General features: G+C 47.3%; 4 protein-coding genes and 1 non-coding gene across 5 annotated transcripts in view; 4 read left to right on the forward strand and 1 right to left on the reverse strand.

Moving 5' to 3' along the window:
* Positions 1-3,656: 3,656 nt before the first annotated feature.
* Positions 3,657-15,225, forward strand: LOC135384035 (leukocyte elastase inhibitor-like). Its single transcript, XM_064613286.1, has 4 exons — positions 3,657-3,904; positions 6,540-6,794; positions 12,057-12,531; positions 14,830-15,225. The coding sequence occupies exons 1-4, from the start codon at positions 3,728-3,730 to the stop codon at positions 15,102-15,104; spliced, it is 1,182 nt and encodes a 393-aa protein (XP_064469356.1). The 5' UTR covers positions 3,657-3,727; the 3' UTR covers positions 15,105-15,225.
* A 3,831-nt stretch (positions 15,226-19,056) lies between these two features.
* On the forward strand, positions 19,057-19,128 carry Trnat-cgu (transfer RNA threonine (anticodon CGU)). Its single transcript has one exon. It is a non-coding gene; the product is annotated as a tRNA-Thr (tRNA).
* Positions 19,129-26,106: 6,978 nt separating this feature from the next.
* Positions 26,107-31,679, reverse strand: LOC135384036 (intracellular coagulation inhibitor 1-like). The gene is made up of 4 exons (XM_064613287.1): positions 31,413-31,679; positions 29,705-29,959; positions 28,304-28,778; positions 26,107-26,520 (listed from the first exon to the last, which is right to left on the reverse strand). The coding sequence occupies exons 1-4, from the start codon at positions 31,599-31,601 to the stop codon at positions 26,243-26,245; spliced, it is 1,197 nt and encodes a 398-aa protein (XP_064469357.1). The 5' UTR covers positions 31,602-31,679; the 3' UTR covers positions 26,107-26,242.
* Positions 31,680-35,525: 3,846 nt separating this feature from the next.
* LOC135386110 (85/88 kDa calcium-independent phospholipase A2-like) lies at positions 35,526-58,240 on the forward strand. The gene is made up of 16 exons (XM_064615849.1): positions 35,526-35,714; positions 35,911-35,998; positions 37,579-37,745; positions 38,099-38,314; positions 39,891-40,068; positions 41,627-41,817; positions 41,873-41,969; positions 43,122-43,304; positions 44,067-44,111; positions 45,809-45,853; positions 46,091-46,352; positions 49,161-49,409; positions 51,307-51,457; positions 53,168-53,301; positions 55,500-55,654; positions 57,635-58,240. Exons 2-16 carry the CDS (start codon positions 35,933-35,935, stop codon positions 58,028-58,030), a joined length of 2,535 nt encoding a protein of 844 aa, XP_064471919.1. The 5' UTR covers positions 35,526-35,714; positions 35,911-35,932; the 3' UTR covers positions 58,031-58,240.
* A 9,180-nt stretch (positions 58,241-67,420) lies between these two features.
* Positions 67,421-70,922, forward strand: part of LOC135384037 (beta-1,4-N-acetylgalactosaminyltransferase bre-4-like) — a 12,435-nt gene continuing 8,933 nt past the window's right edge. Inside the window, exons 1-2 of the mRNA XM_064613288.1 lie at positions 67,421-67,684; positions 70,301-70,533. Coding sequence (XP_064469358.1) covers positions 70,336-70,533 — 198 coding nt within the window. The 5' untranslated portion in view covers positions 67,421-67,684; positions 70,301-70,335. The remainder of the gene's footprint in view (positions 67,685-70,300; positions 70,534-70,922) is intronic.

A 70,922-nucleotide genomic window follows, 5' to 3' on the forward strand; every position in this document is an offset into this window, starting at 1 on the left:
AACTCTTCCGGTCGGAAGAGTTTCCAGTGCACAGGGCCGGTGAGAGAAATTACGGGCCCCGGGGATGAGTGCTGCCTGGCCCGTACTCACGTAGCGGCTTCGCCTGGCGCTGGGGGCCGTCGTGACCGTGGGGCCCTGGGTCGGGCGGACCCCTGAAGATTCCCGAGCTCCGCGGCTCCATCCCCGGCTGACCACCCCTCTTTCCGGCAACTGTATATGCGAGTTGGGGGATGCGAGATAGGAAAGCAGCAATACACGTCTTAAAACATGTTTAGCAACAATTAACGAGTTCGAGCTGGAGTGCAGTTTGTACGATCGCTTGTGGTTTGAGAGAGATTTGACAAAGGTGGACATAGCAACCATGTCGAGGTTTCGAGCTCACACCTCTCCAACGACCTGAACACGTTGAAAGAGTTGCAGCTGTCCGTTACGCGCAACCAGCCGTTGAATCGCAGGAAGCGATCGACTCTGTCGAAAACCAAAGGCTTCGTTTACCCGCCAAGTCATGTGCGTTACCACATTTCGATCCGCTGAGTGAGCGGCTGATATCACCGCGGCTGACGTACATGCACACCTGGCGGTTACGTCACGAGGACAGCTACGATGAATACCTGCCGACCATATGTACAACTGCTTCAAGAAAGTGTCACCAATTGAAAAATGAGGGATGACTACTCCCCTCTATGCAGGGGCGGATCCAGGGGGGGGGGGCCCTGGGGGCCCGGCCCTCCCCCACGAGACATACCTCTGCCCCCTATTCCGGCAGATTTTCCTGCCGCACGCGCCGTTTTCCCGCCAATCCCGCGTGCACCTTGTAGATCAGAAATAAAGTTCTGGTGTGAAATGAAAGCGCAGCAGCTCGCCGTCTTACATGGCGACCCCCCCCCCCCCCGTCTCCTCTCTTTTTTTTAGTGCCCCCCCCCCCCCCCCCGAGGATCTTCCCTGGATCCGCCCCTGCCTCTATGGAACATTATACACGATAAAAAGGCAGCATCTTGATCACACTATTCGTCGTCAGAGAAGGAAGGAAGTCGAAACATACCAAGAAGCTCTTGCCTGCACAAAAAGTAACAAAACGAAACATGAACAATGTCTACTGTGTTCAGCAAAATAATTTGAGAAGTCTCGAATGCTGCCGCCTCTGTGGTGACCATGGCAAGAGTTCCGTGTATCGGACGGCAGATAACAAAATGTTTGCGCTGCTTGTGTTTTACAGACCTGCAAATACCTCTAGTGAATGTCAGGGAAATTTCATGTGCAAGTTGGTTCTTTACGCGCCTCATCCAAAATATGTTTCCGTCAGTATCCAACGTTAAAGCACGACTACAAGTTTGCTTAGCACGATAGGTTTCGACAGGTGGCTTTCCGTCGCTACTCAGTATCATTGAAGCCGGATTCCCATCATAACAGAGAAAGAGGGCTGAACAAAACGTTAAGACGACAAAGCTGCCAACAAAAAGAGGGAGTCATTAATTTCCATATAGTAGTTGAACTGCATGTTTATTTACCAAATTTCCCATTTGTGCGCGTAATCGTAGAGTATTCAAGCGTAGAACATAGCATCGACACAACGGGAACTTCGAAGAGATAAGGCTCGAAAGGAACGCAAGCGCCGCGTCGCAGACGCAGAAAATTCGCGGATTTATTGTCGCCACTAGCGAGCCGAGTTCGGTCTCTTTACTTCTTCTCCGTGGGCCGTTCCCATGGAAGCATCCCGCCATGATCCGCGTGGAAGCCTGTGATAGCCCGCAGGTTTTCTGTGTTTCAAATCGTCAGCGCCGAATTGCCGAAGCGCTCCAACTGCTGACCGACGCATATCCACGGTTAAGACTAGCCCTTTGACGCCAGGACTGGGAGGTGACCAGCTGGATGCTCAACTTTTCGTTATTCCATACCGCGCGCTATAAATGCATCGCTTCCCTGTGTAAGGACAAAAAATAGCCGGAGCTCTTTGGCTGCACGTAGAGTGTATGTTGTGTGATTTTTTGTGTATGATGTGTGTATGTTGTGTATGCGATTCGTCACGAGCTCCCGCGCGACGTCCAATCGCGAGGTTCATTTTGTAAAGATGACGTAGAGGAGAGTCCTGCTGATAGGCGATGATGGAATGTCCCGGAGGACCGGAGAGCTTCTCAAGCTGTGGCTTTACTCCAGGACGTTGCTGATAGAACGGGCTGACTTTTGCCAGGGCGCGCGGTAGTATAGTGGCGGCGTCGTCGTCGTCCACGGGTCGCCACATCACTCCTCCCTAAGACGCGGAGCGGTGTTTGCTGTTCAGGTACGCGTCGGTACCATCAGGAGGACAATAAGGACGACACGTGGATGAGGTACAGCTGGGCACACAACTTGTTATCTAAGTAGATGCAGCAGCAGAATGGTGGGGTGGACAAGTACACTGTGAGCCGGTCGTGTTCCAATGAAGAGCGGAGTAAATGCATGAAGTCGAGGGCGAGTGAGCGACAGTACCGCGACTGGTACGTGAGCGTAAACTCTGAATGAGTGGTGTCGCCAGAGAAGTGACGGGGAGGACCATCGCGAAGTAGATGGAAGCTGGGAACGGGAGCTCACAGTGGCTTCCCTGTGGGTCCCCACTGGAGCAGCGGTCCAGGTGCCCCTTGTCCACCAGTGGGTGGTTGGCTGCTGGCTTTGCCACGATGAGGACGAATGGGCAAGACCTGGTGGGAAGGTAGCGACTGGGTTCGTGGACCGCTAGCATAGGAGATGCGTGTGGTGTGATCGACAGTGGCGTACCGCGACTGGTACAGGAGCGTGTGGTTCGGAACGGCGCCGCTAGTTGATGCCCGAGGAAGACGATCGCGAAGCGTGAGGTGGCGTGAAGAGGCGCAGTGAAGGTGGTCGAGGCGGCATCGAAGCAGCACCGTGAAATGCCAGGTCGTTGAATGAGCTTGTAGGGTCACCGCTTAGCGAGTCCTCGGGGGAACTATAGGCACCGTACCTTCAGTGATGAACTCTGGGGTAGTTGTCTGAGATCGATGCAACATTTGGGATGGTGAGGGGTCAAATTTTCTACCGGACCATGATAATCAATGTCGGGATCACCAAGTCTCACTTTTTTTGCACGAACTACCCTAATTAAAGAGTTATAATTAATTAATTTTAGGTAATTATTGACCAGTTTAATACTCACTTCGAGAGGATGTCCGCCTGGCTGAACTGCAAAAACGGTATCCTATGCTGCTTTCATACTTTTTTTTCTTCTACACAATCTGTAAAAGATTTTTTAAAAAACATCGTGTATTATGGGCACTGACTCTTTAAACGAGTTTGACACAGATTACGAGAAATTGACTTCCTCAAGTCCGCGTTAGTTTCGGAATTCTTTGATAGATGCAAGTATGATGATGATGATGATGACGCCATTTGATGTTGATGTCGATGGTGGCGTTGTGGATGACTGAGATTGCACTCCTTCCACACGTCGTAAATTTTTGGTAAATTATTTCAGACCATTTTCCATCTCTGTCTTGATACACTATACCGTCATTTGGACACTCACATTGTGCGGTAATATGGCATTCATTTCATCAACACATCGGTTTCAATGTCTACTCTCACCTAATAGTCTTTCGCGCAGTGGTCGCCGATTTTCTCTGTTCCGCATAGTTTACAGCAAGAAGAAGAAGCAGAGCAAAGACACGAGAACCATGCACAGCAGAGGCTAGGGAGAACGAAACTTGGATCCGTCGTGCAGACGAGTACGCTGATTATGAGTCACCCGGAGCCCACGCAGGATGCTTCCGAACCATCTTCGACGATGCAGTCCAGCGATGCTGTTCATCAGATGAATCAAATGGGCTACCGCTGCGTGCAATTTCTCCCAAACGACAGGAACATCGTCGTGTCACCATACACTATCGCAAATATGCTAGTTTTACTACATAAGGTAAGTTCATTGTCACGCTCACCGTTTCCAAATGTACGTCATTCGTAATGTAAACCATGCGTAGTGCAATTGAACCTCTGTATGCAATAAGGGGATAAGTCGAATTATCCCCTTTTTAGTATTTTTGTTGCAATGACGTCTGCATACCAGTATGTACCTCGTCAAAGAAAATTTAGGACTGTATTGCAATTTATTGAGTCGCTATAGGAGGATAAGAAACGGGAAATGCATGCGTGTCAATGGGATGGACAGCAAGATCAGGCCCCTTTTCTACACACGCATACAAATGGTGTAGCTTAAATTTTGCTACGATGCGGAAATGATCTTCGACTTCCACTCGAAAACCGTGTTCTTCCTACTTCACGTGACCGTGTCAGCAGTGCTACTGAGCGTTGTTTTCGGGAAAACGTGTGCACAATGCTAATAAGTCATATTTTGCTGGCCATAAAGAACATGATTTTCAAGATTGGGCTTGTTTAGCAGTATGATAATCACGATCTAAGGCTGCTCCACTGCACAAAGGTAACTTCGCCCGTCTTGGCGTCACCATGAAAGTCAGACTCTGTTTTTTCCTGCAGGTAAACCCTGTGCGTGCGGTGTTATATAGAAAAAGGGGATATGTCATGCTCCTGGGTTTTGTTCAATTTCTGCTAAGTCACACACCCAGAAACGAGGCTAACGAGACATGCATGTAGAGTAGACACATGCATATATGTTGCACATTTTGTATTTGCGTTATTCTAGGAAACTCATCTGTAATTATTTTACTAAACATTCACTTGCAGTTTTTTCGGTTTCGGATTTTTCGACTTATCCCCTTATTGCATACAGAGGCTCAATTTTGCGTTTGGGTTTGGGGTTAATGGGCATTGTAGCTACTAGGTTTCTCGCACTGGACAACTGGATCGAGAATCGTAATTACGTGCATAGTTGTACAATAGGATAGGTTATTGTTTGAGGTGAGGAGGAAGTAGGTTGGCAGTTCGGAAAATTTACGATAGGAAGAAGTAAGAAACGAGGACCGAGCGTTGCATGTGTCGCAACGTGCAAAGTGCCGCCTAACAACCACCTTTTCCTCCGTATGCGCCTCGAGCAAGTTGCATATCATCAATACGAACTAAGGCTACAACAGTCCCCGGCCTATTTGTCCACTTCTAAGCCAGACTGCACCGTCTCCACTTTTAAGCCAGACTGCACCGTAGCAGCACCGGTGTCTCCTAACACGTGGACCTTTTATACACCTATACCCACCCCTGCACGAGGGTCAGTTTTCTACGACCTAGGCAGTATCAGGATCGTGAAGCAATCTTGTTGAAATCCACCTTTACTCCGATTATGCCCCGTATGCGTTCACCTTCATGCTGTTGCTACAGCCGCCTCAGTGCGTAAAATACATGCGGTTCTAGCTTGATTTTCATCGTGTTGCCTTGTATGTGCTTGGTGCTCCATCGCAATGCAACCATACTTTTTCTTACGTTCCTTTCAGCTCTTGTGTATATATGAAGGCCTACAGGGCAAGGTGGGGCAAGATGAGACAAAACGCGACATTTTTTGCTCGACGACGCCTGTCTCAGAGACGCGTTGCTTCATGGACTTCAAACTTTACTCATAAGTGGCTCTGCATGTCCGTTTTATTGCGTGTGAGAATTGTCCGGACTGATGGTCGCGTTGAAGAGAGAGAGAGAGAAAAAAAATCGGTTACTTCTGCCTGGAATGTAAAGACCCGCGAAAAAGGCGCGGTTTTCTGTAGTCCTTAATCTTGTCATATGTGCAGCAGCGTTTCGGAGGCTTATTCTTTCAATGTAAGCCCACATCCTATTTCTTTATTCATTTATCTAGATATATGCAAAATATGGGCAATATTGGTTATCCGGTGTTGAACAGAAAAATGCATCAAATGATATGCTCGGGGCATGACGCGACAATTTAATGTAATTTAAATTTAATGCAATTTAAATGTAACGTAATTTAGAAACGAATAAGTAAACTATTAGGTGGCTTTATGCTTGTTCCTCAGAGATTGATTTTTTACATATTGCCTAGGATTTTCCAGGAAATTTTCTGTTTCCTAGGTTATTTCCAAAGCAGAAGCGCGCGCAAAAGCGAGCCACCAGCGACACATCAGACTGGTGGTTCCCTTGTCTGTAAAGGACCGTGGAGCAAAGTAGGACCTCTGTGTGGTTTTATTGCACATCATATGGGCGGTGGGCTCAAGGGGGTTGTGTAGGGTCCCACTTTACTTTGTCTGCTTGGATTGCAAAAACTATTTTTTACAGTTCACTAGCACGGCGTGTCTCATCTTGCCCCACACGATGTCCCGTCTTGTCCTGAGGGTTGGGCAAGATGAGACAATTTGCATTCCTGTTCTGTGTTATTAGAACAGCTACGCCCGTTCTGCATTTACAAGTCGGAAGCTCTAGACCCCTGAGAATGTGCCTATGGCTAGTTTTTTTTTTCCTCTCTCTTTTTGACACGAAAAATATAAAAAAATCATATTCAATTGCAAATTTCTGTCTCATCTTGCCCCAACCCTACAACAAAGAGCAACACTGGCGTCATATGACTGACTACCTTACAAAAAGTGAACTAACTAATCCATACAAACTACACAAAATTGTAATCTCCTCATGTGTAGGGATCGGCCGGTGACACAAGGGCGATGCTGGAGAAGGCAACCAATTGCGGCAATCTGGACAGGGATCTCAGCCCCATCTTCCGTCGTCTGTCTGGAGAGCTGTTTAACGATCCAGAGGGCACACACGACTTCGACCTTGCCACTGTTGTCATGGTTGGGTGTGAATGCGAGACAACACCGGAAGTCTCCAGCTACCTCGTGGAAAACTTGAATGGACGAACGGAATGCGTCCCGAAAGAAAATTTCCGTGAAAAGGTATGGACAATTCCATGCTGTCCACGGAGGTCCACGGAGGTCGGAAGATGAAGTCTGACATGCATTCATCGCCCCATGGTCTCAGGCTGCAGGGGCACCGCCCGTCCCTTTTCATGCAGTGAGATCGGGTACGGTGTGTGGTACCTTAAATGGGATGGCATTTCTTTAATGCACTTTAGGCGCCTCGGTGTCTGCCTCGCGTCAGACTTCTCTCCCTCCTTTGCTTCTGTTTCGCGGCGCCGGTTCAGTAGGGAGATTTAGACCGGTTTCACACCAGGGCTCGGAGCCGTTATTTTGGGGGGTTCGGTTCGAGTTTCGGTTCAAGGTTATCGGTTCGGTTCGGGTTCAGCGTCATCAAAATAACAGTTTGAACCGATATTAATCGGTTCGAACCGGCTTACGTGTGCCCTGCTAATCAGTGTACCACATGTGAGAAGTAATATCAGGTTCCGGCGATGGCTTGCTCCTCCTTCCTTCCTCATACTCCCTCGCCTACTTCATAGGTATACAAAGAACCATGCAGTTCACAGCACATCATTCTTTACTGTACCGAAAAGTGCTGCGACATGACGTTCAGCATACCATTGAACTCCATTGCAAACGGCTATCGCCAATTTCTAAAGAAAAGAAAGAGAAGAAAGCGGTCACGTGGTAGATAGGAGTGTCCCAGTGTCCCACGCGCAGGCCGGCAGGCTGCTCCCCGTTGAAAAGATGGCGAGAGGCCGCTCCCGTGTTTCCTTCCTCCATGCTCTGGACCACACGCGAACCTCTTTCCCGTGGTCGCTGGAGGTCTGCGTTGCATGTGGATATCACTGTGGACTATTAAAATTTACGTCGCCTTCACACAGCAATGCTGAATGAAAGGAACCAGCCGAGACAACAATGCAAAGTGTAGCCGTCGTGTAGCACATGTCTTTTTTTTTACACCTCGAGTCACAAAAATGTACAGGGATGTCGTGAAGGTGAGGCTGCAGGAGGTGCATGGACTCACCACTTCGTGGTTATCAGTTTGTCCGCTCTATGAATGCGGCAAGATTCCGAGCGATGCAGGGAGCTGGTGCGGAACCTGCGCAACAATAGACTTGGAAGGTATATGAGTTTTTACCGACTGGCGAACCGGTTGCCGCATCATATTTTTCGGTTCAGTTCCGGTTTGTTCAAGGAGAGGGATTTTTATTTTATTGTATTTTTTGTGGTTTTCGGTTCCGGTTGAGTTCCGGTTTCGACCCCTGTTTCACACTAACGTGACGTTTTTCGCGTCCGTGAGCTGACTTCGCTTTTTTTTTTCTCGGATCATCCGTGTGCTCACCGTGTTCAAGACGTGCGCTTATGTTTTCACTTTTCACAGGCTCCACTTGGGTTCATGTACAGGCCATAGAGACGGACCTTACCGTTCTGCAGGAACAGCATAAACTGGTATCTAGGCCTATAGGGGGCATGCAGTAAAGTTTCCATATTGTTGCTGAGCGCTATAAACACAAGGACATAAGAGAGGGACACACGCAACACATGCGCTAACTTCCAACACTTTAATGGAACTTGCCCCATCAGCTGCTAAAACACTCCTGGCCATCTGCCGGTTGTTTTTCCTACTCTTACACGCGTCGAGGTATGTTAGCTCCCTATCAGATAATGCAATGGAAGGAACACTGACACGGGCCTGACCCAAATCCTTAATTGGTTGGGCCTGTATAATCTCTCGAATGGTCTCATACGAACAAGCCCAAATTTCGTCACTCTGCCAGTAAAGTTTCGGAGCGGAGAAAGCAGGCGCTAAGTGGTCGTGTAGCTTCCGCAAACGAACACTCACGAACGTGGAGCGGCCGTGCTTTGTCCACTAGAATCATCCACGTTTCGTGTGCTTCCCTTATCTGTTTTTTTTCTCTTCTGAATGGCAGTGAAGTCCGTAGTGATGAAAAGGCAATGCAGGAAGCGATCGAAGAGTTAAACTTCTTCCACTTTGGCGAAGTGTTCGAAGTGTGTTCGAACAGTGTTCGAAGGACCACCTAGAGAAGCGCACGTCCCTTACGGGTGGTGCACGATTCCCCCGATTTAAACTCTCCCGTCCCGATTCCCCCGGCACGAAGCAACCGGCTCACCTCCACCGCCCCCAATTCACCCGTCGGATTTCCTCCGCCGTAATGCAGTGACCCGCAACGGTTACAACAGAAGAATGGCTCGGGAGATAACACAATTTTTAATGCGTTAGCGCTAGGAGTGTTAAAAATTGAAAAAGCTATATGTATGTGTGTGTGTCCTTGTATGAGATGGCCTCCGATGGATACCTCGGCCTCACCGAGGCAGAGGTATAAGTGGACATGCAAAGGGGAGATAATAATAATAATAATAATAATAATAATAATGTTTTATTGGTGCCCAAGAACGGTCATGACGACCCTGTAAAGCCAAGAGCAAATGTAAATGGAGGCAAATGATTTGAAATTGAAGTAGTCGAAGGTAATTAAAAGTAAGAGGTAAGAGTAATTGAAGGTAATTAGAGGTAATTAAAGCAAGAAAGTTGAGTTTAAAGGTAATGAATGTAAGATGTATGTAATTAAGAGAAATATTAAATGAAATTAAAGATTACCGAAGGTAACCGCAGGTTACCGGAGGTAATTAAATGTAATTAAAGATAATTAACGTCAGTTAAATCGAAATTGAGAGTAATTCAAGCAAGTAAACGTAATTAAAGGTAAGGAAATGAAATTTAAGATTACCTCAGGTAATTAAAGGGTAATTATACAGGGCAACTGAAAGTAATTGAGGGTAATTAAAGGTTAATTAAATGGACTTACGTATACGAATTGAAAGTGTCGAACCGGAAGTCAAGTATAGACCGGAGGTGGACAACCGGAAGTGGAGAAACGGAAGTCGGGTTTAGACTGGAAGTGGACAACCGGAAGTCAAGTATGGACCGGAAAAGGCGCTTAATGCTAACACATTTCTCTCGCATTTACCGCTAAATCGCCACTGAATTTTATTCATCTCTTATTTTTAAACGGCGAGGCTAAAGCGTGTCATGTCTATATGCAGCAAAAATGCTGAATTTTTTTGTGGAATTCAATTTCGGCGTTAGTGCCTGTTTTGATATAAACGCCTGTAACAAGCTTTATTCCTACTATTCGGCAGCAAAAACAGGTAAGGCTTGTGGAAGGCGTCGCTCTACGATACCTGCCCGCGCGTTTTCGAACTCATTTATTGCTTGAAGATGCGCTTTTGACAAAATTGCTGATAAATAACAAGCTTGGGGTTTGATTGGATTGATTGGACTGGTTAGTATCAATATAGCGCCATTAGATGGAACGGGTCACTTGGGTTAAAAGCAACGTGTTCGAGTATTTCGAGTTCTATGTATACAGATGTCATGTAACGACTCATTTATGTTGCTTCCGGTAGCCCTGAGACCGTAGTTGCAGGGCTGATTTTTGTCTTCCATGTGTCATCAAGATCCACTCCTTTCTCTGCTTTCCACACTGGAGTAGGGCTCTACGTAGAGCACGAAAAACTGGGCTGTAATTTGTGATGCCTACAACTCCTTTGTAGTGCCTTAAAAGAGTTTTTTTTTGCCTTTTATAGGCGCCTGAAACCAAAATTTTTTCATGCCTAAATATGCAGGCTCTAGTCATCACAGTAGCTGTACCTTCATATGATTGGTGGTTTTGCCAGGTATTTCTAGGAAGAGTGTTCATGAAATGCTGAGTATCGCCCAAAACGGCCCGTATAGATGACCATTGATGAGATCACTTGATTAGATACCGACGGCTCAAACACTAAATGCGTCACTGTCGACGCCTATCAAAGTCTTTGTTTCGTTTCTGAAACGCAAACTGCGCGAAAAGTGTCACGGGGGAATTGACACGGGGGAATTGGAACAGGGGGAATTGACACACGGGGGAGACGGTGTGGGGGAAATGAGACGGGGGAGTTGGGACGGGGGAATCGTGCTACACCCGTCCCTTACTGCCTGCCCAATGATGCAAAGGCGACCGTTCACGCAAACGTGCGGGGGTGCCAGTTTCCTAGGTCGGAAACACGGACAGTCAGAGCAGTGACAACCTTTGCCTACACCTAAGTGTACGGTGCCGTGTGTTCGGTGCATATGTTGCTCTACAGTTCTTTGCGCAGATAAGCGTCCTGGATGGGCGCATGCTGTGCAGGCTGTGTTATTGCTCGATAAGTCAGTGGTTATCGAAAGACGCCGTGCCAGTTAGCGTTGGTACAGTCTCTTTTGGATGTCATGTCATCTCTCCGCCTGTCAGACGCCACCGGTTGTAATCTGCAATCTGTGTGTAGGGAGACGGCGTCATGACCAATACTGCTGGTATCGCATCGAGGTAGCTATCACCGACCTAGGAAACTAGCGCCACTATTGTAGACGACCTGTGCCTGCACTCTTAAAAATGAACTTCACCACATAGCACGCTCCTAGCCAACCATCATCCCGAATGACAACGTTCTCGCCCCTGATTTGTTGAAAACGGGAGGAGGAGCCTATTTTGTGGCCATTATACACGGCACAAAATAGGCTCCTCCTCCCGTTTTCAACAAATCTAGGGCGAGAACGTTATCATTCGGGATGATGGTTAGCTAGGAGCGTGCTATGTAGTGAAGTTCATTTTTAAGAGTGTGTGTGTTCCGGGATCATTGGGCAGGCATGTAGTAAGGAGACTATGCCCCTACCTTGTAAGGTCGCTGTCCTTGAGGCTGGCCTACACTGTTAAAACAGAACTTCACCACATAGAACGCTCCTAGCCAACCATCATACCGAATGATATCGTTAGGTGTCATGATTTGTTTAAAACAGGGGGAGGCGCCTATGTGGGACAAGATGATATGTCCCAGATAGGTGCCTCCTTCCATTTTCAACAAATCAATGCACAGAATGATATCGTTCGGAATGATGGTTGGCTAGGAGCGTGCTATGTGGTGAAGTTCTGTTTTAACAGTGTACGTCTCTTCCCCTTCTTTATTTATCTCGTATTTTTATCAGCGTCAGCGTGCACACTGGGCGCACCTACACCCCAGTGCGTGAATAACAGGCCAGAATATAGGACACGACGAGAATTTCTCGGCACGGATAAATGTCCGTGAACAAACGTGCGTGTGTGTTGGGGGTTTCCTACGCTGTTCATGTACAGGGAAATAATGAACGGCGATAGGAAAGGAAACCGAAGAACAAGATCATTGTTTTCTTACATGTGGCCATCCGACTGTTCGAAGCTTGCTCAGTGTATGTTCGCATTTGCACGTGGTCTGCCTCAGGCCAGCGAGCGGCTTCGACTCTGGGCACGGCACGCGACAAGAGGCGAGGTCGACCGCATCATCGATGTGGAATGTGGTCCCGATGAACCTGTCGTGGTAGCTTCTGCGCTCAACTTTCGTGGTCGCCATTGCGCACGGTCCAGCCCTAGGCGTACTCTGGTGCAGCCCTTCCGCAACATCCAGGGGGACATCGACCCGGTGGCCATGATGACGACACGCGGAGTCTACAACTATGTGTATTTACGAGAACTACGTGCTCAAGCGGTACGAGTCTCTTACGATGCCGACTTATCCATGTTGTTCCTGCTTCCTTCGCAACCGCGACAAATTTTGCAACTGGAGAAGGATGTAAACCCTCAAAAGCTCAACTGGCTCTTGGGACAGATGCGCGGCATGGTTGTTGACCTCAGTCTGCCCCGTTTCTCTGTGGAACAGCTAACGAGTCTCAAACTGTTCTTCATCGGCCTTGGGTTAGGTAAGTGCACGGGTCATTTATGGTCGGCTGCTTCGTGATACATGCAGTTGTAGAGGAGGTGCATGGTGTTCCTCGACATGGAACCTAAATACACAGTACTTCGTAAATCCACGTTAATATCAACGGTGCATGTCAATGGTGCTGTCTTGCAGGCAGGTGAGGAAAGAGTTCACCTTGCTTATAGCATTTGACACGTTTTGGCACGTTTAGGTTGTGCTTATGGAGTTTTAGAAAAGTTTCTTTTACCTCATAACGTCAGAACCTTATTGATACGGCAAACAGACTGTACGAAGACGAACGTTTTCTATAAAGATCCTGCAATTTGTGTACGCCGGAGTTAGTTGGTCAACTTCAAGGCTCATACATATCTACGAAGGACTTCCATAAGCTCACGGCCTCACACAGGAGTATAGTGCGCGCACAGACACGAAACTTCAGCATAGGACACAGGCACTCTTCAAGATGCCACCACAAAACGACGCATGCGCGCTACGCGGTTTTCCTGTGGTGTCCGCCGGCACGTGGCGATCCACGGAGTTTATCTAAAATGATGAAAGTGAAGGCACGCGCGGTCATTGAATACTTGCGCGGGCACTCCGGCGCGCATCCATCAGGACATTGTGGCGACGTTTTGGGAGGATGCCTCATCATACAGCGAATCAACCCAACCGAATCAATCAACCATTCTGCAGCACGGCGTAGGAGTGGGTCGCGCTATTGAAAGGAACGCGGGACAGCCTTGAAGAATCCTCCCGTCCTGGCTGGCCTGCGGAGCTGATCGCTCAAGAATACATTCCTAGTGTGCACGAATGCAGATCACCTGGTCGACATCGCTTAAATCACAAGCATGTAAAAAAGGAAGTTCCGCGCATCTTGACCCGATATCTTAACACGCAAGAGAACACTGCCAAATAGGTCCCAAGATTTCTTATGTATGGTCAAAACCACATGTGCTGCGCCGCATCCAGTGACAATCTTCAGCTGTTCAAGTAGATTTCAAGGAGATACCGTGGTCTTCCGTGTCCAGTTTTTGCCTGTGGACGAAATATGGATCCACCACTTCCCAGAGGCTCGGTCTGTACAAAGCAACGGTCAGGTTTTTGGGTATTTGAAAGGCGTGCTACACATCGATTACCTAAGAAAGGGCATACACTACTACGCAACTCTGATTTATCGGTCAATGCCACACGAACTGACACTCCGGAAGAGGGTCCAGGACAATGCGCCCCCACACCTTACTGCTGTGGCGAAGGCTGTCATCCACTCCTGCGACTTTCCTGTGGTCACCACAGAAAGTACTGTCCAGATCTCACATCTGCCCCCGAGATATAAAAAAAGCGCTCTGGTGTTCACTCTACCAGTGACGATGACGTCAGTACGCTGGAGAGGTAAAAGGATTACCATACGAATTAACTACTCAGGAAGAAAGCGTTTAAGGTTATGCTATGCGATTTTTCATCGATTTTTCAGTTAATGATGTGTCAGATTGTATTACTTATGCGCTATCTGGTTTATGGCTACAGCACTATTGACTCTGTTAAACTATCGACACTAGCAACGTGATATTCCGTAAGGTCAGATAATATGCAGCCATGTCTGCAATTGTTTAGAACAAATTACGGTTTATGTAGCACGAGCTACTTTGGTGCCAGGATATGAAACTCGATATCATTCGGAGCAAGAAGCAAGCTGTGTCTAGCCTACCTATTTGAAATATTGTAATATAACACTTTTGAATAAACTAATCATGTTTTCACAATACTGAAGTTCGTGCGACTGTTTTTAATTGATTGCTATGTTAGGGACTATCCTACAAGGTATTATTCTGCGTATATAGTGCTGCGTAAAGTGACCGCAACACAGGTTAGCTTAGCGGTCTCTCGCTTGGCTTCATTCCTGCAATTGTAATAAAATCAGCATTCTATTTTATTGTTTTGGTACCATGACGTGTTTTTTGGAAGTCTAAACATCTCAGTGGTTTTCCTGTGGGGATCCTAGCACTGGAGCACCGTTGGGCAAAGTGTGTGGGCGTTGGCCGGGACTAACTTGAAAAATCAAGTCAGCTACCTCCTTCTGGGTCAAGCGGATAACGTAGTCATGGAATGTCCCGTATAGAACGTATTTCAATATCGACACGCGTGCACAGTCCAGCGTCTCTCACTAGTGCCCAACGCTTTCTTGGTGCGGAGAAGGCATCTAGGTAAAAAAAATTCACGTGCTGATCGCCCAACACTAGTTATAGGCTGGATATTCGTTATGTTGCCAACAACCTCATTGAACGGATTGTACCTGTTTTAGGTGACCTGTTCAAGAAAATTCCTCAGGGGCACGACTTCCGTGGCTTACATGGTTGTCCTTCTCTGCCCCTGGGAAATGCTTTCCAATTAGTACGTGTGCTGGTGGATGAGAACGGCATCGGGTACAACCTGGGCGATTGCGTCTTTCATTGCCGCAACTTACTCGGAGTCCGCAGGCCTCCTGTGGAATTCCACGCTGCACATCCTTTCCTTTTCTACGTCATCGACTCGACTAGTGAAGCAGCCCTTATTGTGGGCCGCGTCCTTCGTCTATGAGGAGTACGCCTTGGCTTGCTAGTGGAATCTGCACTATGTGAGAACAGTGGTGCAATACTGACAGCTTTTCAGTTCTACATCGTTCTCTATGCCACTTCACAATAAATGTATTTTACTCACATGGTCTCGTTTAGACACTTGCGAGAAAGCACCTGTCTGCACCTTAGTTTAGATGAGTAACACTGACCAACATTGTGAACACTTCTGACATCAAAAGAGATTCATCTTTATGTACTGGATGGGGGCGGATCCAAACACTCGGTTTGGGGGAGGGCAGTTTTTGTCCCAGTGCGTAGTAGAAGAGAGGGGAGAGGGAAATCCAATGTATAAACTACTGACGTTTTGTGCCCCCCCCCCCCTTGGATCCGCCACTGGTACGGAGCACATATGACCGTGAAAAATATGAATCTTAGAGGTGCTTTGTAATATCTGTTGTCATGATTACTAAAAATACAATCTTCCTTACGATTATAAATAGGTAGAGCATAGCCTCTGGCCATGGAACACCCCGTCATCGCCATCAAAATAAAGCTGTTGTTGCATGCTATACGCACGACATTCACGACTTGGGCAATGCTATGATGCAGCGCAGTTCAGTCGTGAAAGTCACTCGATGCAATCAGGAAATGTGTTATGCGGTGAGACGACAACTTTAGGTACCCCCCCCCCTCCCGTGTGACTGAAGTAACCATGAAGTGTAAGTGCTGCAGGTGATGGACACCGTGAATGATTTTCCCCAATTTAGCTTTTTCAGCATTTATGCTCAGCAGTTCTGAGCTCCAGCTGCTTATGAACCGAAACGTCCTGATACACTGGCGCATTTTATTACCCTCCATGAAATTTTCATAACCCTGCCCTCTTCCACCACAGTGGAGCAGAGTGCCGCCTCCTGTGTCGAACATGATGAACTTGCGGAAAGAAAAAAAAAAAATTATCGGGTAACGCTATCGGAACAGCCCGTACCTTGGGTTTCATTTTCTGCTTTCTTTCATCTTTTTCCAGGACGCGAGAGGCGATAGTGGCTCTTTTACTCTCGCACATTGGGAGTGAAAGACGCGTCTCCGAAAATGCACAATTAACAAAATAAAGAAGAAAATAGTGTTCCTTCTCGAATTTTTCGCGGACGATCTATCGAACAGATTTTTGTTCTGAAAACAGTAACGGTATCAGGTGACCGAAGGGACTAGATGTTCTCATTGGGATGACCCTGTAGATTTTATAATTAAAACGTTAATAATTGAAAGTAAATTAGGACTTGAGTTTGCTGGTGCTCTCTTAAGGGGGTTCCACAGCCACGCCGTGTCCTGTGCCAGGAGGTCGCTTTATGGCTTGGTCTTTACCGCTAGCCCAGGTAGGAACTTCATGAGGTGGTTCACCATGCCGAAAAATGATCGTAGCTCCGCTACATTTCTCGGCGGTGGCAGACGACATACTGCCTCTGCTTTCGCCGGGTCCGGGGATATACCCTCGGCATCCAGGATGTGGTCAAGAAATTCCATCCTGGTTTTCCGAAAGTGACACTTTTGCGGGTTGAGTGTCACACTCGCTTTGGCTAGCGTCCTCAGCACGGCTTCCAGGCCTCGATCGTGTTCGGCTTCGTCTTTGCCGTAGATCAGAATGTCGTCCATATGACAGGACGCGCCTTCCAAGCCTTCCAAGATGCGTAGCATCTCCCTCCTAAAAAATTCGGGACCTGTGGAAATCCCAGGCATCGCCCTAACACCGTGGACATCTCGAAGCTGGGATCTCGGAGATGGCGGGGGAAAGAGGCACCTGCCCAGTACCCGGTGTTTGCATCAAGCTTGCTCAAGAGCTTGGTGCCGCTGATATGGCATAAATTCTCCTCCACCGCTGGCATTCGGCTCTCGCTGGCATCAGGCTCTCGCGCATGACCTCTTCGTTCAGTTCTGCGTAGTCTGCGCAGATACGTAGTTTTCCCATCCTCCTCCTTTGCTACGACCATCGGCGCACACCAAGCTGTAGGGTGGTCGACTTGGTGGATAACACCGAGACCCTCCATCCGCTTTAAGGTTGCCTGCACACTGTGCAGTATGGAAATGCGTACCCGTCTGGGATAATTCACTGCGTGTGGCGTTGCAGCCTGCTGTCGTACGCCGTATTTATATGTCCTAACGGTCCGAACAACTTCCTGTACTTGCACGCAATGGGGTCGCTTGTAGAGCTTTCTTCCACTGCGAGGATGTGCCGAAGCACGTTGGGTGATTGGATGGCCGGACGTCCGACAAGCGCATGCTGTAGGTTTCGGATGACAAAAACGTCCTGACGGGTTGTCCGTTCATTCCATGTTATGTCGGCTTCAAGCTGTCCCAATGTGCCAATCTTGGACCTTCAGGGTCCGTAGAGTACCTTAGTAGCCGTATCACGCATTACAGAACGTTGGGCGGCAGAGCTGATGCCGGTACAGCTGTCACATCCGCGCCTGTATCCACTTTAAACCGGACGTCGGTGACCTGAACCCGAGCTGTGATGAACCAGGGATCGGTGGTGGGCAATGTGTTACTGATCGTGCCTAGGAAGACTTCCTCCAAGACGGTCTTCACAGTTAGTCCCTGAGAGGGACCAGCACGCTTTCTGCGGGGCTCTTTGCCTGACTCGTTGGCCTTGCGCGACAGGCAGACCGTTGCGAAATGTCCAAGCTTCTGGCAAGGCGTGCAGTGCTTTCCTTGTGCCGGACACTGTGCTCCTTCGTGTAACTGCGCTGACCCACACCACCGGCAGGCGCTCCGTTGCTGAACGCTTTGCCCAGCTGAGTGACGAGGGGTGGACCGGTGAGTCAGTCGAGCGTTGTTGGTCCGCTGGCTGAGATGTTGAGTTATCGCGTTAAGCGCAGGCGTGGTTGTCGAGGTAGAGAGATCATTTCTCCGAACAACAGGCTGTTGGCCCTTCACAGTTTCCGACTGGCGAGCCGCGTTGACTGCTCTCTCCAAAGTCAGATTAGCGTCCAACTGAAGCTTCTCGCTCAAATTCTTGTCCCGGAGTCATACGACTAACCGATATCGGTTAAGTTCGTCCTTCAGGGATGCGAAGTCGCAGCTCTCTGCCAGACGATGTAGATCCTCGACGACCTCATATTCTAGCTGGCTGCGCTGGTTGAAGCGCGCGCGTTCGAAAATGACGTTGCGCCTCGGAATGAAGTGTTTCTCGAAACGTGACTTCAGCTTGTTGTAGTCCTTCACTTCCTCATAGCCGAGTCGTTGAGAGACCATGACATCCACCGATTCGCTTCCCATGGCGTACAGAAACGTATTGATGTGCGTGTCGACACTCTGCTTCTGGAGGCCCGATATGACGCGGTACCGCTCCCACCTCACAATCCACCGTTTCTGGTGGTGGTGGTGGTGATGGTGATGGTGAAAGGACTCGCCGTTGTCGGCCTAAGAGATGTGGGCAGCGTCACGACTGACGCCCTGGGGAATGTGCGTCCTGGGGCTACTTCTATGGGAACTGTGCCGACATATGTCTCGGCCAACATATGTCTGTTTCCAACTCTCGGGATGGCGGACGTCGAACCTCTCAGGGAGTTCGATCGCGAAGGAGTTGAAGGAGGAGGAAGTGTGCGATACCGTCGACGTGGCAGAAGTTCCTGGAGTCGGGTCCTCGTTCGGCTTGGTATGCAGAAGGGCTGCGCAGGCCAGTCGCGGCAGTATTGTAGGCTGAGACGTGGGAGCAGTAACCACTGACCGCTGCCACCATGTCATGGTCGGTCGTATACTGATAGAGGACAGAAGTGAAGGAGACGACCAGCCCGTAGAACGGCAGAACGTTTAGTGACGTTAACAGCATTGACCAGCTCGCGCTAGTCGTCGTCTATTGTGCATATAGGACAGCAGGCAGGCGTCTGGCTGACCTTTCTTTTTTTTTCTTAATAACCATGTCCCCATTATTCAATAAAGTATTATTATTATATCCAATTATTCCTTTTAAACGTCGTGGCAGAGTGGCGCAGCGGAAGCGCGCTGGGCTCGTAACCCGGAGGTCCGTGGATCGAAACCACGCTCTGCTATAATTTTTTTCGTCATTGTGGTTTGTCACCTGCTGCGCGGTGTTCACCCCGTATGGGGCTCCGTATTAAGTATCCGTATTTTGGTTGCAATGCATCCAATACGCTGCAGGGCGCAGTCCTGGTACGGGGGTGATTCAGGTGAAAACCCTAAATGTGTAGACAAATATCGAAGGCTTAGCAGAGCGTTGTAGCGTGGTCCGGTGCTCTCTGTACCACTACCAGCTTGTCAGCACCATTTCAATTTTGTCGATCTCTGAAGTACGTGGTGCTAGAGCACCCACTAGATCTGGCCAATCTGCCCTACAGCAGCGATGGTGAAACCATTAAAGATGGCCATTCAGTTGGAAGCGTGCACGAAGAAAATAGCAAGTTTCGGTACATGATGTCATGACACCGCTGGAATACGATACCGCTGGAAATTTGCCATTGGGCGAAAAGGGTGCACGGTTGCATGTGTCAGACGCGAGTGTACATCCTAACAAGTTCAAGAATGGTGTAACTAGTACGACGGACGTGTCCTGTCTGGGTCGGACGCACTGAGTCATTACTCTGTTGATAATTGCGGCTGCTAAGAAGCTTACTGGTACTAGAAACAACTTCAGTTAGCACTTGTGCATCAACCGCGTAATGGAGTGCTTGAACTCCTCGTTTTCTTGTGACATGCATATACGTACATTTATCAGAGCTTAGCATCATTTGCCAATACAGAACACCAATCGGCAGTCTTCCTCAGACAATTCATTCCAAAGTAACTGGTCAGCCACACTCTTTACCTCAGAATACAGTCACCTGCAAAGAGTCGAATGCGCACTGGTATGTGCTTTGTGATCTCGCTAACGAAACTCAAGAAAAGCGGAGACCCCGGAGCTAACCCCTGTGGAAGACCACCACAGAGGCAAACTGGGAGCTGTCTTCCCCTATCTGAACCGACTGTTGCCCGCCAGAAAGATAATCACTAAGCCAAGCAACCAAGCTGTCATTTCTTAAGTAAATATTTCAATTTCGCGATCAATGTAGTATGAGCAACCCAATCAAGAGCTTTCGAAAAGTCGGAAAATATAACGACAAGTTGGTCTACGCAGATTGATTGTGGCTGCAAGACTGTGCGCAGTTGCGAGTAACTGCGTCATAGCAAAAACCGTCTTCTGGACGCATACTGAACTGGGCAAAAAAAAAAAAAAAAACATGTTTCTCGAGAAAATCGAGGATCTGTTTATACACAACATGTTCTAGAATTGTACTTGCAACGGCCAACAGTGAAAATGGACGGTAGTAACACACTTTAAGAATATCGCCCGAGTTGCAGACTGGGTTAACCTTAGCTGGGATAACCAATTTGTATATGTGATCATTGCCACAAAAGAGGCGTACGCGTCCGTCTCTCTTCGTATCAGACGCGATGTTGAAGGGTAAACGTCGCTCCAGCACCGTGTGTCGGATATTTCCTGCGCACTTCAAAATAACTCCAGGTGGTATAAATTATCCGCAGTCCTACCCGGCTGCATGTGCAACATGTCGCCACACTAGGCAGACAGAACTTTACGTGTGACATCACGGCAATGGATTTGTTTAGAAGGATTGGAAGGATGTACCGGCGTTTACTGTTCGCTGCCGGGGGGACAAGTGGAAAATTTGCGCCCCCCCGTATTCTTGCTTCCAGGAATATCGGGGGTGCGCCCCTTTAGGAGGGCTGAGGGGAGAATTCGCCCCCACTGCCCGCGTAGACGCCGGCAGTGGAAGGATTAGAAGAGATTTAGCAGATTAGAAGGGCTTTTCGATAACAGTTCCAAAAATATAGTACACCAAGTACCTGATTCCCCTCCCCCTTTTGAAGGGGCTCATTATTTCATTCCACACATCACCACCCGCAATGGGATAGAGTATCGCCCCTATAGCGATGAAACTTCTAATTCATTATCTACAAATAAAGTTCTTTTTCTTTTGAAGTGGCTGGCATCACGTTGCTGATCTTGGATTCGAAAGCTTCCGCTTTGTTTTTATTTTGTTTCGCTTCCGTGGAACGGTTTCGATGTGCTAAAACTCCCTAATGTGTGCTTCCTTTTGAATCCCTTGCCCCGCACGCAGCTGCCGCCCTCTTGCGCCGCTTGCCTGTTCCACAGCTGCGGGCGAACCTGTCACACTCTGTTTTCCTCCTCTCTGGCGTGGAGAGGCGAGGGGGGTTTTGTTCCACAGACACGGCGATCTCCTGAAACCTTCCCGTTAACAGCTGACGCTGTAAAATTAGTGTGTATCATTCACTGGAGGTGTTTGCTACTGGCAACGGCACGACTATTCTCTTTGAGGTTGATTGTGAGCGTGACACGCTGAAACGTCCCCATTCTGTAAAGCATATCAGGAATAGCATGCAATGATATTACTCTGGCACGAGCTCAGGTTCTCCTGGCCACTGTAAGGGAAAAAAAAAAGCTTCAGTATAGTCACATGGTGTCCACGGGTCCCGCGCAGGAATATCGTTTATTGCCCGGAGGAGAAGTAAGGAGACCGGACTCTGCCGCGCTGCCGTTGAGAAAGTGTGGTCCCGATTACTCTCACGATTAGTCCCGACTACTATGTCACTAAAACGTCACTATTAAGCTAACTGGCACTCAAAAGTGAAGTGAAGTGAATCAAAAGTGGAGTGAAGTGAACTGTGTTGTGCGTAATGCGGAAATGCATGCGGCTCACCTTGAGGTCGTTCAAGTCAATCCAGATTTGAGTCACATTTATGGTGTACGCGAGAAGTCCGCGCTGCTACAGATACAAGACTTTGACGTCACACATCAACTTCCCCCCGACATCATGCATGACATGCTTGACGGAACGTTCATTTTTTTCATGCATCGTACCCTGCGAGGACGTGTGCAAGATGAAGTTCTAAATTCCGATGACATCCTTCGTATGGACATGTTCCCATATGGCATCAACGATAAAAGAAACAAACCCAAAATATGAGCACCGCCTTTTTAAATGATACCAAAGCGATACGAGGTACTGCCTCACAGAAGTGGTGCCTATTCCGTTTGTTGCCATTGATTCTCGGTGCTATAGTCCCTGAAGGAAACGAAAAGTGGGAAACGTTTCTTCGCTTCAGAGAAATATCTCATACCATCTGACAAGATACCGTCCAGATGCCCAGAGTATCTAGAGAGAAAGATAGCGGAATTTCTGTCTAGATTTCTGTTTGAGAGCTATCACCTGAACAGTTGTTTCCTAGAAAGAAGCATGACAACGACAAACTTGAGGCCTGCTGATCACTCAACATTGCACGTCTGTGTGAAGGCTGTGTTATCTGGTACCGTGTACACTGCAGATTCTGATAAGGTTGACGGCCCTGAATACTCGAAAGGTGATGTGCTGGTGGCGGCCACCGGGAATGAGCCAAAAGTTTCACGGGTGCAGCACTTGATCGTTTCTTCCTCCCGATTGTATATTCAGTTGGAGCACATGCACACTGAAGCCTTTTCTCAACACTCTTTTACTTATAAGTTCCGTGGTACTGGTATTGTTGTGCTCAGTATGCCTGGAGAGGAAGCATCATTTCAGACGTTACACGTTTGCTTTGGTGTGATAATTGAACCAAAATGGGAAATACTCTTTTAGCTGCACAGTAGCATGAAAGTATGCAGTAATGCTTCGTTGCAGAGGATTTGATGATATTGTTGGGCTTGCTGGTATGTGTGACTTTTTGCAGCCAAACACATTTCCATATTCCACTGCTGTTTTTAGGTGGCATCGCGCTTTTGCCTTCTTGTACGTAGTTGTACATCACTTGCTTCTGAAGATCATTTTCTGTGTCCATTGAATAACCTTGAGGCATCAATAAAATTTTTTACGCGCAATTACATACGCTTCCCTCAGGTATGATTATGCATAAATAAATAAACGATGCATGTTTTTTTCATACGACAGAAATTAGGGAGTCAGGCCACAACTCATCAATAAGGGAGTGTAGCTCGGCCCGTGCGGAGTTCCGGTAACGCCCTATCTCTGCAGTGCCCGCATAACACCTCACCAGTGAAGAGTTTACCTAACACCCAACCAGTGAACAACTTGAGCAAAGACACTTTCAGTTAGAGCATCAAGCGAACACCCCATCAGCAGGGTGTTCAGCAGACACCCCCACCAGTGACGGTGTTCACCATGACACCCCACCACTAGGGACTTCACCTAGCACCTTACCAGGGAAGGAGCTTGCATAGTACCCCACTAGAGAAAGAGTTCAGCTAACACCCCACCGATTAGGGCTCACCTAACACCCTACCAGGAAGGAGTTTTCGTAACACCCCATTAGTGAAGGCGTTCAGCTAACACCCCACAATGAGGAGTTCACCTAGCACCCTACCAGGGCGGGAGTTCGCTCAACACTGCACTAGTGAAGGAGTTCTGCTAACACCCCTCCAATGGGGAATTCGCCTAACACCCTACTAGCGAGAGAGTTCGAATAACACCCACTTCGAATACGGCTACTCAGGGGTATCACAGCAACACCCCTTGTGCACTTTAGGGTGTCAAAGCGTCATTTGACTCCTTTTCGGCTCCCTTTTTTCTGAGAGTGCACTTGGGAAAATGCCACTCTTCTTTATTGAGGTGGTGGTGTCTTCCCTGTCGAAACACATCACGGAAATTAAGAAACTCCGATCTGGTGACCTTCTCATCAAGTGTACACCAGAGGCAGACGGCTAAAAGACCCTGAGTGAGAGAGAAATGCTTGGTGTCCCGATATCTACGTCCTTGCATAAGGCCCCGAATACATGTCGTGTGGTGGTAGCTGTCACTGAATTGATCGATGTCACAGTAGAAATCCTTGCAAGCCTAAAACGACAAACAGCAGTTGACGTTCGGACACTCAAGATACGAAAAAACAATGAATACATCAGCACCAGAAACGTAGTTCGTACATTCAACCGTCCCTCGCTGCCCGATATATTGAAAGTGGGATATCTGTCTGCGGATGTCCGTCCGTACATCCAGAACCCTCTTGCTTGCTTTAGGTGCAACCGGTTTGGGCGTGCTGCTGACGTCTGCCATGGATCGCCCCTTTTGCGCCCATTGAGGCCAGCAGGGCCATGAGACTAAGCAGTGTAGAGGGCGTGATTGTTACCTGAACTGCTCCAGTGATCACACCTCTTACTCAAGGTTTTGCTTTAAGTGGAAGGAGGTTTTGCACACCAAGGTTACCGAAAACATCAGCTACAACCAAAGCAAGGAAAAAGGTATTCCCTTTCTTTACCCAGAAATCTTTCCTGGCAGTGCTTCAACAGCAAATATGGTGTGGTAACAGTGTGAACCACGCCTGGTGTTATGCCTGGTTTACTCTTGCATTTTCATGCTTTACGGATGCGTCTCGGCAGGCTGTCATGGCAACGAAGCACGGCGAACCGAAAAGCATACGCATCGCAGGAGTAGAGCTTGACCGAACTCCATGCGGGTACGCGTTACCCCCGTCTATGCCGCTGATCAGTAGGTGCATTCTTTTCGCTTGCACCGCCTGCACCAGATCTGAACTGGGTTATTTGCGTGCTGCACTTTCCTGTTGAAAAGAAAGGCATTACTAATAAAGTTCCTTTCAGCTGGAAAGTGCAGCTCCCGAAAACCTGTCTTGCGTGGAGTCCAAGGTAGTGCAGTCCAGTGCAAGTGAAAAGAATGCGCTTAGTGAGTGAAGGCACACCGGGAAAGCACATCGCTGCTCTGCTGCCGCCCTTCCTTTTCCCAACATGGCTGCCTCCGCTGAAAGCACGTTGACGCAGATACGCTTCTATACAACTCAAGGTTTCGGCGACCCCATCACTGTTACCCGTTCATGACTGTCTATGGAATAGGGTCGTGGTGGAGTGTACGTGTGATTGGTTAAACACAAGCGTCTGCCGTATCAAGAACTCATGTGTCTCAACAACGTGTCGTATGACAAACGCCGCCTGGATCCGTACCGTAACCGCAACGGAAAAAAGTTGCAGTGTGATCCAAGCATAACGCCTCGTTCACAATGTTTCGATTACGTTGAATATGCGTTCATTGGTCGGTTTTAATATCATGCGTTTTCGCGGCGATATTTGCAAGGTCAAATCGATGTTCGCTCTCAACGTTGATTATGCGTTCGTTTAGTTAGGTTACAACGTGTATTCTACGTTGAATTTACAATGTTGTGTTGACTGGCTTAATGTACTCATGGTGCGGTCAAAAAAAAAAAAAAAAAGTTTTCTTCACGCCAAATCCACAGCGCGTTATCCTCTCTAGGATTTCATCATAACTCATTGCAGTTACGCATAATTTCAAATTATCCCCGCATTGTGTTAGAAATTCAAGGATTGCTATTGCATTGCTCCTCGTTGCATCAGCAGGGAGACCGCTAATTTTTTGTTTTTACAATATGCAGGACTTTGGTAACTTAGTCTCTTTATTAGGGCAAGGCACAAATGCACTGTGCCTTCAGTAGCAGAAGTCTTGACGATCGCGCACAATCATAGAATTCGCGATGGGCCTGCGACAGGGCGGCTATGGTGTCTAACGAAGCACCACGATGACTCCTCTTGTGACCCACCTGGTTAACATGACGTAACACAAAAGCACTTTGAAGAGTGGACTCTGCACCAGTGTAGTTTTGTATAGTTATTCCTTGGTGCTCAATAAGATATGAAGGTGAATAGCACTGACAATTTGCAGGTCCTGTTCGAATCTTGTGACAAAGTGCATAGATCATACGAGACACAGGTGACCCACTACAATCACATTAAGTTTTTTTTGGTAGGATGTGTATTTAGCACCTACCTCACAAGTACCACCAGAGAAATTAAAGAAAAGAACTATTAAGAAAGGAAAGAAACGAAATTAAGAATTGAAAACCAGTCGCCTGATTTATCGTCGTCGCTTCTCTTGGGGGCAGCATTCCATGCATTCTAATATATTGAACATTTTTATTTACCGCAAAAACGAACAGTAAGCGACGATAATTTGTAGGACGCCAGTCAGTCTACAGACAGATGCGTTAAAACTCATATTATTCAAATACAGAAATGTACAATTTAGGCAATGTATGCTGCAGCGATCAGTGCTACCCATCAGTGTTATCCCGAGTCGCTTCCACATCTTTCTTAACCATGCGCTGCGCGACATGTCCTCAGAGCCGTACGACGCGCCCAAGGAGAAGCACTGCTTTGCTTTTCATGTGAATTACATAAAACAAGAACGGATGTTCAGCGTGGAAGCGAATGGGTTGCCGGCCACCAGGTCGAAGGGCGGCACAGTTGAACATGCATTCACCCTGGTATAGGCCGCCTTCGCCCCCTTCGTCCATGAGGATGCGGACGACCTGAAACAAGTTGCCCATTGGAACATACGGGCGCCCGTGCAAGCCACTGAAATCGGGTCCTGGTCCTGACGTAGAGAAGATGGATCCTGGGAATGCAAGAGAACGTATATATTACAGACTATAGAGAAGCAGCGCATATCTTGCGATACGTTTTCTAACACGTTTTCTAAGACCTACTTTCACGTGTACTCATAATTTTTCCGTTCTTTAGGCTAGCTGGCAACACATTGCTACTTGATGCATGGCTATTCGCACTTGGTTTAAGCACAACGAGGAGAAGCATCATCACCTCCTGGTTGGTTTGAATTCGGATACTGAATATCTGAATATATCAGCAGAACGGAACTTAGTAATAATATTCGATATTGTTTTATACAAAGCAGAATATCATTTTTCCGAGTCAAGTAACGGAAGGTGGAGTTGGAGTTAGGACAGAAAAATATGAAAATGGTAGCTCCTACAAAACACAGGAGCCGGCTACTCCAAAACACTTGAAAATAAACATCAGTAAGTCTAAAAAATTAGAATATAATTCACTGCAATCGCCACGAAAATCAGTACGCGCGAATTGATGAATTACAAACAAGTTGTTTTGGACACCGTCGTATGAGCCGTAACACAGCTAGGCTCATTAGCACACCATTCCGACAGTGCTCATCTTACAGTAAATGAATATTTTGAACCACCAAATGTAGGTGCCGGCCTCGGTACCAAATGTACCGGCCTCGGTAGCTCAGTCGGTAACGCGTCAGCTTGCTGAGCTGAAGACCGCGGGTTCAGTCCCGGCTGAGTACGGTAGCTCATGTGGGGGAGGTAAGCATTGCTTCCAGCAGCGTGTGTCGGGGATTTCCGGCGCACGTCAAAAGAACCCCAGGTGGTCGAAATTATAAGCAGTCCTATCCAGCGGCACGTATACAAATACGCTGACTTACCTTACGTGTAAATATAGTCCCAATTATTGTTATGTAGGTGCATGTGTCAGAACTAGCGTACGACATCCATAATGTAAATTGGCTTGTTTTGGAGGGTTTGCATACTTTTGCGGCCAACTCAGAGAAAATAACTTCAAAAGTGAAATTTTTATTGAATTGAAGGCAAACTCTATTTCTTGTCTCGTGAAGAAAACCATACAGATTGAGGAAACCGGATTCCGGTTACACAGACAAGTCTGGTCTGATCACAGTTCACCCATACTTGGGAAAGAGCACATGTAACGGTCATCCCATCTGAGGCATATATTTTTCTTACTGTTGTTAGTGTCGGATTATGGCTTAACTTTGACGCGAAGAGTTGTGGGTGTGAGAGTCTTACTGTTTGGGCTAGATGACGCAGAAACAGCGCTCCTGTTATTACTTTCAGACTAGCGTGCGTTGTCGACTAAGTGGTTTCCACCGTGTGTGCTTCATATAGACCTGTACCCGAGAAACGTCATCATGACGTTGGTAGACAGACTGAAACCGAAACAAATCGGTAGGGGAGGGCTGGGTTCCACGAATGGGCACCTGTTCGCTGCCTCCTACTGAAAGAAAAGTAGGACCGAAGGTCACGTCCTTTTCAGGGACCATCGTAATCCCCTCAAGACCGTGGCTTTCGTGCGCGACCTTGTTCGGCCCTAGCTTCGAGCGTTGTTCGAGTCTACCAAATTGGTGGCGCTGTCGAACACTATGACGTCATTTGTTTACAAACAGGGAAAGGTCTATTGTATAGTCCCTAATGTGGGCCAGTTACAAAAATTCATTAGCGCGGCAATACCGTGGCAATGTGACCGAGGGCATTCCCGCATGTTGAACTCGGATGAAACTCTCGGAATCCCCGTTACTATACTGTAATCGTTTCCGATTGTGATTTTATCTAGCAAAGTTTATTTACCTAAACCCAGCTTGGTGAAGAACTCTCTGAGACCAGTCGCCTGCTGCAATGCGAAGCGAGGCATCATCAAGTCGACGAACAAGTTGTTCATACGCTCCAGAAGCCAACATACAAGTCGAGATTCAACGACCTTCTCCAGCAAACCCAGATTTCTCGGCTGGGCTGGAAGCAGCAGCAGAAGCGACAGGTTCCCGTCGTAAGGAACAAGCACAGCCTGTGCTCGCAGTTGGCGGGAGTACAAATAGCCGAACATGCCCCGCGACTGCATCATTGCCACGGAGATCAAGCCTTCATTTAGATTACGAAACGTTGCAGTTCGACTCCGTTTGGGATTAATGAGCACATCATAACGACCGTGGAAGTAGAGGGCTGTCGTACAAATCACGGGAGCTTGCGAGTAGAAATCCACATTCATCACTTGATTGATCTCTCCACAACTTACGTGGCGTATCCAACTTTGCAATCTACTGCCGCACTGTGGTGAAAAGAAAAAGAAAGGAAAGACGTAAGATTCGGGGCAACACGTTGAGCAAAAATCTACAGTTGTAATCATCTACACAGGTCCTCTACGCGCAAAGATTCGAGGAAGAAATTGCAGATGATCGAGTGCCGATAGATTGGACCATCTCCCGTGAAATGACCAAGCTTTGTTTTTGTGGTGCTCGTTTTCTAGCGTTCTCTTTGGTTCAAACCAGTACCAACCATGCCTTACGCGTCCCTGTTATGCTGCGAGGGCACTACCCCTGGGGCCCACAAATGCACTTGGCCCTCGTTAGAACGAAGTGAACAGGACCTGAATCATATTCAATAAAGTCAGCAATTCCGTAAAAGCGGATGTACCACGAAAATAGTGACAGTGGCCTCAGAAGCACCACGTAAGCCTCAAGACAAGCATTCAATCAAGCAAACAGACATTGGTGGTGAGCATCTTGGCAGTCCTTTTAGCTTATATTGAAAACTTTGAGAGCGAGAGGAACATGCAAGCAGGGTCTGCTAAATGGGCTTCCGCCGGCTCGCCTTCGCACTAAGCGGAGGCGGCTGGCAGGGCAGTTCGAATAATCGGGATCTAAATGCACGCGTTTCGGGCAATAGAGCGCGAGACTTCGTACAAAGCGATAATTCAATGAAAAATATTTTTATAAGGAGAGTTTACTACTATTGCGTGCTTCATACTTCTGGAGCTCAGAAACACGAATGATACACAGCAGACAAAAACGGACTGAGATATTCGCACATTTTTGGCCGTTGTGTGTCGTCCATGTTTCCAAACTGCTGAAGTACCAAGCAACAGGGCCGTGTTACGACACTAGCAAGCTATCATTGCATTTTGGGCATTGGATTGACTCTGCAAAAGTAAGCAATGATTGCGTGCTTAATTGGGAATTCGTATCACTCACGAACCTCAACGCGGAAGAGCTCCTCTGGGATATCTTGAATGCGGCTTTGCAGGGTATCAGCCAAGTATTCCGCTACGTCATCGTCCTTGTTACAAAGACCTCCAACGAGTACAATACTTTCCAAGTTAAATTCTTGGTCTCCTTCGGGGTCGTTGAACAGCTCCGTTGACAACTCACGGAATAATGCTCTCATATCCTGTTCCAGGGTAGCGTAGTGAGTGACTTTCTCAAGGAGGTCTCTCGTTGCACCAGTTGAAGCCTATACAAGCATTGCAGGTGCAGAGATATAATATGAATATTAAAAGCATCTTTCTGACAGTGTACGTAATTATGTGCATCGAAACATTGCCTTACACCCTTGAAGAACGCGACTTCCGAAAGAATTTGAAATTGCATTGCCAAAGTGTAACGCAAATGGCCAGTCTCCTTTTCTAAAGGTTGTACTCGTACATGCGACTTGCACAGGAGTATACACTTTTTCAATTTCTTTATATTAATAAAGAAGGAGACACGTGCATTTGGGCGATGCCGATCTCGGGACTCAGCAGACATAAGCTAATTAACGTTATAGCTTACTGGTCCACACTCAGCATACTCGAAATTTATTTATAGCAACAATGATTTGCTCCTTATCGCGTACCCCTAAGGAGTTGCTTCATGGCGGCGAAGCCTGAGCTCGGGCACAAGAACTACAAGGACGTAACGTAACAACAAAGCACGTCCTTGTAGTTGTTGTGCCCAAGCTCAGGCTTCGTAGTCATCTTGTCCACCAGCTTGCCTGCGCATATGCTATTTTATAGGGCCGTCAGAGCAAGTCTTCTCTTTCCGGTGCGGCAGTGCCTAGGGTGTTATCATCCTCCCCATCACTAGCACTCACTTTTATGCGCGAAACTGTGAGAAAAATACGCGGGTCACCGGAATGGCTTTGAGGTAGTATACGGGTGAACCCTGCCTGATCTGGAAAGAAAATTCCACTGCGCGAACAGTGTCTCAAGAACGAAGGGTGGCCATCAGCAATTCTTTCCACCCGTAATTTTCTGTCGAAGAGCCTCGTAGGCATAATTGCTGCGGCGGGCACTCACTGGATTTTTCCTGAACTACCTTTGCGTCGTAGGTCCCTAAACTGTTTTCTAGTACCATATTAAGGCATACCGTTCTTTTACTCATTGAAGAATGATTCACAATAGGTTATCCGTATGTAATCATCATTGTTAGTTAGTTTGCAACATCGTAGCAAACGTTGCATTACAACTCCAGATCCATACTGAAGAACCCCGAGACAAGGGACACCGGAAAAGGTAAACTTTCAGCTGTGTTTGACACTTCGTTGTGTTTGTTCCTCGTTTCCGTGTCCCTCGTCTCGGGGTTCTTCAGAATGGATCTATATCACCAGCTGGCTTGCTTCCTGACTGTTCTATCATTACAACTTGTCAATAATCCAAACCTGAAGCGACAACCGCCGCGTATTCTGGGAATTTATTCGGAAGAACTTGGACGCATGTCCCTTCTGAGTTATGCGCAACAGTATAGATACTAGATGTGAGCGTGGAGTTCCTAATGTTGGAAGCTGTTATGCTCGCTGCTACGACCCTAAATACAATGTTGTGTTTATTTCCAAAACTATGCAGTTGAACAAAAAAAAAAAGGATCTAAACGCTACTCACAGTGGAATACAACTGTAATGACTCTAAAAACAGCCGACAGAGTCTTACCTGGTAGAGGATCATAAGTGTGTTGGCAATCGCGTAAGGCGATATGACGACACTCGTGACGTCGGGAAACGTCTGCACAAACCAGAAGCCCATGTCATTCATCTGCAAGACGGCCTCAGAGGGCAGAGCTGACGGAGACAATGGTTCACTTTCTGTTTCACTTCGACTACTGGAAGATTTGCTATCCATAACGAAGCCGCGCAGAACGAAGAATCACCGATCCAGGAGCTCCTGCTTTCTCTTCCTCCGTCTTGCTCGTGGTCTTTGCTCACGCACGACACCGGAAGGGCCTCGTTTGAGTGAATTAAATTCACTTTATTTTCGCCCCTCAGCAAACTGAGGGAAACTACCAGCTCCCGTGTGCCTACGAGATGGTATTCCACGCCTAGACTTGGAGGTGACCCTGGTTCGAATTCGTGCGCCGACTATGCTGTTGGGTGTGTGTCCCTTGGGTTTTCCTCAGACGTTTTAAGACATATGTCGGCGCAGTTCTCTGTGAAGTCGGCCCAAGACGCACAATTCCTCCCATCCAACAACACGCCGCCAGGAAGGCAGGCAGATCGCTCGAAAATGCCACGCCATTTTTGCCACACCACCCACCCTCAGCGAACTGCCAAGTCGACAAAAATATCTGAGTATAGGTCCGGCGGTACCTTAATAGTGTAAGCAAACATAGATAGCATAATATAATAATAAGCAAACATAAATAGTGTAAGAGTGTGAAAGCAAACTTTCTTAAATTTTCTTTCTTTCTTTAGCTCGTCTCGTTCTACGAGCTAGTAAAACAACAATAAAAGTTGCCGTGTAACTGAAGAAGTGCACTCTTGTAACATACAGTTCTGTGTACATATGTTATAGATATAGCTTAAGTGTTGTTTAAGTGTTTCGCCATAATTTCAACAGGCATATCTGAAAATGAGAATGCAGAACTTTTGCAATTTATTTTGGGCATACTTGTAGCGCGAAAATCTCCAGTACAGGATGGCTTATGGGGCCTATTACAGCAAATGAGTCACCTGCTTTTTCGTTTTTCTGCAGAGAACGACACTACAGTTGCTCCTGCTCAATGACAATACACGACCTTTACAGCATGCTCTGGTCTCCCTTCAAATCCGCGTATGCGGTGGAGGTGGGCAAAAGGGAGCCTGCTCTTCTTCTTAGGGTGAGAGGACCTTTGTGTCAGACTGATGTCTGTCGTGCGCTCTTCTCATCCTGTGTTTTTCCTCCAACTCAAGGCAACGCGGTAAGGCAAGGCATCAAGCGGATACGGGACTGTGTGCATATATCCTTATCTCCTTTGTACGTCTTCAACAGTATGAAGCACCAACACAACGGAACATCTTACGACATCACAGAAGCTCGCATTGAAAAGCAGAGTCACTGTTCAAAGTCACGCGCTGCTGCCCAAACGTAGTGCTAGAAAACGGTTCAGTCTTCGCGTTGAATTTACAGAACTGCAATTCTTTCTGCAGCTTTCATCGCCCCGTTGGCTTGTGTTGACGATTTGTATACAGCGTATAAGCGTAAACGTCCTCTCAGCACACGTCAAGCAAACAAAAACAGACATTTTGAATACCTGTAGAGAAACAGCGAAACTGGTTGGCAACGGGCCGATCGGCGCGCTGGCAACTTGGCACCAGAAGTAGCAGCTATACATGACGTCAGCAGAGAACGTGCGCGACATACCATAGAGCATACGCCTCGCTGCCTGTAGTCAATCAGCCCATGCGAGCGCCTTCAAAATCAACCTATCGTTCTTTCTAACGCTTACCTCTGTGCTAAATGTGGAGTGCCATTGAAGTCAGGAGTAGCGTTTTACAAGTGATCCCAGTCACATTCCTTTGAAACATGTCATTTGTTCGTAAAGCACGTGCACTGCTGGTATAGCTTGATGCCACGCTGCGTTTAAGTGAACGTTGCAGCAAGCTGTACAAGTCCCTGGGGTTTCTTCGTGCGTTGTAAGACAAATGTCGGCCAGTCCCCTGTGAAGTCGGATGCCCCCCCCCCTCCCCCAACAACACGCCGCCAATGTGGTACAAGTTCGGGTTCAAAATTTTGCCCGTCGTATAATCTGCTTGTTCCTGTTATTCTAGGACAGGCAGATCGTGTTAAAAGCGTTAAAAACCCGAGTGCTTGATATACAAACAAGGTAAAACAAGGAGACGAAAGGAAGGACGACGAACACGCACTGAACTTCAACCAAGACTGATCTTTTACTTGAAACCTGTATTTAAAGGTACTGTAAAGCAGCACCGATCAAATGTCATTTAGTGTGGCTATTCGACAGTCCAAGCCACCAGGACAAAAACTGCGCAAGTTTCATTCCAATCGACGGTGCAATTAATTAGAAAATTACAATTAAAGATTACGGGCAACACTGTACTAGGTATTCGAGATGAATTCGTAATCCTGACACATACGGCGGCAACCACATTGCATGCGTATAACACTGGGCTCGACATAACAATCCGCCCCTGTAATCCACACAACGATCCGCATCTGAGGATAAACGGATAAGCGAACTGAAATGAAATGCTGAGCCGTTGAAAAAAATGTGTCAGACGTTCAAGAAGCCAGACAGCGTCGGGACTTGTTTGTTCACAGAGATTCACAGAGAGAGTTTGTTCGTTCGAAACAGGCCGCGAACAGAAGGTGCGCGCAGGCGCAGCAGAGAAGTAGGGAGAGCCTCCATCGGGCAGCGGCCAGCGCTGGGTTACTTTGCAAAAACAGGGGTTAACAGGTTAGACTGTTAACATGGGTTTCAGAATACATAGGTAAACAGGAAAACTAATAATATGGTTACTAAAATAACGAAGTTCCGATGTAATAGTGTGTAATACCAATTTTCAGTGTTGCTCGCTGTACAGGGGGTTGTTTGACACCAGGCGTCGCACCGCTCCACTACGCCGCATTTTTCATGGCAAATTAAAATTTTTTATAACGCGTTGTCGGTCGTATGGTTCCGCATATGGTATTTAGAAGCAACAAAGTCTCTAGTCACATCACAGGCATATCATGCTTGTCTACTGCTTTACAGTACCTTTAAAACTTCAAACACACGAGATAGGCGGCTGTGTACATATAGACAAGGCTATGGAGTATCTATACTGACTGAAACAAAGAACAATTGCGAAAAAAAAAACAACAACAACAAGACAAGCGAGCTGGTAACAATAGCGCTGCTAGTCCGGGTAATCTTTTGCGGGGACATTCTTCCCTATGCCCAAGTAGTCTGCTCTTCTCGTAGCTTCTTCCGGGGAAACGATAGAACGTACTGGGCGACGCTGTTCATGATTCCCCCCCAAAAAAAGATGTCATTCCCTTAGCCGTCTTCTCGCTGTAATGGCACAGTGCGACACAGCAATAATTCGGCCTAGGCTTACGCTCTTCTGTTTTGTTTTCCATTTCGCAAAAACTGCTAACTCTTCGATGCGTCCTAGCAGTCGCTATCATTTGTGGCTGTAAGCCAGGAGCGGCTGTGGCTCTCAGCATTCGGACGGTAGTGGTCAGAGTTGCACTCCGGTCGCCCTCCTCAAACTTTAGCGCAACAGCCCTAGGTGCTCGTGGTATTGCTGAAAAAGGGGGCGGGGATTGATTGGCAGAAAAAAAAAACGAGAAAGGAAAGGGAAAGATAAAAGGGAAAAGCGCTCGCCGTTGTCGATCACACAGAGGTGGGCGACGTCACGACGAACGCTTTGGGGGAATGTGCGTCCTGGGCCGACTTCTAAGGCAACAGCCCTAAACGAGTGTACGCACCATGTCTTCAGCAAACCACAACACAGAGTAACATTACTTAGAATGCCGGTTTGTTTTCAGTGTGTTGCGTGAGGAAGTTTTGCTTTTAAAGTACAACGCACGCATATATTAGAACATAAATTCTGGAGATAATTTTTATAGATAGACATAGTTGGGCCCGAAGGGCGCAACAGCATCTCGACTGATCCTTGAGCACCCAATAAGAGCAGGACGGTAACATTCACTTTTCAGGAGCCGTGAAGACCACTCCATGATTTAGATGCACCCCTAGTATGGTGACCCCTATAGTCTGATCCATCTCATCTGTCTTCGTCTACACCCACGGTGACCATCGCCACCGCAGTCCTCCTCGTCTTCTTTTTGGGCCTGTTTATTCGGAAGCTTGTGTCTGCGTGGCAGAAGGTCGCGTGTTATTGGTAGGCTGAGTGGCCTCATGAGCGGCGATTCCATCTGCGCCGTCGCCAGTCCATGATAGCGCAAAATTCTTCTGCTAGGAACTTTTCTTGTCAATCAGTCATAATTTTTCTCAACACTGTCACTTACCAGGTAAGTAGTGCTCCGTCATCAGCATATGTTACAGCATAACGGAAACATTTTGTCATCGGAACAGTGAAAGATAGCATGGAAGCTGTAGGTCATGTTCAGTCCTCAAGGGAACTATCCTTAGCATGTATCGTCGGAATTTTTGAATGACGTTGTGAACCAATGTTTATATTTGAGCTAATGTTTTCTATCCTGCTAGGTTGCCACAGAAAGCTCACAATATGGCGTTTCTGAGAGGGTTTCTGGGAAACCTGCGATCGCCTCGAATGGAACCGGAGCCTCACAGGGTTCGTAAATGATATTGATGTCTCGAATCATGAATAACGAAATTAGTCCCACGACACTCAATGCAATCTGACATAACCCTTGTTTGTAGAATGACCTTTTGTGTTGAAGGGCTCAATGTTAGGATTTGCGGCATCAAAGTGCCTGGTGATTCCTTCCGGGTACATTCAAATTAAATTCAATTAAACATTCAAATTATTAATCGCATATTAAGAATATTTGTCCTTTAGCCTTTTAGCTCTCCTTCTCCTCAACATTTGGTGTGCGTACGTCCATTCTGCTGCACCTTTCAACTGTGCACTAGCGGTTCTGAAGCTACGGTGAAGAAATTTCCTAGTTGCCTCTGTCTGTCTCAGCCTGCCTGCAACACCGTAAACCGTCGGGAAACCAAATAGCCGGGGCGACGCCATGAAATATTGTATACCACGGCTATCCATGAGACATATACCATTGCGATATTTATTTAATATATTTATTTTACGATACCTGTCCGTGTCTGAGTGCACGGGTTCTTCGCGAGACCAACCGGCCTTCTGGCGGATCTGAAATTGTCCAGTGTGAGAACAGTTGAAAACCCCTGCACACGCCGATCGTGCTCATATATCTCCTTAAATTACTCTTTCGCACACTAGCCACGAATCTTTCGCTAGACAAGTTCTGTGGAATTCATGTTTCCCTGGACAGGCGCTGGTAAGTAAGGCATTCTGTGCCGTTTATCGTGCTCACGCCGTGATATTACGAGATCAGTTTGGATCGATACTCCCTGAAGGACCGCGCGGTGCTGAATAGCTTTTGCACAGGCAAAATTGTCTCGTCGGAATAGCCAGCGGCACAACGTAACGTTGGAACGTACAACACAGCGAGAACGTAGTTTCGAGACCTTCACATCTACTGCTCCCTTTAGATTCCACCATACTATCCACTTCCGCCTGAGTGGCATCTCTCGTCATAGAATAAGACTTCGCTGAAGTAATTGTCATTCCTCACCATTGTCGTTTATGGTCTGGCCTCAATGGCAGTACGCCTGCCTTAACACAAGCGGTGCCATTAGTTCCACTTCTCGATGAGCAGGAGCAGAACCTGGACGCATGTCTATAGAACCTTCTATGTATCCCTAAATTCCGACACAAATGTTACGATTTTCGAAAGCACACCACAGCAGGTTCTGCTCTCACGAGGGAACCCAACCATAACCGACTACCTCACGCACGCCCATTGAACGCGATCACGTTCGTCCTGGTTCAGTCAGTGAGATCACCCTACCGAAACGGCATGCAGCTTGCTTGTAGTTGAACTTTGAAACTGCAATCTCCGCTGCGCATTAGACAGTACTTGACTAATGACGCGCAATGTTAACGTCACACCTACACATTCGTGACGAGGATGCGTTTGCCCTCGTAAAGTGAAATTATGCATTGTTGAAGCGAAATGCACTAGTTACGCCCAACTGTAGTGTGTCGCAACCCTCTCTGGCACGTCTTTACCTGTATCGTTATTATCGCGAAATACATGTATGTCGTTAAAGGTGAAAGAACATAATTTTATCGCATTTTATCCAATTTTATCGCATTTTATCTTGCAGGTCGTGGAAGTGAAGCCAGAGGAGTACACCCAATGCCTCGTGGTTGCCCGCGAAGACTCCTTAGTGTTGTATGGCTGCGCTTCTGACGGTGACCATAAAAAGGAGCATTCGACGTACAGCATTATTCTACACCGCGATGTTAGCCGCTTCCCGCACACAGCTTTCAGGTGCGCAAAGCTCTTGGATATCGGAGTATAATTGTCGGCTATTGAGTATGTTGAAAAGTGGAAATTCCAGCGATTCGATGAAGGTAGATTGGAGCCTTATAGCAAGGCGGTTCCGTACCTGAGGGTTTTTCTTCGAGCCATTCAGTGTTTTCTATGCTCAAGCCTTGTGCTCGGAACATTTGTCTGACGAGATAATATGAAGAAGACTTCAAACAATTTGTAGTCTGTTGCCCTCGCAGTAAGGTTGCTCGTTGCAACCTTACTCACTCAAACGATGGAACACAATATAAAAAAGTGTACAGCCGTACCGAGCGAGTAGGCAATTCCACATGCAAACATTTCAACTGCCGCAGCCTCCTACGCACCAAGGAATTGGAAGAAGCCGAAGAGGTGTTTGACCAGCTCAAGGACAAGCTACCGATGCTGTTCGAGAGAATATCAGATGGGACGACACGAGACCTTGTGCAGGAGGCGGTTGCCTTGGTCCACTCGTACCCCTCATGGACACCGGCTCACCTAGCGGCACACCTTGGTCTCATCGACTGCTTCAAGGACCCTAGAGTGGCAGCGTGAGCGACACTTTGTCGTTTTATAGGGGCATCGAGCTCACCTCGAACATAGACTTTTACCGCGTGACGAGAACATACTACTTTCAGGAACTGTCACGCACAGTATTTCCTTTGGGAAACGTGCATTTCCCGAGAAAATTAGTTTATAGGAATGCGGACAGCGGCGGCGTACTCTCAAAGCTGCCGTGTTGTACGTCAGCTCGTCCGCGCACTTTTATTGGCTTCCGAGAATCGTCTGCTGCAGTACGGTAGCAAGGGGACCGGTCGACTGTTCTATGTCAGACGCGGGACGCAAAGTATAAATTGCAGAAACAAAAAAGGAAAAAAATTGGGCCGGGCTCAATCATGTCCAAGCAGTAGCGATGTACACGAGAACGTCACGATCACCGAGTCATTTGCTCCTTTGCGGGATTTTAGTGAAGGAAATACAAGTCTGTTCATTTATTCAAGAGGGTAAGGGCTCGCTGTGGGCGCCGGAAGTCGAATTTGCCTCCGCCACTAATCTTCTTCGGCGCTCTCGTAGCTCTCTACCCCTCGATACTTTGGGTGCTTTTTGGGTCCCTCTCGAGACGCCCTTTCTTCTGATTGCCGTTTCCTTCGATTCTGATTATACATACTTTAGTTTCATATATGCCGACAGTATGGCAAAATTTTGATATCTCACCGTTGGAAATTTATATTTTTGTTTTTGTTATTGTTGTTGAAGCCGATATCGCTCAAGGTCCAGGTAGAACTTTCAAACACTTTCCAAGGACACCCCAATCGGTGTCCTAGCTTCCGGCGTCCTGTCCCGCAACCCAAGCAGCAAAATGTACTGAAAGTCAAGTGCAATAGGGGTGGACGGGTAGGTGGAAGGCCTTGAACAGAGTCGTGAAGAACATTGATAAGACACATACCGTCCACCCCTATTGCACTCGACTTTCAGTACATTGTGCTGCTTGGGAAGGTACGCGGACCCCTATATTTCCGCCTCTGTCGCACGCGCACGCCACACCCAGAGATTGTGTCAGCCGCGGCAACGACCTTGCTGGCTAGAATGTCACACGCGTAAGCTATATGGATTTAGCCGGTTGGTTGCTATCGCTTTGTTACTCACCAAGTTATCTCGTCATGAAATTCGGCATACTTTGGTTGCAACGTAAATTTTGACCTGGCTACCAAACCGAATTTACGGACGTTTTCACGTCAAAATGCGTGCGCTGCACTATTGAGCGTATGAGATAACGTTTCAGACTGGCGCAGAGCGTACGGCCTTTTGTGACAATTAACGTACCACATAAATGCCAGAAAAAGCCGTACACCTAGCTCACGTTTTCAACAAATAACGAAAAAAATCAAAACAACAATGAATGTAGGCAATGCGTGTCTTACGCGGTGAAGTTCTATTTTAAGAGTGCACATTTCAATTCAATTAGGCACGTATTCGCCATTAACAATTCAAAACGTATATTTGTGATGCTGAACATGTCCTAGTGTTCGAGGAGCTGTATAGGACGTTTCACGTAGATACGCATGATAACATTAATAAGCTAAAGCATACTGACACTTAACACACTCACACTTCTGGGTACCATAGCCAGATCAACGAGGTGACCAACGACAACTGCGTGACTGCTCTGCACGTGGCGATACGGGCCCAGAAACTCTCATCCGTACAGGTACTAATGGCCATGGATGCAAGGCTAGACATCGTTGACCATAACGGGGATACCATCTATCATGCCGCCGCTGTCACCAATAAAGATATCATCAAGGTACGTCTGTCCCCTAGGGTGACTTGAATACACTGCCTTGTCTCCTCGTGTATTCGTCGCCTGTAGAGAACGACGAGACAGTACTGCTTGGTCCTTTATATTAAATCGTACAATGTATTTAGAGTTAGGTCCTTTTAGCGCAGCATATTTAACCGTTTCACTTCTCCATACCACACGAGAGGAAAATGTACGAAAGGGTGCTGAAAACTTATCGTCAAGACAATGAAGCACGAGTCCTGGACTCATAAACTTTTATTCCAGTTCGACGCGTTCATCTCGAAGCGCTTCGCATATCGTTCCCGTACCGGCCTCGGTGGCTCAGTCGGTAGCGTGTTCGCCTTCTGATCCCGAGATCACGGTTTCGAACCCGGCCGAGGACGCCAGCAACTTGTGGGAGGGTGCAAGTTGCTTAGACACGCCGTCTTCCGTGAGGGACGTTAAATACGGGGTGCCGTGTGATGAGCTTTCATCACACGTTAAAGAACCCTCAGGTGGGCAAAAGCAATCCACAGACCGACCGCTGTGGCGTCGCTCATGATCTCAGTTGTCTCGCGACGTAAACACCCATTTATCATTATTACTATTATTATATCGTTCCTGAAGCTTCTTAAACCCCTTGGGGAAAAAGAATCCGACGTCTGCCCTCCGAAATAAGCTTCGGGTGCTCCTATCATCTGAGAGTCCTCCGAGAATTTTTCAGGTTTGGAAACAAAACTTAGACCGATGGGGCAAGATATCGCGAGTACGGCGAATGTTCAATACTTCAAATCGCAAATGTTTCAGAGCCTGCATTAGCTTGCCTGTTTTGTGATCAGTCAAGCCTTGCGGAGAACTCGAGTTTGTGATGCAATCATGTTTCATCAACTGTAACGAGTCAGTGAAGAAATGTCAAAATGCTGCAACTGGAGGCATCCATTCGGCGCTGGTTCTCATCGGCATTCAAATATTTCGGAACCTTCTTGGCTGGCAGCTTCCGCAATCCCCACACTCAACTCTTCATGAATTACAACCCCATTGCGTTCTCTGGATATGCAATTGTCTGGTGGTCTGCAATTGTTTTAGCCGAGATCCGCTGATCTGCAAAAATGAGGCCATGGACACAGTCAACAGTCTCGGTTGTTGATACCGTTGGATGCCTCCCCAATCTTCCGCCTTTTCCGGTGTCAAAATCCCCACACTGAAAGATGGCACATCACTTCTTCACGGTTGAATATGATGGGCACTTGTCATGTTTGCGTCATGCGCTCATAGTACTTCCTTACAGTTCTCCCATGGAGCATCATGTGTTCCCGTGGAAGTTTCTTCTGCATGAACGTCATGACAGCACGAAGTTTAACCTTCGAAAATTTCACGCTTGTAGTAGACATGGTTCTGTTGATAGCCCAGGCAAAATTAGCGCTTCGCGTTAAAAACCTGCAGTTTCTCTCCTTGTCCATCTCTCTTTTTTTGTGTCTACGATAACGAGATCCCCTTCGAATATCTGGAACTGGGTCCGGCCGAGAATTTTTAGCACGCCCTCGTAGGTCACCTGATTACTATTATCTGTTGTTCCTTGCAGGCTCTGTCATCACGCCCTGTGCCTTCTGCCGTTATTAACCAAGTGAACAAGGACGGCTACACCCCGCTGCAGTTGGCTTGCCTGATGGACAAGCCGAAATGCGTGAGGGAACTCCTCAAGGAAGGCGCCGACGTTAATTCTGCTTCCGTTAACCTGTGTCCCGATCGCAACAATGCCACCACCACTGTCTGGTTAGTGCGTCCGCTGCTGCAGTGCTAAGGTTATTGACGTCCTCCTTCTCCGCAGCGTTGGGCGAGACCACGTGGAACAGAACGAGCACAATTTTCAGATTGAAGATATGAAGCACGGAGGAACGCCACTGCATTGGGCAAAGACCACTCAGGTGTACCCGCAGTTTGTTTTGTTCAGTAATCTACCGTAAGGTATAGCTCCCAGACTTCTGCACGCACAAATGCGTCCCAATTTCACGCAGTACACCCTGGTGTTGACCTAACCTTATTGATAGTTCTAACCAGGAAATAGTGGGGCGCGTGATAACTAGCTTGTTCGCAGTGCCAAAAGGCAATATGTCAAATTTGGCTGAGGGCGGGACGATGCTGCAAGTGGAATGTAGCTGTCATTGTTGTCTGATGTGGGCGTCTAGATAGACCTGGGAATTGTAGGCTACTCAACTAGTGCGCAAAGTTTCTGAGCTAACTTGTGTAGTGGTGTAGTTGGTTCTGAGCGATCATCTCAAAGCAGTAATTTCAAAGCACACGTCATTTGTTTTTCGTTGTGGTTCGACAACTGGCCGTTAACTTTTGACGTTAACGTTTGAGCTATTTTTGTGCCAAGGTTGGTATTTCGATCGAATCCCACCTCTGACAACTCCGCCTGTAACACCAGGTAGGTGTGACTGTTCTCAAGGCCCCTACACTTGCAACGAAATGCGGAGAAAAATGGTGCATCTCATAGCGTTCGGTGCAGTGTGGTGGGCCCGGCAGTTGGGGACTCCGTTGAGAAGCATGGGAAGGACTAAGTGTAGAATGGTCATAGCTCTCCAATTTATTTGTTCCTCCGTAATCTGTTGCGCAGTACAATGCGTGCATAATGTAATTAACTGCATTCATCAAAGTGTGACAACTCCCTTTCAACCTCGCCTCTCACTTTGCCTTTTTGCACAGATTTATTATTTTTCATGATTCAAGCATAGGTTTCAAGTTTCAGCAACTTATTTGTTGATTCCATAGTCCCATTCGGTGGTCATACTCATGTCTCTCGTTATTTCACTGGTGGGTACTCCTGCCGTGATGGCACAGCCGGATGATCGTAGCTCTAATGGCACATCAACTCACGACACATCGCTCAGTAGAAAAGTTTTCGTTAATGGAAGGCTAGCCTGTGCAATGAATGAATAATACGACAGGAGAGGCTTCGTGCCTGCGCCACACGGTCTGGATAACGTATTAAGAATTGCGTACAGGAATTCGGTTGCATGCATTCATGTTGTGTTATCTGACCTCATTATGTTGTTGCTTTCGGATCACGCATCCAGTTCCTGGAGACCATGATTGACCTAGGATGCGACGTTGACGCCAAGAACTTCCAGGGTAACACTGCTCTGCACATCATGGTGGCACGCAACAGGCTAGCTTGTGTCATCAGTCTTCTCAGTCATGGAGCCAATGCCAATGCGATGGGAAGCGACGGCGACACACCCCTGCACACCGCTGTCAGAGTGAGCATCGAAACGAATAACTGACTTTATTTCATCTCGGAGCTGGTGTATCGGTTCCGTTTTTCTGACTGTCTGAGCACGCATCTTTTCGCAGATTATGTAGCACACTGCTCAAAATTTGTTCGTGCTCAGACTTCATGCTTCCGAATCATACGTTTCTAATCAGAAAGAGCAAAAGTTAAAGCGGCTCAGACAAATAAAAGACGGTAGTCTTCTTCCAAGCGTATTTCTGCGCTACGGTTCACAGCCGGGACGTTGCTCTGCCACAGCCTTGCAGATTTAGTACTTTATGGAACCACAGCCTCTGTCCTTCTATTAATGAAGTCTCCCATTCATCGCCTTTGACTTGATGTGGCTTTCTGCTCCATCAGGTAGGGAAAACGGTGTCTCCTAACTGCCAACCACGTCAACTCGTCAACCTCGAAGCGGTCAGGACGATCACCCTACGGGAACGATAATCCCCACGAGATAAAACTCATGCGCGTCGCCCTCTCCTCTCCCAACTGGTCTTACCGAACGAACAGGGAGTGAACGAAGACTCGACTAAATTCTGAAATTACGGAAATACACATGGAATTTTAAAGTAGCTGTAGTGTAACAAGTTGTAGGTAGGCGTCTTATGAAACAATTTCACTCGGCGTTGTGTATGAACCGTCGATACATTTTCTTCTTGTTTCTTCAGAATAAACCAATTTGGCTATTCGTATTTAATTGCATGATGCTGACGTCACACTGCGAACTATACCTGAATATCTCTTTCAGGTTGCTATGCCTACGAACGATGACAGACTACTTTTCTTGGAACAAGTAAGCAAAGAGCACAGTGCACCCACTGCACGAACATGCGTAACTATACAGAAACTGACTTAGGACCCCCTATCTACCGAATATACAGAGCGTTCATTTTTATCCGTTTACGTTTTATATATATATAAAAAAGTTTGAAAGCAGCATAGATATTGTTTTTGCAGGTGTGTTCTATAGCAAGGCGGACATCCTACAAGATGTCAAATTACACAAAATTCACTAATTTACTCCTTAGTTTGAGCAGTTGAGTAGTTGAGGAGTTTTGAGCAAAAACAATATAGCAGAATGGGAGACAACCCTCGTTGAAAGCCCATTTTATCTTTTAACAATCCTGAAACGACTGGGCGAAACAAAAACCACGTGCCACAGGAGCGCACGACCTTCGTTATCTGGGCTAGAAAAGCGCTTGATCTGACCAGCAGACGAGCACCTGCTCCAATCATCTCCACCGTTCCAAAGCACGTGGTACGCTAACGTGGAGTGAGTGTTCTCCTGAGTGTAGTCAGTTTCGGTTTCAGTTGTGTAGCATAATTGGGCGATGGATACTTCAACGTACGTGCGCGTTTCAGCATTTTTCAAAATGGTACGGCCTTCAACGAGGATTCTTGCACATTCTGCTATCTCCCTTTTCCCGGGCTCCCCTAATAGGCCTTGTTAGAAAAGCAAGCGTCACCTGTGGCACGCTTTGACGGTGTATGGATTGATCTGTTCGACCCTCTCCCACCATCAACTTCTGGAAATCGGTAGGTCGTCGTGCCTATCATGCTATGTTGCCTATCGTGCTATCGTGCTATCGTATGTTGCCTATCGTGCTATCGTGTTGCCTATGTTGCCTATCGTGCCTATCGTGCTCGTCGCTATGTTGAGACCGCTGGCTTCAGGTACCTCCCAGGAACCTCCTCTTCCGTCACGGGGAGCCTCGTGGTCCCGTCAGCAACCACGAATGTTCCTTTCTCGCCACTCTGCTCAGACCGACGGCTTCACGGAACGTTTTAATTGCACACTTGACGATATGATGGCCTTTTATGTATCTTCACAGCACGAAGTAGCTTGCCGTTATTGGCCGCACTCAAGTGGACATCGTCACGACTATAATCCCCCCCCTCCAAAAAAAAAGAAAGAGGAACATACGTTGTTAAAGATATCCAATTGAAACACCGTCGCTACAGTATCGCTCACATGACTACTGCAGGCATCGGCTTGTAATAGAGAATGCCCCTTCTAAAGTACAGCATGTGACATACTTGTCTAGAATCGACAGCTTGCGGTTTATCCGACCTGGAATCTCCATGCGTTGCAAGTTTGTTTCGGCTAATAAACACGTACAGGGTAGCATACCGTGCGTGTTTATTAGTCGGAAGAAACATTCTATAGCAGCACATGTAGATTCCAGACAGGATAAACCGCAAGTTGTCGATTCCAGACAAGTATATCGCAAGCTGTACATTGCGTTGACGTAAGGGCATTCCCACTCGACCTCGGGTGACCTCGGCAGAGGAAAGGAGTATAGTGACGACTGAGTTATTAAAGTGCAACTCTTGAGCAGCGCCGTACTAAAGCAAGAACAATTGTAATTTCTTACCCTTCTCTTTTCACTACCCTTTTAAGACATAATAGAGGTCATACTTCAAAAAACGTTTTGTATTCAGTCTAGCTCGACTAACGCGCTAATTCCTCGCTAACGACTCCCATTATAGGTTTCCAAGACGAAGAAATCGAAGCCGAAAGCAGAACTGCCAAAAGTAAGGGCTTTGTGGAGACACCTTGACCCACTGGCGTAGCCAGAGGGGGAGTTCTGGGTGCTCAAACCCACTGGAAAATGGTACCTTTGGTAGTGCGTTTGTGAGAGGGAAACTATGGGCAATCCTCCTCTCCCATGTAAAGTTCACAGAGTACCCCTCCCGAAATATTTTTCTGGCTACGCCGCTGCCTTGTCCCCCATTATCGGACTTAATTTCCACGCCATTATGTGTTTCCAGAGCGACGTGTCACTGATCCAGGCCCTGATCATTTTTGGAGCAGACGTCAATCAACCAAATCAACGTGGGGAGACTGCACGCCATCTGGTGTCCATCTCTCAACAGCAGCAGACTGGCAAGGACCACTGCGTCCTCTACACGTTGCACGCCGTCGGTGCGAAACGCTGCGAGATCAATAGAGGTTGCGCTGAAGGGTGCGCGCCTGACGGCACATACGACGGCACACCCCCGGAGAAGCCAAATTTTATCAAAGCGCCGCAGTGTGAGTGTGCTTGAGAAGAATGTTCTTTGCCATCTTTGCGTGATGTACTGTACCTTGATGTAATGGCAAAGCGGAGACTCTAATCTATAAGAGTATTGTATCGAGCCCCTCTTGTCCTGGTCCTAAGCAGACACAAAGCCTTTAAAATAACTGCACTTTTGACAGCACATTTCTGCAAAGTTCGTACAATGTGCGAGGGAAAAACCATGTGTAGCATACTTCTGATACGATGATCAAACTTCACCCTCGCAAGGTCTCCATTAAGATGCCGAGATACCTTGTACGCTTTTTGCTTTTGCAGAAAATGTAAGAGCAAACATAGGTTCTTACTTATAGGATGCTACATCTTTATTGGAGTTCTTTATTAATTTGTTCGTCCTGAAGTACGCGTATGTGCAGCTGCTGGCGGTCATCATGTCAGTTGCGGGAAGACATCGTCTCTCTTAGACTTCATGGTTACGTGCTTGTCTTACTTATGATACTTCGTACTCGTAGTGTCTGAGAGGCGCCGTCACCCTTTCTGTATGTCTTCCGTTAATACTTTGCCACAGGACGTGCTAGTCCTATACGTTCACCGCCGTTCTTCCGCCGCGAGGGACCACGCGTGTTGAAAATTGTTCATACGTCTCACTATTACCCTTGTACCAGTGCGAGAATCGCCAATAGACGACTTGCATAAATCCCGTGAGGCAGCGCAAGAACCCTGCAGTGCATTGTTGGAGTTACGTTCTCTTGAGCTCTGCTGTCCGCGCGCCATCTTCGGCAAGCCCTGCAGGTTATTCTCTGTGCAGACATGCAGCAGTGCGAGGTTTCTTTTGAAGTTCATTGCACAGAAAGGAATGGTAGTTGTGCACAAATTTAGTGAAACTGCATTCGAATTTGATTTAGGAACGTTAAAAGAACAATGAACGACATCCGGATAAAGTATAAGCTCGACACGGTGCTGGCGGACGTTCAATTCACCCACCGCGCAATCAATCATTCGCATTTTAACTATAGGATAAAAGCGCAACAACTTGGACCGTCTATCGCATAACATGCACTGCGTTCATCGGCAAACGTGTACAAGGGTCGTTCGATGTTGACCGAGGTTTTCGCTCTACAAAAATCGGTTAGTAAATGTAATTGGATAAAACTTTCGTAGGATGAAATGCAATCCTTCTCGGGTGAGCAGCACGCGCAGCAGTACACGTGTAGTAGCGGCAGCTAGCCGTGTGTCTGTAACTGTGGAAGAGTGATGTGGAAGAATGTCAAACGAGCTGAGATTACAAAGTTTACAGTCACAGTATGGGAACAAACGATGTCAAGGAGAAGAGTGTACAAATGGTGCAGACAGTTTTGCGAAGGACGGGGTATGTTGACGAACGAACCACATGGACACGTTTGTCCGACTGCAGTCACCACCAGTGAACATCGCGGGCGTTGAGCGAGCCATCCTCGAGAACCGGCGCGAAGAGTTTGGGACATTCGAGCCGAGTGGCATATTAACGTCGGCAGAGTGGAGACAACCATTCACGAGCACTTGCTGTTCCACAGAGTCTGAGTATTTATGTGTATACTGTATTCGCTCGGAGGCACTCCGAGCCCTGTATTCGCTATGAGCCCGAGCGCCTCCGAGCGATAAACGCCCTATGCAAGATGGGTTCTCCGACACCTCACTTGTGACCAGAAGGGAGCGCGCATGGCAGTCTCTGAGCAGCTGCTAAACCGGTTTCAATCCAAGGGCGACAAATTTTCGCAAAGAGTGATCACATGTGATGAAACCTGGATGCACCATTTCACCCAGAGACAAAAAGAAGCAGCATGGAATGGCGACATAGGGCTTCCCCGCCGCCAAAGAAAAGGAAGATGCAGCCGTCTGCTGGAAAGTCCATGGGAACTGTCTTCTGGGATATGCGAGGTGCCATGCATGTAGACTTCTTCGAGCAAAGGATCATGATTAATATCCAGTACTACCCCACGTTGATAAAGGTTGCCGCGCGAAAACAGTTCGCAAGGATAGGCCTAGGATGTTGTCAGGAAGGGCAAATGTTCTCCTTCATGACAATGCCCAGCCTCACACGGCAAATTTGACGGTAGCAACCCTGGCCGAAATACGCTGGGAGGTTTTGCAACATACCCCTTATACAGCACATATGTAGCCCCAAGCGATTATCATTTGTTTGGGCACCTTAAAGAGCGTCCCTTGGAGGAAAGAGGTTCGAAACTGACGAAAAACTGACGTATAGTTTCGTGCTCCCCGAATTTTCCATGTATTTACAGTCTCGGTCAGCCTTGAACGACCCTTGAGAACAGCGCCGTCTCTTATGGCAAATTCCATTGGCAGACCTGGTTCAAAGTTGCCTCTATGAATGCAAAAATTGTTCAATTGACAGAGGTCAGGCGTGGGGAAGAGAAGCAACGCCACCTACGTATGAGTGCATCTTCCAACACCACGCTGGATGGTGTCGGGACCGGCAAAAGTTTTTGACCCACCAATTTACGTGGGCGCGCATATAGGGCAAAGCGAGCCGAACGCGGCAGAACATAACAGGTGTGTGCTCGACAACCGAGGTCGGCAATGTTGGAGAGTCTTTAGGCTTTTAATGACTTTTGGTAGCGGCGATATTAGTAGTGCTGTGCTAACAAACGAACACTGCCGTACATAGCACACATAGCAACCTGCATCGCTATGTATACCTCGCGTGGTCAATTGAACCTCAGAAAGGAAATCCGAATGATGTCGCTGGTTGAACTTCCGATAAATGCTTATATCAAGCGAGTAAGGTGATACCTAAAGAGAGTGTATTTATTTTTATTTTTTTACAGTCTATGACAAGATCCTGGGACCGACGATCGTGAAGGCCGCTCTAAATCGTCGTCACGAAGAACTGCGATCTGGCCGTCCTCGCAAGAATGGTCGTCTGCTGTGCCTTGACGGCGGAGGCATCCGAGGTCTAATTATTATTCAGATGCTGATCACCCTCGAGTCCATCCTCGGTTGCGCTGTCATTGAGTGCTTCGACTGGGTGGCTGGTACCAGTACGGGAGGAGTCCTTGCTTTGCTTCTGGCTTGCCGTAGGTCGAACACTGTCATAATTTCCTTAATTCTTGAATCACCTAACGTTCAAACCGCGAAGTATTTATCCGGAGAAATATTGCGCAAACGAACAGTCACCTCATAAGTGGGGTCGATCTGTCACAACATAACCAGTTCTTGTACTCGCGGATCAAATTGTCTGCGCAACTATTATCTCATTTGCAGCCTCGCAACTACAATGCGGTCAAGTAAACTAAGAACCAAGTTATATGTTTATATATTATAGTCAGCCTGCTAAACTGTCGCCTTCAAAGGGGTATTAAGTTGGAAAAATTTCTCTGTGCAATATGAAAGATTCCGTCATCATGACAATAATGCAAAAGGAACGAGATTCACCCGTTGCGTCGTTTGTAATTAAAACGTGAATAAAAGTGTCAATTTGGAGGTTCCTCTTTCCTTCCTCCCAATCGGCCCAAAACGTGAAGGGTACGCTACCCTCAGCGCATCCAATTATCAAAGAAAATACATTGCGGGTACTGGCAGTTCCCACATTTCTTTGTCCAATCAACGCGGTACCAGGGGAGCTCCGACTTTGCTGTGACGCGTTGGGGATCTAACTGGGACACATATCATACTCTTATTCTATTGTAGCGGAAGCTTTCGCCAAGGCAAGGCAACCACCGCCAAGGCAACAGGAAAAGAATCAACATTATCAAAGACACAAATTATAGCCAACGCGCGAAAAACGAAACTTTACTAAACGGAGGCTACCAGGCACCGTGAGAAGCCCTACCAACTGCGAGCGGGGCAGTATGGATCAGATTGCAGATGTGTGCGCTAGAGCGGTGCCGGGACGGTTATAATAGCGCCGTTATGTGATTATGACGTCCATCTCTTGTATTGCACGTTCCACAATGCTATTCCATACAAAAAATACTAGTGAGACAATTCTTCGAAAAAAAAAGAAAGATCCACACGATATCTTTATTGACAGATGGGACATTTCGGACGTAACCATACATCACTTTGACGTGAAACTTTTCGTTACACACAACTCTCAATCATTGCGCATCGCGAAATAGCGCCCACTTGTGAGTGTATCCGAAATAATGATCATCGAGTACAGAATATAGACTTCTTCCAGTATAGCCTATGAAAGCCACAAACATCAACCCCTTTAGAGCCCCTTTAAGTTGGCACGCTCCAAACGTCACACAATGGTGTTGTGGTTTTTGAATGCGGGTTGAAATAAGAATTTTAATGGCGAATTCCGGTGGTCATTACGTTGCAATGGCCTAGCGCTCGGAAATTGTTAGGTCGGAGCCGGTGTTGGATCACGTGACCATTGCCACCTGAACGTGACAGCAATCTTTCAGTTTTAGACGCTTGGATTAGGCTAGGGGCATGGCAGTCGCTCGTCTTCGGGTTCCGTTGTCTGCTAACCCACGTGAACTTCGACGTGTGGGCCAATGAGATCCCTCTCCACCCTCGCTATGCGGATGTGACGACACCGAATATAGTTGGCAATCCGCTGCCCTGTCGCTTCGATGCCGGGCGAAAAACGTGCTGGCAAACTATGTAGCTTGCATAGTGAGGACGTAGGGGCGTAGTCTCTCCCTCCAGTAATGACCTAACTATTCTGAATGGCTGTTAGTTCTGAGTATGATATGCGGTTCTGTATGTGTACGGCTCTGTTAAGTTCGGTAGACTGCACGTCTGCGCCAGAGAGACATTGTTGACGCTATGAGACTCCTCAGAGCATTCATTCGCAGGCCTCGTGTCGCAAACTTCAGCCAGCCAACAGAGATGCTCTGCAGAATTCTCACTGACACTGAATACTCTCCCAATTCTGTTGAGACTATACATTTCAATGCCGGTTCGCGTACCCCCTCGTGCTTGAAACCTGGCGTGTGCTGTATGAATAGCGTTTCGCAGGTAAGACACCACGGCGATGTCTGCAGCTATACTTCAGCCTCAAGGACAAAGTGTTCATTGGGACTAGACCTCATGACGCTGAGTCATTGGAGCGATTCCTGCAGAAAGAGGTCGGCGAGAACACAGTCATGACAGATATCAAGCATCCAAAGTAAGGAAAAACAATCATTTTGTCCGTGACGTATGTTGCGTTTGGAAGTACCATCTTCACCCCACACCCCAGAACTTCACCCCATAGCGCGCTGTGCGCCAACCATTGCCGCGAATGATAGCGTTATGCTTTTGATTCGAGGAGAGAGTGGGGCGTACGCCTTTTTGTGGCAATTTGGATATATGAAAATTGCCACAAAAAGGCGTACGCCCTCGTCTCTTCGAATCAGAAGCGATAACCCTATCATTATTGGCAATGATTGGAGCACAGCGTGCTATGTGGTGAAGTTCTGCTTTTAGAGTTCACATGGCACGCAGCTAGCCAACCATCATCCCGGACGACATCCATCGTTCTTCCCCCTGATTTGGTGAAAACGGGAGGTGCACGCCTTTTTGGGACGCTTATGCAGAAATGTTAATTGTCACAGAGGCGTACGCCCCTAACTTTCCACAAATCAAGAGTGATGGACGTCACTCTGTAGTCTGTACAACATGGTTGGCCTTCAGCGGCGAAGCTTTGTTTTAAGAGTGTGCTCATGAGTGTGGTGAATGTGAACTCCGAGACTACACTGTTAAAACAGAACTTCACCACATAACACTCTCCTAGTCAACCGTCATTCCGAATGATACCATTTTGTGTCCTTATTTGCTGAAAATGGAAGCGCCTACATGGGACACATTATGCTTGTCCCAGATACTCTTAGAAATGAACTTCACCGCATAGCACGCTCCTAGCCAACCATAATCTCGAATGATATCGCTTAATCGGCTTAATCGCTTCGTCGTCGTTACGGTCGTTACAAGCTAACGAGTGGCGGGAAATTCAAAAAGGTGGCCACGTGACACATTGCGCGTGACGTGTACCACGGCCTTCACGTATCGCGCGAAGAGCGCCGTACACGTGTTTTATCACGTGCCCACCTTTTTAAATTTCCCGCCCGCCTTTTTGAATTTCCCGCCACTCGTTAGCTTGCAACGACCGTAACGACGATGAAGCGACAGGTTTGTTGAAAACGGGAAGCGTACGCCTTTTCTGTGACAATTATGAACAGCATAAGTGTCACAAAAAAGGCGTGCGCCTCCCGCTTTCAATAAATCAGGGCAGATAACGATATCATTCGAGGTGATAGTTGGCTAGGAGCGTGCTATGTGGTGAAGTTCATTTTTAAGAGTGGAGGGTCCTCCCCCTTTTTGAACGAGTCATGACATAGAATGATATCATTCGGTATGGTGGTTGACTAGGAGCGTGCTATGTGGTGAAGTTCTGTTTTAACAGTGTACATTCCTTCCGACACTAAAAGTTTGAGGGGTGTTGGAAAATGTTTCTAGGGGGTGTGGAGGGTGCCAGAAAAATAGCTGTTCGTGTGCGATTCGAAACCACCTTCGAGCTATACTGCCAAGCAGTGGATATCCTGTATCGTATTCATTCATGCCGCGCCGTTGGTGTACCGCTTGGGACTGCGACTTTGAGAGGAAGGTGCCGCATTTGTTCTCTAATGACTGTTAGTTTACTTGCAAATTGCATTGAATCGTAGCGTGCTTCGTGGAGGGTAGCGCTATATTGCAGGCAGCCAACACGAAGCTTCCTTGTGCCTACTCCGCCGAGAAAACATGGCGTAGTTTACTCCAGGACAGACGTTGTCTAATTCCCACTAACGGTGTCCGTGTCCTACTGCTTATTGCTTTACAGTACAACTCTCTTTATCCGCAGATTGATTATAACGGGAGTTTTGGCTGATCGACATCCTGCAGCCTTGCACCTGTTCCGGAACTACGACTGCGCGAAAAAAATCCTCGGTCTCTCTGCGAGCGACTCGGAGTTTAGGCCTTGCACACCGCCAAACGGTAACCATTATCGCTTACGGCTAGGGTTACGCATTTTCGGTATTTATTTTTGAGCGGATTCGGCGTGTGCTTTTCGATGTTTATTGATTTTCACGAAATCTGCGTTTTTCGATGTTTTTTCCTGGCGTGTACATGGTTCACGCGGCAGTTATCGGCGAATAGAAATCACAATATAATTTCCGCACGACATTCGTCCAAGATAGCGTTGTACGCTGCGGTGGCGTTTGACGGCTAACCAAAAAGTAAATTGACATTTTTCACAACCATCGTATTTATGTATGGTTATCTGATATATGCATCAACAAACTGCAGGGCATATGCAGCAATTTATCTCTGTCATGTCCTGGAATGTCCCTCTGTATTCGGTGTTTTTCGGTTAAAACCGAATTAGAAAAAAATTACCCAGCGTACGTTTTTCGGTGTTTTTCGTTTTTATTAAAAACCGAAAATGCGGAACCCTATTTACGGCATATTGGCAGCGGCACATACTCGAACGAAATAAACCAACTAATGCTTGGGTACCGTATTCGACACCAAGATATGATAAGAAATAGAAGGCGGAAGGGAGGTGCGAGTGACTGGTTTAATGGAAGAGCAAAGAATGAAAACTTGGAAAGATGCTGCTCGTGCTCATAGATATTACTTATGGCACCGTAGTTTCCAATGTCCTCCCGCGGCGAAAGTTCATGGTCATACTTCAATGTGGTACAAGCGCTGAACAGCGGTCTTGCCGTCTTGATGCTTCACGAGGCATGACCCGACATAATTACCTTGTCCGTCGTAAAGCTGTGATAAACGTCCCGCGTCCCAGAGACATCTGGACATGTTGCTGGCGATCAGAACCACATCGCCCTCTTCTACTTCGTAGCTGTTCCACTAAAATGGTGGACTGATCGTATAGTTGCAACAGATAGTCGTGCTTCCATCATTCCCAGAATGTCTACATCAGTTTTTGGCGGTGTAGCATTCTTCGAGTCGATTCGCTCTTGATAGACGAAGGCTGGTCAACTCGAGAGAGCGCTGGTGGCGACGGCAAGGCGATACTCTTCGATAACCGCCGAAACTTTTCCTGTTACCGAGACCAATCAGAAAGAAAATAGTCCGAAGACTTGACAGCAATGGTGAAAGGATGTCAACATAGTTTGTTAGGCAAGATTGAAAGCTATCCCCCATCCGATCAATTCCACTAGTGACTAGGCCAGGTAGACTTGGTAATGAGCGTTTATTCAAAACGACCATGCCCCAAGAAAGAGCTCTTTGAGGATGCCGTCATCAATGGTTTTGTCCCAGCATGCGTCCCAGTAACTCTGTCGGCTTCTGGTCTCCCAGATCTTCAGCGGCCAATAGCTGTTGTAGTTGGCGTTGCTCCGATACAGCAGTGCGCCGAATGAGTTCTTCTTTCACTGTGTCATAAGGCGGTCTGCTGGGGGATTCATAATGAGATCTCGAAGTTCCTTATCTACGTCCATGAGTAATGCCCCAATGATGTGCCCCAATTTAGTTGCTTGCGAAGTGATCCGACGAGCAGCGAACTGCGCTTCCACCTGGCCAAGCCACATCTGTGGATCATGCGCGCAGTGGCTCGGGAAGCGAACAGGAAGGGCTTCCACTTGAGCCAAGGAGGCGACAGGGCCAACAGGATTCATGTCTGGCATTGACGACGTGTCATAGGCTAAAGAGTGCTGCAGAAGGCCGCAAGCGGTAGGTGTTCATGTCACCAGCTATTTACGTGGCAAGGTAGACTTGGTAAGGAGCATTTATTCCGGACGACCGCTTGGCCGAAGGAAAGCACGCGCTCTCCCTGGGCGCACTACACCGACAAAACGTGAATGGTGCAAATGGCTATAGGCATGTTGGATGTTTTTTTTTTTTTTTGTGGAAATCATGCACAACAATCATGACCCTCCAGAAGCAAAAAATGAATAATTCAGAAAGGAATCTGGACATGATCTAGCCATGATAAATTTAGGCAAACTCGGGTGGAAACGAGGTAGTATCATCCCAAAACCAGGGTATGAAGGCTGACCGCGGTATCCCAGAAACAGAGAACGACGCCCCATAGACCGTTTTTTTTTTTTTTTTTCAACAAAACAACTGCTGCTCTCATGCGTGCGCGTCTCTGGCGTGAAATTCGGTACAGTTCCTTTTTAGAATCTATGCATCTTGTGGACATTAATCTTAAATGCTCTTATTTGCAGAGCAACTGGTGTGGCGAGCAGCGCGTGCATCCGGGGCAGCGCCGACATACTTTCCTCCTTTTGGCCGCTACCTGGACGGTGGTCTCATATCTAACAACCCGACCCTCGATGCAATGACGGAGATCACCGAGTACAATGAAGCACTAAAAGCTACGGTACTACTACTACTGCTACTACCACCACTCACACAATCATCACAATGCACTGTAACAACAGTCTCCCCATTCTTATGCCCTATACATGCGGGCATACTGCTCGACCAGAAATTAGGTGTGTCGATTGTTAAGGAAGTCCTATGGCCCGTACATCTTGAAAAGCGAGTTCCAGGAGAATCCCTCCGTGTGGTATGCAACCTCCGCTGGTTTGTGGTGATCACAGAGGAAGCTATTGTCTGGCAAAGAAGTGATAAATGCACATTCAGTCCCTTAAGTGGAGCACTTATGTCACTTACATCATGGGCTATTGACAAAGCTTAACTAAATTTTTAAAACTACATCCACACAAGCATATCCCGCGATATGCGACATATCGTAATTCATTGGTGGATAAGGAGGAGGAAGAGCGTCCTTTTGCGCTTCATCGCTACCAGCCGCGACAAAAATATGTAAACCGAAACCAATAAATTACTGCAACAAATGACCCGCTTCGGTGGCAGATTTTTCTCTAAAGGGTGTCCACTGAAGGTCCCAAAAGGGGTAGTACCCATTTTAATGCCAACGGCGCCCTGCTCTAGGAGTTGTTTTTCAGAAAACTCATTTGAATTTTTGTTTAAATAATGAGCGCCTCCCACTCATTCACACGGTGCGCAGCCTGTAGGTGGTATCGGACAGTTCTTCGATTGGTGCACCCGTTCGCGAATTATTTAGCCCGGGGATTTAACTGAGACACCCTGTATATCGTGCCTAACGGCCGCACGACTTGCCAAGAGTCGTGTACTGAGACATCAGCTGCTACTGAGTGCTAGTGTATTGATGTCTATGTTGCTGGATTTCAGTGAATGCACTTGCCGGATGAGATGACAATGTTCATTCAAAATGAGATTGAAAAAAATACAACAGCCATAAGTGAACGCTGCGTATTTATGCACGGTATTTCATGCTCGTCGGATAATTGTGGGACTTTCGACAATTACCTTCTGGAAACTTTTGCCACCATTGAGGAAAACCTTGGACAATTTTTAATTGCAGGAATTTTATTTCTGTCAATTGAACTTTGAAAATTGCCAAGCGAACCTCGCTTTTTTTTTCTTTTTACAGAAATATCAAGTGATCCATGTATAACCACAGAGCCAACAGAAATAGTCGAAAAAAAAAAGTGTAAAAATTACGCATTAGCCCCGCCTGCCTGATTTTCGCTAAGAAGCGCGCACGAAATGTGCGTCTACACTCTTAGAAATGAACTTCACCGCATAGCACGCTCCTAGCCAACCATAATCTCGAATAATATCGTTATCTTTCCTGGTTTGCTGAAAACGGGAGGCGTACGCCTTTTTTGTGACAATTATGAACAGCATAAGTGTCACAAAATAGGCTCCGCCCCACGTTTTCAACAAATCAGGGACGAGAACGTTGTCATTCGGAATGATGGTTGGCTAGGAGCGTGCTATGTGGTGAAACTCATTTTTAAGAGTGTAGAAGAGGACGTGTCCCCGCCTTCATTTGTTTTGCCTTTGTGATAAGACGGTTGTCCCCAGCACCAAGGTCACAGCAGGGGAAAGATGGGTAAAACAAAAGGCGGGAACACTTCCTCCTCTCCTCGCATCTCCAGTGCGCTCTTTTCTGCGATACTGTGCATATTTTTTGTTGGGTCTGTGGTTATCCGTGGAGGACTTCATATTTCTGTAAAAAAAAGTGAGGTTCGCTTGGCAGTTCGCCTGGCAAAGTTCAATTGAAAAAAATAAAATTTCCCACAACTAAAAATTGCCCAGAGCCTTCCCCAATTTTGGCAAAAGTTTCCAGAAGGTAATTGTCAAAAGTCCCACAATCCTCCGGCGAGTACGTTGCCAGTTAGAATTTTTGATCACGTTAGGTGAAACACCCTGTATAAGTTACACAATTGCTCTTGCAGACTGTCGCATGTCGGCCACAACTTTACGCTACTAATCTATATCACAAAGTATATTCCTGCTTTCACAGGGCCAGGAAGAAAAAGTGCAGCCTATGGAAGTTGTGGTGTCCATCGGAACGGGCAAGGCTCCTGTGGTGCCCATAGCAGCAGGCACCTTGCACACGGGCACTGGGTTCTTCGGTGCCGCCAAAATGGCTTTCGGAGCTAAGGCCCTGAGCCAGTTGATCATCGACCAAGCGACGCAAGCGAACGGTCGTCTTGTCGACCGTGCCCAAGCTTGGTGCAGTGCCATTGATGTGCCCTACTTCCGCGTCAATGCTCCCATCTCAGAGGACGTCAGCCTCAATGAGACGGATAATCGGCTCCTCGTTCGAGTTCTATGGGAGACCACGGTTTATATGAGAGCTCGAAGGACCCAACTCGAAGAATTGGCCGAACTCATCCGGCCAGATATTGCACGATAGACCCAAAATTGTGTATTTCCGATCTGTACCGGATACTTCCGAACTAATCTAAGAATTACTTACGTTACAATGATTTCACGTCACAAAACGCGACGTACAATAGTAGTAGGTGGAATATATTTTTACAAGTTCCTGAACGCGAGTATCAAAATCTTTCTCTAGAATGCACAAAGCTTTATTTAGACATATTAAATAACTGACTGCACCAAATCTCTCTCTACTTTTCCTATGCGCACGGGCAACGCCACCTAGATAGAGATAGCCTGCTTAGTCGTCGACGTGACGTAACGGATACGAGTCAGCCAACCGGGACCGTGTTTCTAAAGGCGGTAGCCAACGAGCTTTCAGTGGCCGTAGTCTTGGGAGACGAACCATCGTCGTCTGCGAGTAGTGAATGAACGCCTCACGCGTACCGTAATTTTCGGTGTATGACACTGTGTTAAACACGAAAAAAGTTGAACAAAATAGGTCGTGCGCGCTATACATCGATAAGTTTCCACATGGAGCTGCGAATGACATTGTATAACACGCAGGGTGATGACACCGGCGTTCCCGAAGGCATGCGACTGACCTTAACAAAACTTATGTATATCGTGAACAGTAGGGTGTCATGGTACATATACAGGGTGTTACACTTAAGCGTGACCCCTAATTATTAAAGAAAAATGTACTTGAGATAAAAATTAGAAACCTTCTGCGTCATACTTGTGAAGGTTTTTGCCGCCCAAACAGGTGGTTTCCATCAGTGTACCTCATTAATTTGTCTAATTAGCTTAATTGGACTAAAAAAACTTCCCAAGGAAAGGTAACTTTGTTTGCGCTAATTAGAAAGCTCATGGCGACAACACCCCATTTCAGTCATAATTACAGGGTATTTCACGATACTTCCACAAAAATTCGACACCCGAAAACTTGCCACCTCTGCAAGCGTACTTTCGGATTTCGCGGCGCCGGGACTATTGTCTCCACCCGAAGACACTCCCACTGCGCATGGAAACAGCATGAGAAAACAGACCAAAATGGGAGGGCGGGGACTGGATGCAATCACGTATTTTGCCTTTACAAGCTTATCTGTTCGCAGCCATGAGTTACTAATAATCACCGTAATCGGCTGTCCTCCGTGCGCGTTTCTTCCTCCTCCCCATACTTGGCGAGGCAATTTGGCCGAGCGAGCGCCTTGACGAGCGACGGTTTTTCGGGTAGTTTTTACGTGTTTTCGGGTGTCAAATTTTTGTGGAAAGATCGTGAAAGATCCTGTAATTGTGACTGAAATTGGGTGTTGTGGCCATGGGCTTTCTAATTAGCGGAAAAAAAAGGTACCTTTCGTTGGGAATTTTTTAGTTAGCTAATTAGACAAATTAGTGAGGTACACTGATGGAAACCACCTGTATGGGCGGCAAAAACCTTCACAAGAATGACTCAGGAGGTTCCTATTTTTATCCCCAGTACTTTTTTAATAATTAGGGGTCACTCTTAAGTGAAACACCCTGTGTAGAGCTGTGCTTTGTGCATTACAGCCAGTCGTGCTGACCGCTGCTGGAGACGATGCAAAAGTGTGTATGATGTGTTGCATGCTTCGAATATTTATTCGTATATTCGTATATATTTATTCGAATATTATTTCGAAGCTTTTAGGAGTGTAACGTTAAGGGCGCGTGCGGGCTGGTGCGTGTCATATATGAGTGCGTGTTATATACCGAAAATAAAGTTACTACGGTACTAACTAAGGTACTCCTGGAAAACTGTCCCACTCTTTTCTGGAAAGCATCACGCACTTTCGGCAGAACGGTGATTCGTAGAGACGAATTCTGACCTTACATGTCCACGTAGTGAAGGAGGGAGAGGAGGCAATAAGCCGGACTTCAATATCTAGGTGGCGTTGGCACGGGCAAGATGGCGCCGCACAGGCAGGCAGGCAACAAATTTTCAGCGTACCGCCTCGAGAAAATTTCACAACGATGAGGTCGAGGATGACGCCGTGGCGGTAGCAGCTGGAAAGCTGGTCGGAGATGCCTCTGGTGGTTCTGATCGATGGTTGTGGTGAAACAGGAGGTGACGCCCGCTGTGTCGCACCACTAAGGATTAACGTGCGTTGAAATCGACATAGAAACAGCGCCCGCGCTTAGCGTCCCTCGGGGACAACTGAAAAAGCAAGTAAGATAACGGTGTTAGCAGATGACCTCCGCAATCTTCGACCCGTTATTTTATTTGGGAAGTTTCCAAATGGCTTGAAACGAACAGATAACGTGATTATGGCAGGGGATATCAATATGACACCAGGAAAGCAAACAGCACGGAAGTGTACGATGATCGTACTTTCCTTTGTTGCGTGAAACTACTTTTCCCGTTTGGGCAGCAAAGAGGGACTAATAATTGGGAGTAGATTTACACGTAACGTGAGGGGGGCTACATGGCGCCGTGTCTTCCCATTTCGCCTATTCCCATTTTGCCTAATGCTTCTTAGCAGATTATCTCGCCATCCCTTAGCAGGTTCACCGACCTTGAACTGCAGGGGGTCCCATTTGGCCTAATGTATGCTGCAGACAGTCCCACTTCGCCTACTAAACTGTGTTACGTAAGAAAGAAGGCGGTCCTCTGGCATGCTGCCAAAAGTCCATTTCGGATCTTCATATAACTTTACATGCAACCTTGTTGGTTTCATTGAAGCATGAGGTCTGTATTTATAATTCATATTACACTAGGGTTTCTTCCCTCATCTGTTGGTTCACAAATACAGACTGTGCAAGAGTGAAAACATAGTTTTTATTTACATTTTTTAAATTAAAAGGACAGCTTTGTTTTCTGCACTTCAAAATTCTTCCAAATTTGCAGCTCTACTCAATATGCATTAGATGTCCCACGGCATCGAGGTACGACATCATGTCCCGTTCGCCGTTCTGAATTATTGACTGCTCAATGACATTCTTAAGTAGCATCACAACTTTTTATTAATTCCAAAGCCCTACGCCGGCTTTTTCAAATGACCCTAAGTGATTTGGGAGAAATTCACAGCACACCCTGGAGGAGACTATAATTTGTACGACACCGACCAGGAAAGAAATTCCTGTCGGAAAATATTTCCGTGTATAACTCCCACCGTTAGATAATGCGCAGGCCCTCTTCAGAGCACCTTTTTACCGAATAACGCGCGCGTTATACACCGGAAAATACGGTAGTTAGGTTGAACGTGGGTTAAGGCGTCTCGCTCGGTGGTGTCGTGCTATCTTGGAGGCGGTGGGTTCGAATCCTACCACCGTTTGTGCTGTCTGAGGTTTTCCCTGGGTTTTCCGAAGACTTTCGAGACGAATACCGGCACAGTTCCCCCTGAAGGCTGCCCAAGACGCATATTAACCCCCTATTCCCCCACTCCTTCCTGCTGTCCTCTCTCCATCTGTTCTCATCTGTACGTCGCTCATAGCCACCTCTCATCTCCACATAGCCACATCTCGCTCATAGCCACCTCGCCGTCGCTCATAGCTTCGCGGCGCTAACACGAAAAAAAAAAAAAAAAAAGAGTTCAATTAAACACGACTATAGTGACACCAGTTTCCATATTTAACATCGCTCAGGTGACACTGAACATGGCTCGAAGCCTTGTTTCATTCGTCATGCTGTCCATCAGGAGTCACTATGTAAAATGTTTGTAAAATGTTTTTGTTATATTTGTACATTATATTTACACCTTATATTTGCAAATGTAAAGGGTCTTTGTTTCCGACGACCTAAGGTAGTTGTCCGACGAGCACATTCATTTCTTGCACACGTCATCATCGGGTCGGAGCGTGTAAGTAACGCCCACTTGCCGACAGTCCCGTTTTGCCTAATGAGATTGCACGGCAGTCCCATTTCGCCTAACGGCTGTTACCCCTCCCGCCTCTTTAATCCGATAATCCGGGTTAGGCAAAATGGGAATAGGCGAAATGGGATGTAACCCATGGCGCACCACTGCGGTTAATTTCTACCACCTGGCGTTCTTTTGACGAACTCTAGGTGGTCCAAATTATGCGCAGTCACTTCGAATACTCAAGGTGATTTATAGGGTGGAAATGTTAATAATTATCGTCGCGCTTCAGTGGCCTGTGCATGCGTTAAGACTCTAGAGCATATAGCGAAACAGATCATCGATCATTTGCAGATGTAAGAGTTCCTTTACTTGTGTCAGCATGGTTTCTGTGGTGGCAAAAGTACCGTTGGAGGAGCTTCTCACAAACTGGCTATAGGAGGCTTTCCGGAGAGTTCAGTAAACTGGGTGTGAGCTTATCTGTCCGTCCTTTGGCCGGGATTGTAGGGAAAGCTTATGGTAAAAGATTGCGGGCATCCTTGATCAATGCTTGAAGTTTTTACATGGAGCATATTTATGTAGTCGAAAATGAACTTTTTGTTACGTTGGCGTAACGATCACATACGTCGTGCCTCGCAATGCATGGTACCATCATCACTGTCACTTATCACTGCTACGAGGTTACGCCATGGGCGGTGTGTGACGGTCGTGGTCTCCTAGAGATGGTTGCATGAAACCCGAATTCGCTTTTCAGTGGGAGACGGAGGTTCAGCGAGGCGAACAATTTATTCTCGTGCAACGGACCTGCCGAGCCCCAAAGCCTTGTTTCGGGAACATGCGTGCTGCCTCGTTGCGGGCAGTTGTGGGGCATCGGTGCTCTTTCTTCTATGCTACCACAGGATGGATCTTGAGGCGTATTCACTAGGTGGGTGACGTCCGAGGTCGCTGGATCCGGGCAACGTCGGCCTCTGGTGCTTCAGCGCAGTATGCTAGGTGAGGTTCAGTCGCGCACTCACCGCTACAGTCCCAGCCCATCCAGACAACCCCCTCTGCCCCGGTCTAACCCTGCTTTTGGAGCTTTCGTCCCTTTTCGTCTGCCCATAAAGGGGGCATCTTTCCCACCGCGTCCTCCGCGTAAATACATATCACATTATGTCTTCTACCCCGAGGCCAGATTCCCTCACAGCAGCGACTTTCACAGTTCCGTTCTCCAGACAAGGATTACCTTGGGGTCTCTCTCTGATCACGAGTACTGAGGAACGAGTGATGAGGAAAGACAGGAGATTAAACTTCACTCTTTCCCGCGGTCCGGAGAGAGAGGTCCGGAGTGTTGCACCAACTTGTTGTCACGTGACGGCGTCACGGCTTCCCGGTCATTTGTTGCTCCGTCCGTTCTCGATTGCCTCGTTGCCCCCCTCCGTTACCCTGCTCGGGATGCCCGCCATTTGCCGTGCCTCGTCGTCGGCCCATCTGAGCCGGCAGAGGGGTCTCGTTTCTCGTTGATTGCGGAAAACAAAGCGCGCCATCTTATTTCTTATCTCATTCTATTTATTTCATTTCCAAAAAATACAGAAATGAGGTCCAGGTACAGAAGGCGGAGCCTGACGAGGTACCTGGACCGACAAACAGGAATGCATACAGACATATACATAAACATGCTGCCATTCTGCCCATATCTGGATATGCGTTATAAATACAACCATTATACACGTTTCTCACTAGATTTATATCTGTTAAGCACTGTGCAAGCTGCAGTAAAGCCCGAAAAGTGAACAGTTTCTCCATACATTTCTATGCGAAGGCGCAAAAACGATGGGAGCACCAGCGCTGCGCCCACTGCCACTCTCCAGAATTAACTCTGTCTGATCGCGCGCCGCCGCTTGCTTCTATGGGGAGTTTCACCACCTGTTTTTCTTACTCCGTGGCGCAGACACAGTTGCCACTGCTTGAAGCTAAAAGGTGGCGGGATGACGATTGCGCTGACACTACACCTTCGTGCTTCATGCTTCTGGTGTTGTGAGACCGACGAAGGCGTACTCTTTCATCAGCAGCACCACCACCCAGCAATGAAAACCTACCGCACCTATAAGGTCACGTACACAGTCCCCGAGCAAAAGCTTAGCAAGATTGTAAGGTTGTTCCCCATTAGGTGAAATTCTTTACGTACTCATGCCCATGCATATAGCACTTGTGGGCATGGTAGATGGGAAAGACAAAATAATGCACAGTGACAGGTAGAGGTGTATCGTCACATGGCCTAGGACGGTGGGACAGTGTGTGAAGATATGTAGGCGTGAGATGGTGGCGGTATTACGGACGAACACCATGTGCCCCCTCCCTCTTCCCAAGGAAAAAAAAATATTCTACGCTAAGAAGGGAATAAAACTGTTTAATGTCGTACAAATAGGGTTGCTGTAGGTGGTAGCAGCAGACCCTGCACTGGGTAAAAATGTGTCACTAATATCAGTAAAGAAAGAACGACAATCAGTAATACAGCTACAGGATTTCTAAGCGAAGTGGCTGTCTGATGCACCGAAAAGCCTGTTCTGCAAGCAGACTTGTGCGTAACGCATTACTAGAAACTGCGTTACTTGTAATCAATTACTGTTTTGAGTAATATTTCATCAGTTACTTTACTCTCAAAGTAATTTTTCGAGTAATCAATTACTTTTCTGAGTAATCGATTTCTCAGGAACTCATTACTTTTCCGGCAGAGATTAATCTTTCAGATAATGTGCACCAAGTCAAGCCCCTCGTGTCATCAGCCTTTGTTGGGCCATTCTACTATAGCAAGCGGAGGTCATTGTAATAACGTTCTGGAATTTCAGGGTCTCTCTCCCTAATCTCTTCCTACACCAGTGTGGCGGTTCCTGAAGCTTTGGAGGTTTAGTGAGTAATAGGGAAGTTCCACGCAATGTTCTCCCGCAATCGGATCAACGTCTTCCCGGGGGATAAATACAGTAGACGTACAGATCTACTTGTCTTCCGCGTATTTCTTTTTCGTGTTATTTCAGCTGTTCCGTTGTTGAACGGGTATAATTTGCGTGAATGCAGAATAACGCCCGGAGTAACGTGTTACTTTTCTACTCGTTACACAATTACATTTGGAGTCGAGTACCTGGTAACGGTAATCAGTTACTTTTTCGAGTAACGGGCACAAGTCTGCCTGCAAGTGAACCAACCACGCGGTAGCGAGATTATAGTTCCAAGAGCGATGTGTCTTGTACATACTATAGAGCAATGCACGGACCTGAATTTACCGACACGACCTTGCCTGTAACCGAGCCACGGAGCCTTATAAGACCTTAGCCCGGCGCGGCTGCCGAAAACTCAGCCCGAACCGCGGTTGTATAGGCAGATTTATAATGTGATCAATCGAACAAGTTCACTCCAGTCGGTAGGGACTCGTAATACAGCGGAAATCGCACACACCCGGAACACGTAAGTGTGCAGCCCCGATGCGATCTGTGCTCCTGGAGACTATAGGCACGAAGCCGGCCGAACAGAAAGCTATCACTTTGCAGGGAAGGGCGTAAACATCGCCTATTATAGCATGTACCTGGCAATGTTGGCTGCGGTACATGGGCATGCGTATACGCCGTGCGGACATGCGTATACGCAAACAAGGCGAAAAGGGAGGAAGGGGCTATGCACTTAGTTGCTTTGCTTTCAAAACGAATGTAGAGGATGAAATTAGGTGAAACAATGGCTCAGAAAAGTTCGGGCCGGGCTCGGGCAAGATAACTTTCGGACTGGAACCGAAGCCCGGCCCGAGCCCGCCGTCAAACCGACATTGGGGCCTGATTTCGGCCAGCCGGCCGGGCCAGGCTCGGGTTTTCGGGCCAGCCCGGCCCTTTGCGGTGTTCTAGTACATACATTATTTTATGTCATCTCATCTTTTAATGCGTTAGCATTAGACGGCTTGCTAGGAAAAAATCGCGTCGTCTGTCTGTGGCCACTGCGTAGCGCGCATGCGCGGTGAGTGGAGAGGGAAGGACAGGGCGCGTGAAGAGCGAGACGCGGAGGCGGCACGTCGGCACGGCAGTGCAAGTGCAGCTGTGGTGGTCGGCAAGTTCAGACACAGGGTGGTATCCAGTGTGTTGCTCCGAAAGCGTGCTGGGCGAACGCAATGCATCCTGGACAGGTCCTGGTCGCACGTCACAGCAAACATGAAGGCACACGTGACTTCAAAGATGGCGGCGCCCGTTATCGGAGGCCAAACCGTTTGTAAACAATGCGGTTGTTGTTTCTGCTCGACATTTTGGATGTCTTCCTACCACTGTAATTATTTTTATCCGATAATCTCGCAGTAAAACGCGCAGTTTTGCACATGACGCCTCGTACTGTTGACGACTTTCAAAAGTGTGATGACGACCGCGCCTTAAGGCTCACAGAGCCGATGCGATGGGCTACCATATGTTGCGGAAGAAGCGCAGCATAGTTTACGCTGGCAAAATACGTTCATCTCTTGGCTTTATGACGACGGAAATATGTCTGTAAGCGGCAAAACGACATGCAAACGAAGTCACATGACCTCAAAATGACGTTTCCTATGACGTGCGACCAGGACAAGGTGGCGGCTTTGCAAAGAGCACCCGCTTGAGGGTAGTTACAAAGATGGCGGATTCACCCCTATGAGTTCAGACGTGTCTGCATGGGCGTGCCATGTGTTGTGCGGAGGAGCGGCGGCGAACGAAGGCTAAGGCTGCGAAACAGCGCCGCCAAGCTGAATCGGAGGAAGCCCGAAAGGCTCGTTTGGCTTAGAAAGCTGCCTTGCATTAGCGTTGTGTAGCGTCGTTGAAGGGTTGTGTAGCGTTGTGAAGGTGAGTTCCCAAAGGGTTTTCAAGTTTTAATGCCAACGCATTTCCGTCGGATCGACCATGATTTTCGTTTGCTTTCGGAAGTACAAGGTGTGTCTGCACATCTGCAAAATGGGATTAGAGCTTCAGAATGTGTAAGACTATAGCATACCGTTCAAATGTATTATTAATTTTAAAACAGCCGGCAGTTAACCTTGAAGCAATGTTTCAGAACCACTGCACATATCATGCCCACGTACACAGATCGTTGTAGGTCACTTCAGCGACTGTGCAGAAGAAGAAAAGAATCTCCGATCGTTCATGCTAGAGTCACTGAATAAGCTACGCTTAAGAGTATCGACACTGAGCCGCCATGTTGTTTCGGATGACCTCCAGCGCCATCCATTTAGCGCTCGTCGAAGTGTTGTCTTCTTCCACTGCTGAACTTCACCTTCTTCTATTTCAACTGCCAAAATAGAGGTGGGGCTGGAGGTAATCCGAAACAACATGGCGGCTGAGTGTCGATACTCTGAAGCGTAGCTTATTTAGTGACTCTAGTTCATGCTGTACCTCTAGCTGTACCAAACCAAAGTAATTTGCGCCACACTATAAGATAGAAGAAGAAGGAGAAAATTATTTGTGGCCCCTGCGTCCGACGAGGTAGCCGTGGCGTGTCACCGTGGGTCTCATGAGCCTCTAGAGATTAGTCCGCACCAAACCCTGGCCAATCGCCCTGTGTGGCTGGCGGCCACTGTTCCTAGTGGTGGAAGAAGAAGAAGAAGAAGAAGGTAGCCGAAATGCCACGTTCAACGAGGGCACGAGGTATCTTTCCCGTGGTAATATGTAACCTTGTCGTCACCACGTTCGTGGCGTCCTTTCTGACTGGCTACCTCTTGAGCAAAGCGCTATTACACCGTCGAAGTTCTCCAGAAAGACCTAATGGCGCACGCTTCGCCCGCGTCGGATACAACGTACTGGGTGCCGACTACGTGAAAACACGTTGTGGTTACTTCGAGTCGCCGATAGAGAAATCAGAACCCACACCAGTGTGCCCGTTATACCCGCCTCTTCTGAGTAAGTAATAGTCCTACTTTGCTGCAACTCTCACTGGGAAGCGTCAATATTGTATTCGCTCGTGTCTTCCCTCTGCTAGCGTCCGTTTTCCAACTCATACAAGTAAAGACAAGATGCAGATACTTTGCTGCATTAGTATATCATACATGTAATGCAGATCTTTTGACAGCCGAAGGAAGAACTTATTCGATCTGCTCGGATCATTTTTATACCAATCGTGCTATCGCAACATACGTATGTTGTTAATACAACAGATTTAATACTATAGTATTAGATCTGTTGTATTAAGCAGCTGCTTTGCGTTTTGTGCGGGCCGGAACGTTTCCTTGTTTTCTCATGCGCATTCATCAAGCTGTTTGGTATTTGGGCTTTCGAATTTATTCCGAAATCGCAAAAGAGTACCTCAGTAAAAAATAAAGCAATACGAATTTATCCGAAAAGCTCCGCCTTCGGATGGTCTAATAAACGAGAGCTCAGCAGTGCGTTTTGCGTCGAGATGGCTTTGCATCCCCGGTTACCAATCCCTGCGACATGGAAGGTTGGTTGGCCTCTCTTGATCCAACCCTTCGCAGTGTTATCGCATGCAATGCTGGTGGCCGCCTATCAGCCTTATCAGCTTATCAGCCGACGACTTGGATAACCATATCGTTTTTCTCGTGACGTCACATGTTTGTAAACAGAGGGTCGTCTCCCTCGTGGTGTCACAGTGGCGTCGCATAAAGTCACGCACACGTCTCTGTAAGCGAGAATTTCAAATCTCGAGGATTCCAGCGCTTTGCACAAGATTGGCCTCCAATCTTGTATTACACCGCACAACTTCACGCAGAGTAACGCTGAACGGTAAATTATAAAATGCAATACCCTTTCCAACAAAAGTATTCGATCTGATGAAAACCTGCGGTTTCGACATCAGCAAGCCAGCACGTTACCGATTGACTAATTTCCAAGTTAACCCCACAGATAATACCCTTGTCACATGGGCAGTCTTCAATGACCGTCGAAACCAACGGCCATTGAACATGCGCGTAGCGCAATCTACAGGGTTATTCTAGCAAAGTTATGCATTTCGATCGCATTGTAAAAATAGAAGACTAGGTTTGACCCACCCGAAACTCTGTAGACTGATAGCCATTTATCTGAAGTTTCATTCTAATTTATTGTAATCGGTCATGTAGGAATAAAATTAAAAATAAAGCAAAATCTCGGCCCATGCGTTTTCAATGGCCTATCCCCCACAAACACCGCCAGTTTTTCTTGTGTCTGCTTCACGTGCACATCACTCCACACAGGTAGCGCTGCCTACAACGATGTGACATGCCGATTCTGACGTTATTATGAAACGATAACTGGATGAAACTGGATTAAACTGGACGAAAACTGGATTACGTTGACAGCAGACGAGAATCTCAGTGGTGAAGTGTCGTACAGGCAGTGTGGAGAGGAATACTTCGTCCATCTGAAGCTAGGTGTGATAAAAGTTCCTATCGTATGTATCGATGCACCAATCCTCTTGTTCCAGTCTTGTTCTGTACGCTGATGTCACCTGTGTGCGGTGAAATGAAAATGAAGCGCACACAGCAGAAAATGGCGGCTTTTGAGTGAGATAGGCCATAGAAAATGCATAGAGTAAAATTTTGTTTGATTTTTAATTTTTCTTCTACAGGGTCGTAATGCTCACAAAAAAATTCCAACAAAACTTCAGACAAATGGCTACCAGTCTGCAAAGTCTGGTGTTGGATAAACCCCGACTTCTATTTTTATGATGCGATCAAAATGTGTAACGTTTGCGAGACTAACCCTGTAGAATGTAATGCGTCAACCTATCAGAGCACATTGAATCCAATGCTGTTGACGCGTTACACGCTAGGTGGCGCTACGCACATGTTCAATGGCAGTTTGTTTCGATGATCATTGAAGACTGCCCGTGTGACAGGTGTATGAGACACAAATAGACTCCTTCAAAGGACAGCGAGTAACGGATGTGTTGGGACGCGAGCCAAAGCTGCCTTGGGACTCCGAGTATAACAAGGAATACCCGGATTTCGAAATTTCCGTAGGTATTCGTGGTACAGATTTCCTTTTCCTGTAACTTCTGATCTCAGTCGTTCTGTTTTCTGTTTTTTTTTTACGTTTTTAATCTTGTGCCTCAGCGTGTCCCGAGATGAAAGACTCGTACTTTATCATCGAAGTACACCGAATCTTTGTGCGTCGTTATGAAATCGAGCTTACCTAATTCGGTTCAGTTCTGTATAGTCGTAAATGGGGTCGTATTGGATTGCGGTTCGATAAAAAATACCCTTGAAGGATATGAAGGATATGAATACGCAGCCATGTTTCGCTGCATGTACATACTGGAACAACGCGAATCAAATTCTACCATGTTAGAGACACTAATCTCAGAGGCGTTTTGCCACCAATTGTTCGTGATCTTCCACGTGCGCAGGATCTGCCACGGAACATCCAGAACGGAAATGAATAATCCAAAGGAAGCTGAAAAACACGTAGACAGGCGCACATTAGTTGCTGAAGTAACGTGGCCACGCACGAGCTGTCTAATAGCACGTCTCATAGTGTGTCTTGACCTCTCAACGCATCCTTGCACTCTGGTTTTTACAGCTGGTATTTTGCGAATCATACGAAGACCAGAAGAAATGAAACTATTAGAAGTGCTGTTCTCCGACGTGCAGCCCGGAGGTCGCTGGATGCCCAAGCACTGTGTAGCACGACATCGCGTAGCCGTCATAGTGCCATATCGTGACCGAGACAGCCACTTGCGTACGTTCCTGAACCATATGCACCAACTACTACGGAAACACGAACTCGACTACGGCATCTACGTTGTCGAGCAGGTAATTTACGTTCGGTTGGAAAATTGCTTGTAACGAGGCATCCTGCCTGCCTGTCAACTAGTGCAACTCAGAATCGTTTAAAGGTGCTGTAAAGCAGGAAGCGAGGCATACAGTTTTATACTCCTGGCGTATTTGACAGCCTGGGTGCTCGGTATACAAACGACGCAAATTTCGTTCAAATCAAAGTTTTAATTCAGATTTAATATTATTGACAACCCGACACAAACTCCGCGGTTCCCGCAGTGTAGGGCGGTGAACATAAACATGCCAATAACAACGGGAGCAGACAGCGGCATCTGTGGACCGCTGCCATCAAGGAACGGCAACATCGCCGACGTCCTCCGTTTCGCGACAACCAAGGCAACCCTAAGAGCAACACCGACAGCGAA

Source organism: Ornithodoros turicata, chromosome 2, assembly GCF_037126465.1.
Source record: "Ornithodoros turicata isolate Travis chromosome 2, ASM3712646v1, whole genome shotgun sequence".
NCBI classification, from domain to species: Eukaryota; Metazoa; Arthropoda; class Arachnida; order Ixodida; family Argasidae; genus Ornithodoros; species Ornithodoros turicata.

What these genes read in the sequence shown, in the direction of transcription:
- LOC135384036 (XM_064613287.1), bottom strand. Translation starts at nt 31,601, where the DNA reads ATGGATAGCAAATCTTCCAGTAGTCGAAGTGAAACAGAAAGTGAACCA. An exon ending in CACTTATGATCCTCTACCAG is followed by an intron (nt 29,960 to 31,412) that starts GTAAGACTCTGT and finishes ATGCTTGTATAG; the next exon opens with GCTTCAACTGGTGCAACGAG. An exon ending in AGGAGCTCTTCCGCGTTGAG is followed by an intron (nt 28,779 to 29,704) that starts GTTCGTGAGTGA and finishes TTTTCACCACAG; the next exon opens with TGCGGCAGTAGATTGCAAAG.
- LOC135384035 (XM_064613286.1), top strand. Translation starts at nt 3,728, where the DNA reads ATGAGTCACCCGGAGCCCACGCAGGATGCTTCCGAACCATCTTCGACG. An exon ending in TGCTAGTTTTACTACATAAG is followed by an intron (nt 3,905 to 6,539) that starts GTAAGTTCATTG and finishes CCTCATGTGTAG; the next exon opens with GGATCGGCCGGTGACACAAG. An exon ending in AAGAAAATTTCCGTGAAAAG is followed by an intron (nt 6,795 to 12,056) that starts GTATGGACAATT and finishes GGTCTGCCTCAG; the next exon opens with GCCAGCGAGCGGCTTCGACT.
- LOC135386110 (XM_064615849.1), top strand. Translation starts at nt 35,933, where the DNA reads ATGGCGTTTCTGAGAGGGTTTCTGGGAAACCTGCGATCGCCTCGAATG. An exon ending in AATGCCACCACCACTGTCTG is followed by an intron (nt 41,818 to 41,872) that starts GTTAGTGCGTCC and finishes CCTTCTCCGCAG; the next exon opens with CGTTGGGCGAGACCACGTGG. An exon ending in ACAGATATCAAGCATCCAAA is followed by an intron (nt 51,458 to 53,167) that starts GTAAGGAAAAAC and finishes CTTTATCCGCAG; the next exon opens with ATTGATTATAACGGGAGTTT.